Here is a 72,089-nt window from a genome sequence, read left to right as displayed (position 1 = left end):
CTATTTGTTGTAGTAAAACACTATTTGCTACAGTGAAACACTATTTGATGTCGACGAACTAGCAAAAAAACGGATAAGGCGCTCATGCGATCGCATGGCAAAAACACTGAAAACTCATGCGATCACATGAGCTACAGTAAATAGAAAAGTAATATAAATATGCCAGTTTGCTCGACGAGTTTTACTTAAATCTCTGTAATCAAAATTTATATTATAATTATAATTTATAATTTATAATTTAAGTTTAATAATAATAAAGTATATTCGAGGGTGTTTTAATTCGGGTTTCAAACCGCTTTAAGCTAAGGAAATATTGGGTATTGTTCGGGGTATTGTTCTTGAATCCAAGGCCAACCATACAGTCGTCTACCATCATTATGTCTACGTAATTTGCCTACAATATTGAGTCTCAATATTGAACCGTGAGTTTATAGTCTCCCTTTTTAAATACTTTAAATATTTTTGGACTGAGAATACATGCAATTTATTTTAAACGCAATAAGACATAAGTACATACAAAATTCTACACTGAGTTAAACCGAAAATCCCTTAGCTTTAGTAACTAGTAGCTGCCAGTACATAGGATATGGACTGGTGGGCGCGAATAATTGTATATGGATCCATAGGGCTTGACATCCCCGTCCGAGCTAGAGCGCTAGCCTTTTAACGGACGTATGTTATTTGAGTTTAAGACACGTTGGTTTGCATGTATTAAAATGAATGGGGTAATTATCACTATAGCGTTAAGTTTAGTTACCAGGGTGCTCTGTTACGTAGAATCTATTGATAAACTTTTGATGAAATCTTGTGGTCTATCTTTATATATATTTATGACTCGAGCAATTAAACCTATAACTCACCAACATTCGTGTTGACCTTTTTAGCATGTTTTATTCTCAGGTCCTTAGATTGCTTCCGCTGTGATGTGCTTGTTGCATGCATGGAGTCTCTCATGCTTTGTATAAAGTTTATTGCATTCAAAATAAAACTGCGTTGTGTAATAAATATTTGGACTGTGATGTCAACCTGTAAATTAAAGACTTATGTATTTTGGGGTTTTGCTTATACCTAAGCACTCGCCCACATGTTTATAACTTTCTTTGTTTAGAAAGTCACTTATTTTAATGAATGCAATATTTTATCAAAACGTATCATATAGAGGTCAAAACCTCACTGTGGAATCAATGATTAACATAGCGCGTCAATAGCGATTTTGACGGGTTGTTACAGTTGGTATCCGAGCTTGAGGTCATAGGGAACCAGAAATTACATTAGTGTGTTTAACTTGTAATTGTTAGGATGCATTAGTGAGTCTGGACTATGACCATATCTGTTTTTACTGATTTTTGCTTATCATTTGGTCAAAAACATTATATGTGATATATTTATATGCTAACGTAATTGTTGTTTCAATTATGTGATAGATGACTTCTTCTAATCCTATCATTTTGTACGACTCGGAATCGGACACTGAATCTATTATATCCACAACTAAAAAGGGCGTTCCAATACCTATTAAAGAAGAAATGGTGTTAGCCGGGGAATCTCAACTCCCGGTAAACCCAGAGGAGGTTCCAGCTCCACCCAGCTCTAGTTTTCCGGAGCCACAGTATCGTTGGCATGGACCCATGATCTCTGGAGTAAACGAGGATCGTGCATTTCTAGACGAACATGGACATTGGGCCAGATACACCGCCGACGGGCGGGTTGTGCAGATTACGCCTGGCAGATTTCGGTTCATGACCACCGGTACATATTCTCGTACACATGATTCAGACAATTCATCATCATATTCTTCTACACATGACTCAGATAGTTCGTCATCAGACGAGATCAGTGAGGAAGGGGATTTCGCTAATGAAATAAAAGAAGTCACTAAGAAGAAATTCCAACTTGCTATAGATAATAAAAACAACCACAATAATAAAAAGTCCTTAATTATTAAAAAGGAACAGGACCATTCGGTTCGTCACCACCCTTACCATAGTAAACCCACTGAGGCACCGGGCACCTCAAAACCCCAACCAAAAATTAAATACACTACCAGAATGTCTGTCGGACCATGTGCACACAAACAATTAGCAGAGAGAACCAAATGGGAAGAAGTTTCTGATAGTTCTGAATAAACGACCTCGCAACCATAAATCTTCCATGCGCTATTCTATTGCTTATGTGTGCTACTCTATCTTGTTATGTAAAATAAGCATATGTAAAATATCGGTATTGTATGGTATTGTATTATTTTGGTTTATTAATAATAAATGCATGGAATGATTATTTGTATTATTACTACTTCTTATTATTACATAATAATGTAGTAACTCGCTATAATTTTTCATAGTGGAATATTATTAGGATTTTAGTAGTTAATTCCTTGTACTAGCTATTATGTATGAATTTAACGGGTAGGTAATACCCTAGAAATAATTATAAAATGCTAATAAGAAGAAAAGGCTTTTATAATAATTGGTTCATATTATTAATATGCTACGATTAACTATTGACAACCCATTTTACCTATAATATTCTATATGATTAAATTATCTCTGTTGAATTTATTGAAGAAACATGTCTCAAATGTCGGATGCTGAGTTTGAGGAACTAGTCGAGAAACGTGTGAATGAAAGAATTGCTGCAGCTGAGGCAGCAAAAGCAACAGCCGAAGCAGCAGCCAAAGCAGCAGTCGTAAACACAAACTCACGAAACGGATGCTCATACAAAACTTTTCAAGGATGCAAACCACAGACGTTTAGTGGAACCGAGGGACCAGTCGGTCTAACCCAATGGTTTGAAAAGATGGAGTCCGTTTTCAAAATTAGTAATTGTGCGGATGGAGACAAGTCAAAGTATGCTTCGTGCACGTTACAAGACGGTGCACTTACTTGGTGGAACAATTATGCTAAAGCAGTAGGAGTAGATACGGCATATGATATCTCTTGGGAAGAACTGAAAACGATGCTAATCAAGGAGTACTGTCCTCGAAACGAGATCAGAAAAATGGAATCTGAGTTACGTAATCTGAAGGTTTTCGGTGCGAATCTTAATAACTATGAAAAGCGTTTCATGGAACTAGCCTTGTTGTGTCCCGAATTGGTGCCAAACGAGAAACGAAAGATAGAAATGTATATTTACGGTTTATCGATCAATATCAAAGGAAATGTTACATCGTCTAAACCAAATACGATGCAGGAAGCCATGACAATGGCACACCAACTCATGGACCAGATCACAGAGAGTTCGATTAAGGCACCAATTACCGAAGTCAAGACAACTGAAGGAAAGAGGAAATGGGAAGACTATAAGGGCAAAAGTACTCACCTGAAGAAACAAGAAACTTTTAAAGGTAAACAAGATGGGGCAACTGCAAGTCCAAACTATAAGGGACCCCATCCGTTCTGCAAAAGATGTTACACACATCATGCAGGTTATTACCAAGTGGTCTGTGATAAGTGCAACAAGAAAGGACATGTGGCGAAAGATTGTTATGCCACCGTTTCTGAAGTAAAGACAAAACCGACCGATGTCAAGAAATGTTTTGGATGCGGGAAGTCTGGTCACTTTATAAATCAATGCCCTGATAAGGAGAAGAACAAAGAACCCGCACGTGGGAGAGCATTTAATGTTAGTACCAGTGAAGCACATGAGGATCCTAATCTTGTCACGGGTACGTTTACCGTTAATAATCAACTAGCTTCTATTACGTTTGATACGGGTGCTGATAGAAGTTATATCTGTAAAGACTTTAGTTCTAAACTAAAATGTGCATCATTGCCTCTAGACGATAAATATACTATTGAATTAGCTAATGGTAAACTGATAAAAGCCGATAAAATTTGCCATGGTTGCGAAATAAATCTCGCTGGTGAAACCTTCAAAATCGATTTGATGCCCGTAGAATTAGAAAGTTTTGACATAATCGTTGGCATGGACTGGATGTCCAAAACAAGAGCGGAAGTTGTTTGCGCTGAGAAAGCAATCCGCATCCCTCGTAAGGATGAAACGTCATTAATGATTTATGGGGAGAAGAGCAACTCAAAGCTGAACTTTATCAGCTGTATGAAGGCCCAGAAACATATAAGAAAAGGTTGTTATGCTATTCTGGCACACGTAAAGAAGATCGATACTGAAGAAAGAAGCATTGATGACATGCCGGTTGTAAGAGAATATCCCGGAGTATTTCCAGAAGAATTACCGGGGCTACCTCCACAAAGATGTGTAGAATTCCAGATTGATCTCGTACCAGGAGCCGCACCTGTAGCCCGATCCCCATATAGACTTGCGCCTTCAGAAATGCAAGAATTACAAGACCAGTTGCAAGAATTATCGGACCGTGGATTTATTCGTCCCAGTTTTTCACCTTGGGGTGCTCCTATTCTGTTCGTCAAGAAGAAGGATGGATCTATGAGAATGTGCAAAGATTACCGAGAATTAAACAAATTAACGATCAAGAATCGGTACCCATTACCGAGGATTGATATTTTTTTTGATCAATTGCAAGGATCAAGTGTTTATTCCAAGATTGATCTACGCTCCGGATATCATCAGCTGAGAGTGAAGGAAGAAGATGTTCCTAAAACCACGTTCAGAACCCGTTACGGTCACTATGAGTTTCTAGTCATGCCTTTTGGATTAACTAATGCTCCAGCAGTATTCATGGATCTAATGAATCACATCTGTAGACCATATTTAGACAAATTTGTCATTGTTTTTATCGACGACATATTGATTTACTTGAAGAACAAGAAAGAACATGAGCAACACTTAAGACTGGTACTAGAGATACTCAAGAAAGAAGAATTGTACGCAAAATTTTCAAAGTGTGATTTCTGGTTACAAGAAGTACAATTTTTAGGCCATGTTGTCAGTAAACATGGAATTAAAGTTGACCCTGCCAATATCGAAGCCATTAGTAAATGGGAAACACCGAAGACTCCAACACAAATCCGCCAATTCTTAGATCTTGCTGGTTACTACCGAAGATTCATTCAAGATTTCTCTAGAATCGCCAAACCCTTAACTGCATTGACTCAAAAGGGAAAGAAGTATGATTGGTCCACGGAACAGGAATCCTCATTCCAGTTATTAAAGAAGAAGCTAACGTCTGCACCCATTTTGTCATTACCAGAAGGAAATGATGATTTCGTGATCTATTGTGACGCTTCGCGCCAAGGTTTAGGATGTGTATTAATGCAACGTACAAAAGTTATCGCATATGCCTCACGACAACTAAAAATTCATGAAAAGAACTATACGACGCACGATTTGGAACTTGGAGCAGTAGTTTTTGCACTCAAAATATGGAGACACTATCTATATGGCACCAAGTGTACAGTGTACACCGACCATAAGAGTCTTCAGCATATTTTTGATCAAAAACAACTCAATATGAGGCAACGTCTCTGGGTAGAGTTGTTAAACGATGACGATTGTGAAATCCGTTACCACCCCAGAAAGGCTAATGTTGTAGCTGATGCCCTAAGTCAGAAAGAAAGAGTAAAACCTCTTAGGGTTCGAGCTTTGAATATTACAATTCGTACTGATCTCACAAAGAAAATTCAAGCAGCACAGTTAGAGGCTTTAAAAGAAGAAAATGAAAAAGGCTAATTGAGCAGAGGGTTAGAAAAACAGCTTGAAGTAAAAGCCGATGGAACCCTGTATTTTGCTAGTAGAATATGGGTACCAAGACATGGTAACCTAAGGCAACTAGTACTAGATGAAGCACACAAAACGAGGTACTCAATGAAAGGACCCGTTCATATACATTATAAACGATTCACAATAGTTGATTACATTGCGAGGTATTTGACCTCTATATGATACATTTTACAAACATTGCATTCGTTTTTAAAAGACAATCTTTCTTTACATCGAAAATTGACAGGCATGCATACCATTTCATAATATCCACTATCCAACTATAAATTGATTTAATAATAATCTTTGATGAATTCAATGACTCGAATGCAACATTCTTCGAAATATGCTATGAAAGACTCCAAGTAATATCTTTAAAATGAGCAAATGCACAGCGGAAGATTTCTTTAACACCTGAGAATAAACATGCTTTAAAGTGTCAACCAAAAGGTTGGTGAGTTCATTAGTTTATCATAATCATTTATTTCCATCATTTTAATAGACCACAAGAATTTCATTTCCAGTTCTCATAAATATACGTCCCATGCATAGAGACAAAAATAATCATTCATATGGTGAACACCTGGTAACCGACATTAACTAGATACATATAAGAATATCCCCTATCATTTCGGGATCCTCCTTCGGACATGATATAAATTTCGAAGTACTAAAGCATCCGGTACTTTGGATGGGGTTTGTTAGGCCCAATAGATCTATCTTTAGGATTCGCGTCAATTAGGGTGTCTGTTCCCTAATTCTTAGATTACCAGACTTTAATAAAAAGGGGCATATTCGATTTCGATAATTCAACCATAGAATGTAGTTTCAATTACTTGTGTCTATTTCGTCAAACATTTATAAAAGCGCATGTATTCTCAGTCCCAAAAATATAAAGGGTAAAAAGGCAAATGAAACTCACCATACTGTATTTCGTAGTAAAAATACATATAACGTCATTGAACAAGTGCAAGGTTGGCCTCGGATTCACGAACCTAAATTAATTATATATATTTATGTGTTGGTCAATATTTGTCTAACAAATTAGGTCAAGTCATAGTGTACCACAATCCTAATGCTCGAGACTAATATGCAAAAGTCAACAAAAGTAAATTTGACTCAAAATAATTTCCAAAAATCTATACATGATTAATATATAGTTTAAATATCGTCGTTTTATATTTTTAAATATTTTTAAAAGATTTATTAGAGTAAATAATATAATTTATTTATTAATAAATAAAATTTTATATTAAATTTATATAATAAAATATACTTTTATAAATATTAAGTAATAAAATTTATAGGGTTCATTTAATATTATAAAGATAATATGATAGGTATTATTAAAGTAAGTTATTACACGTAGTAAAATATGTTTGTATCACATATTTATTTAATAAAATAATATCTATAATGATAGTAAGTAAAAGTTGTATTATTTTGTAATAATAATTATTATTATAAAAATATCAATATTTATAATTACTAAGATGACATTATGATAAAACGATAATTCTAATTATGATAACTTTAATATTTACGATAATTTTTAATATTATCTTTAAAATAATAATTCTATTTAAAATAATAATAATAATGATATTTTATAGTAACAATGACATTTATATTAAAATGATAATTTTTGTTAAAATGATAGTTTTAATACTAACTATACTTTTAATAATAATAGTAATGATAAAAATAATAAGAACGATAATTTTATCTAAATCAATATCTTATAATATTTTAATTTCATCATGATACTCTTACCCATTATTTCCTAATTATTTCGTTTAATAGCTTTTAATCGTCTTTTATATCGTGTTCATAATAATGATAATAATAGTAATCAAAATAATTAGGTGTTACAAATATTTGTTTTAATTACACTAATATTAATAATGATAGTTACTATAACATTATTAACGATAATACTAATAATTATCTTAATGATAATATAGTAATAATAATAATAATAACAATAACCATTTTAAATAATGATATATATATATATATATATAAATAATGATAATAATAATAATACCAATAATAATAATAATAATAATAATAATAATAATAATAATAATAATAATAATAATAATAATAATAATAATAATAATAATAATAATAATAATAATAATAATAATTGGATAATAATAATAATAACAATAACAATAACCATTTTTAAATAATGATATATATATATATATAAATAATGATAATAATAATAATACCAATAATAATAATAATAATAATAATAATAATAATAATAATAATAATAATAATAATAATAATAATAATAATAATAATAATAATAATAATAATAATAATAATAATAATAATAATAATTGGATAATAATAATAATACTAATTATAACTTTAACAATAATAACGATAGTAATAATAAAAAAATAACAAATTTTAATGATAAATCCCTTTTATTGATAAAGATAATAATAATGATAATAATAAAGTAAAACTAGAACGACGATAATAATAATCATTTTTAATAAAAATATCGAAGATTCAATTGATTATGACTTCTAATCCGTTCATCGAAACCATTCGATATCTAAAAGAAAAGTTCTTAATTTTTCGCTAGCTTTCCAAAGACATGCATATCTTATACCTTATCTCAACCGCAAGTGTAACTAATTCAAGATTCAACCTAACCTGTCTAAGGGCAATATCAAAAGTACAAGCATGCATAATCCTAAATACTCAAGCACTAGTCAGGGATACACTATTAGTATGTAAAAGTTAAATTATGAGTACTCACATATCAATATTGAGATTCAATATTGCAGGAAAGGTACGTAGACGCAACGGAAATGATAAACACTATATTGACCTCACGAGCATACCCATGAACCATACTCAATCACCTCCATAGCTATAACCCATAATTTCCTTAATCCTATCCCACTCGAAAAACAATTTCGAAATCACTCGGACAGCACTCCGTCGTAATATTTTATGTATACTAATAATATCTTGAAATAATACGGAGTAAATATATATATATATATGTAAATCGATTGAGAGAGTTTAGAGAAAAATATTTTCAAGTTTATATGAAATAATGAAACCTATTAAATTCTATTTATAATAGATTTTTGAATTATTAAAGTGAATTATTAAAGTATGAATTATTAAAGTGAATTATTAAAGTATGAATTATTAAAGTGAATTATTAAAGTATGAATTATTAAAGTGAATTATTAAAGTTAAAGTAAAGTAAAAATAAAGTAAAGGTAAAGTTTAAGTATAGTAAAAGTATAAAATTATGTACGTATAATACGCGTATAAATATATATAATATTAATTTAAATCGTTATATATATTTAATAAAATAAAATATAAATATCGTTATCTTTATCATACTAGTTAAGTAATGAGTTGTCAAAAGTGGTTCTAGATATTTATAAAAGTTATATACTTTTTAATAATAAAGTTCTTTTTAAACTGAAATCGTTTTTGTATGTTTGAAACTAAATAGATCAATCGAGTCTTTATGAGATTCAATCTTCCACTATTCTTTGTCTAGTTCTCAATGATTGACAATTTGTTCTTATTTATAAATCACTTTACCATTTTTCGAATATTGTTAAAATGGAAAGATTTCTCAAATCAACGTGGGCCTTTCAACAGAGACTTGTAATCATAATTCAATATATCTGATAATTCAATCATTTGATCTTATCTTCTAATTCCATTGATAAACATTTTGAAACAAATACAATCATATAAAGTATTTAATCTAATATTTTGTTTACGTTTCAAGTTATAATATATATACACATATACATATATAATCATATTCGTTTAATGGTTCGTGACTCGTTGGAACTTGGTCGAGGTTGAATGAATGTATGAACATAGTTTAAAATTCTTGAAATTTAACTTAACAAATATTGCTTATCGTGTCGGAAACATATAAAGATTAAAGATTAAATTTGGTTGGAAATTTCCGGGTTGTCACAGTACCTACCCGTTAAAGAAATTTCGTCCCGAAATTTGAGTGGAAAGGTCGTGAATGATAATAAGTATGTTTTCATGATGCATACGGGCTGAAAATTAGAGTTTTATCATCAGCGAATAATTTGGATAAACAATCCATTTATATGAAGAGTACGAATGAAGCTAACATAGAAGAGTGAAATGAGTAAGTGTAGATTTATCTTATTATTTGACGTAGATATGATTGATTCCCAGATTTTAAGGGATTTGAAGAAAATCTTCTTAATAAGATTTGACTCTCCGGTAATCAAGGAAATTAGGATCCGCTTTAAATGCGATCGTCCATTTTAATTGTTCTGTCAGAGATTTTCTTATAAATTCACCTCCTTCATTTCCTTACAACTCACACCTTCTGTTGATGCATTTTATGCAAGTCCCTAGACATCTACCCACGTCCATTGTAGGTACAACAGTTTACAGGCCACCATGATTGCTCGTTATTATCCCATCCGTGTTTGTATGTGGTTACAGAAATTGCAGGAAAAAGATTTAGATGTTTGACTATGTTAGACTTAGTCAGACGTACGAGTGAAGCCTCACTAGTACGGCTGACAGGCTCATACGCACGGTTGATGTTGATCTAAGTCACAATTACAACCTAAATGAGAAGACACGAGTGAGTGATCACCCGTACAGCTAATGAAGCCAACTCGTACGTGTGATGAATGAATCGTATGGGTGAGTCAACAGCAGGGGTATATAAAGTCTTATGTTCTTCATTTTAGGTTAAGCCTCTCATTTGTTACACACACTCAGATCTAGTGAGCTCCTCTGATTCTCTCTCAGTCCAAATCACCCAGGTGGTGAATAATAGCTCTAGGTGTTGATCTAATCACACTTGATTTAGTTGTGGTCTGACTAAATTAATAAAATAAAAAAAAAAAAAACTTAACCTATTCACTAGAGGGTTTGATTCACTTATTCCGCCATTTTGTGAGTTAAATCTATTGATTTCTAAGTTCCTAGTCATGTTTCATCACCTTCTATTCTTTCCCCCTCAACTCATATTTTAAAGTATTCATCAATATGCTCCATCCAGTTCTGATTCTCGATATACTTCTAACTTTCATATCGGTCATTCTTCTTTTTCATCTACCGCCGGAAGAATCTATTTACTTCTACTATACTCTTGGGTTTATAGTGTTTCTAGTTCTCCCGTGTCTTTATATTGCTATATTCATCGATATATATGGTTTATAATTTCTGGTTTATCGTTGGGCTTTATATGTTCCCTTATATTTCAAAGTCTCTGCTTCTGTCTTCTATAATCATTATCATTCACAATTAATGCTCTCTTTTATTTGCTGCAATTTATGCCCCAATTTCTATTTCGGAGTTTTGTCCTTTCGTTTCTTCTTCTTGAGATTAAGCATCGCTTATAATGGTCCAGAATTCACAGATATGAATTTCGGAATGAACATTGTTAATGTTCTAGGAAGGAAATTGTGATGGCACGATCTTGACTTGTCAAATTACTAGAATAGCTTGGAAAAGGCCGAATCATCAAGAAATATTTTCTTGATATTTTAGAGGTTAAATAGAATACAAGAGTCGTATAACATGGCACATGATGATGTTATGATCTGTGAATCATCACGTTCCATTTAGAAACTCAGCATGACTTACTATAATATAATCACGTTGATCAAGTGTCATTATATTATACTAATTCATGCTTCAGTTCCCAACATTACTTCAAAATATTCCTATTTTAAACTTGAATGTTTCAGAATTTAGAAACTAAAATAGTTTCTTTTATGATGTAATACAGATAGCGCGAAGAGGTAAATGATTTCAAATAAGAAAAATTAAGAAAATATCTTCAGAAATATGGAGGATATTTATAATGAAAGATATGATGATATTTTAAAATTTCTAATATCAGAGGATGATGAAGAATATTGTCCGCAGGGGTTTAGAGTCAGGAGCAAGGTATTCGTTAATGACTTCGGCAGGTACTGAATTATTTGGATCCTTTGAAGTCAGGTTCAGTCTTTGTAATTTGTCCACAGCCTCCTTCCTACTTTGCTCAATCCGTTTTTCAGTTCCAAAACTTCTCTTTTTCTGCGCTTTGCCAGCACACTTCATCATTATCATCCAGCTTTTACCGTTTAAAGTAGTTTATAGTTTTTGCTGCTTCATCAGTATTTTTTTTTCCCATTTTCGGAGAACCAATTCGTAGTTTGGAGTGTTTTTCAGAAACTTCACATTCAAATTAAGTCCAGAAGATAGACGTTATTTATACACATATAACTGTTGGCGTAGACATGCTGCGAGATTTCAAAATACTGATTGCTAATTCCCAATGATTCGTATGGCAATTCTCATTACAATATGCGAATGAGTAAATGATGGGGTTTTAATAAATAATTATAATGACTTTTTGGAGAGGCTAAAGTCAAAGGGTAATGAAGTTGTTGGTACATCTGCTAATAATGTGGTGGAATGTAAAAGATTCCCTGGTAACGATGGTGTATATCTCAAGGTTATAATAAGGTTAGTCTGACTGAAAAGTCGAAGTTGACTTGCTAGAGTTGTGACAAAACTGGCTACTTTGAATAGGAGTCGCAAAGTTATTTTTGCTAATAAATGCCAAAGAATCTGACGCGGATACGTTGTTTAAACTTTTACTTTGGTTTCAAGAGTTTTTCGGGTACATAACTGTGGGTAACATGTGATTGGATCATCATCTCGATTGCTCATCATTCGAAGTGTCTTCAGAAATTTTCGAAGGGTTTGAACACAGATTGTAATCGTTAATATACATTTGATGTTCTAACACAGTTTTGAAGTCAAAATATAGCTTGTGAAAGATGTAAGGATCTAAGAGTGATGATTTTGGTTATATCTCGAGTTGAATTTTGAGATTTCAAAATCAGAATATGTAATTAAATTTTGAATGAGTATGGTTGTTTTGATTTCTATAAAAGAATGTATACTGTTGTGAAAGTATGGAGTATAATGGATGATTTGCTGAATCAGATTAGAAAAATGTAACATATTATTTGTGAATTTATATATCTCTCGGGTATTACCTACCCGTTAAAAAAAAATTCACAATTAATATTTTGTACAAAAAAATTTTATTACAGTCTTTATGAAAATATATATATGTATATTTTCTTCAGATGTAACATAGATTTAATGAGTTAATGTTAAATTAAACTCATTTGATTTACGGTTGAAACTAGAATTGAATAATCCCTAAAGGCTTTAAAAAGTACATAACTTTTACGCAGTATTTCTTTAATGACATTGAAATTATGAATCAATACTTCTTTATTTGTTGATGTATGATGTTCAGTTCGTGACATTCTTGTGAATTTCGCAAAGTACGAATGATGTTATCTGAAAAGTTTCGGGTACATTGATGATGAAAGTGTAAAATCAAATATATACTTGATTTATTATGAATTGGAATTTGTTGAATTGCGACAGAGATTGTAGTTAACACTGGTTAAGTTGCGGCCGAAGGACGTACATTATTGCATATTTGTAATATGAATTAACCGAGTAGTTAAGATTCACACACAATAGCTTAGCACGGAAAGATTTATTCCAATATATATATATATATATATATATATATATATATATATATATATATATATATATATATATATATATATATATATATATATATATATATATATATAATATACATATAATTTCTTCAGAGGGAATGAGTTAATTCTTCATAACTCGTTGATACAATATACACGTTATTGATTCGTAATGATGTCCATAGTGATTCTTGAACTGACGGAGTTTGTGATGTTATCGGTGTTGTTGATTCGGATGTTGACTGTACTGACGATGCTGGTAACGCTGACGGTACTGTTGATGCTGTTGGTAAAGCAAGTTTAGCTTGTTAATCACACACCATTTTTGTCAGGGTTTCTACTCTTCCTTCTATCATTTTGGTTTGCTTAACTGATTTATGGTTAGGGCTAGATTAGATAATCTCTAAGACTTTAGAGATTACATAATCGCCGCGGAATGTTTCTCCAATGAAGTTATGAATTAATACTTCGTCAGTTATTGTTGTTGGTACTCCTTGGTATCTATGGTGCGTATGACGTTGATGCTCGTGGGACAGATTGTGAAGTTGAGGTTTACGACGCGGTTGTGGTTGGAGGTGGTAATGGTATTGTTGGCGTTGATGATGGTGGTACTGGTTATGCTGCTGATGCTGCTGCTGGTGTTTGTAATCTCTGCACCATATTCTCCAAAGCCACTACCCGAGCGCGAAGCTCGTTGACTTCTTCTATTACACCGGGGTGATTGTCGGTTCGGACGAGCGGATAAATAAAATCTAAAATTTGATGTAATATATAATCGTGACGAGATACTCTGGAAATGAGCGAGAACATGGTATTTCGGACAGGTTCGCCGGTAAGTGCTTTAGGTTCTTCGTCAAGAGGGCAATGTGGTGGATGGAAGGGATCACCTTCTTCTTTTCTCCAATGATTGAGGAGGCTACGGACCCATCCCCAATTCATCCAGAATAGGTGATGACTGATTGGTTGATCTATTCCGGTCACACTGCTTTCGAAGCATGAATGGGATTCCATTTCGGAATCTGAGTGACTTGAACTGATGACGAATTCCATTTCGTACGATTGGATAAAGGATTTTTTTTTTCGATATGAAATGATTTTGGCTAACGGATGGTATTCTAATTACATAGAATATATATATATATATATATATATATATATATATATATATATATATATATATATATATATATATATATATATATATATATATATATATATATATATATATATATATATATATATAGATCAAAAGATTTCGTAGACTACGGAGGACTTTGCGGGATATGTCAGACAAAGATTAAAGTAACAGATACGATAAGATATGATTTAGCAGATATGCTAAGATATGAATTTTTGTCTATACATTATTCATGCAATCAATGCAGCAAGACGTGTCTTAGACTAAAAATGATAACCAGGTAATTTCCTGAGGATGATAAGTAGTTAATTTTCGACACAAAATGATAAGCAAAACTTTTCAGTTAGACACACTAATGCAGACCTAGTTCGCTAAGACCACCGCTCTGATACCAACTGAAAGGACCCGTTCATATACATTATAAACGATTCACAATAGTTGATTACATTGCGAGGTATTTGACCTCTATATGATACATTTTACAAACATTGCATTCGTTTTTAAAAGACAATCTTTCTTTACATCGAAAATTGACAGGCATGCATACCATTTCATAATATCCACTATCCAACTATAAATTGATTTAATAATAATCTTTGATGAATTCAATGACTCGAATGCAACGTTCTTCAAAATATGCTATGAAAGACTCCAAGTAATATCTTTAAAATGAACAAATGCACAGCGGAAGATTTCTTTAACACCTGAGAATAAACATGCTTTAAAGTGTCAACCAAAAGGTTGGTGAGTTCATTAGTTTATCATAATCATTTATTTCCATCATTTTAATAGACCACAAGAATTTCATTTCCAGTTCTCATAAATATACGTCCCATGCATAGAGACAAAAATAATCATTCATATGGTGAACACCTGGTAACCGACATTAACTAGATACATATAAGAATATCCCCTATCATTCCGGGATCCTCCTTCGGACATGATATAAATTTCGAAGTACTAAAGCATCCGGTACTTTGGATAGGGTTTGTTAGGCCCAATAGATCTATCTTTAGGATTCGCGTCAATTAGGGTGTCTGTTCCCTAATTCTTAGATTACCAGACTTTAATAAAAAGGGGCATATTCGATTTCGATAATTCAACCATAGAATGTAGTTTCAATTACTTGTGTCTATTTCGTCAAACATTTATAAAAGCGCATGTATTCTCAGTCCCAAAAATATAAAGGGTAAAAAGGCAAATGAAACTCACCATACTGTATTTCGTAGTAAAAATACATATAACGTCATTGAACAAGTGCAAGGTTGGCCTCGGATTCACGAACCTAAATTAATTATATATATTTATGTGTTGGTCAATATTTGTCTAACAAATTAGGTCAAGTCATAGTGTACCACAATCCTAATGCTCGAGACTAATATGCAAAAGTCAACAAAAGTAAATTTGACTCAAAATAATTTCCAAAAATCTATACATGATTAATATATAGTTTAAATATCGTCGTTTTATATTTTTAAATATTTTTAAAAGATTTATTAGAGTAAATAATATAATTTATTTATTAATAAATAAAATTTTATATTAAATTTATATAATAAAATATACTTTTATAAATATTAAGTAATAAAATTTATAGGGTTCATTTAATATTATAAAGATAATATGATAGGTATTATTAAAGTAAGTTATTACACGTAGTAAAATATGTTTGTATCACATATTTATTTAATAAAATAATATCTATAATGATAGTAAGTAAAAGTTGTATTATTTTGTAATAATAATTATTATTATAAAAATATCAATATTTATAATTACTAAGATGACATTATGATAAAACGATAATTCTAATTATGATAACTTTAATATTTACGATAATTTTTAATATTATCTTTAAAATAATAATTCTATTTAAAATAATAATAATAATGATATTTTATAGTAACAATGACATTTATATTAAAATGATAATTTTTGTTAAAATGATAGTTTTAATACTAACTATACTTTTAATAATAATAGTAATGATAAAAATAATAAGAACGATAATTTTATCTAAATCAATATCTTATAATATTTTAATTTCATCATGATACTCTTACCCATTATTTCCTAATTGTTTCGTTTAATAGCTTTTAATCGTCTTTTATATCGTGTTCATAATAATGATAATAATAGTAATCAAAATAATTAGGTGTTACAAATATTTGTTTTAATTACACTAATATTAATAATGATAGTTACTATAACATTATTAACGATAATACTAATAATTATCTTAATGATAATATAGTAATAATAATAATAATAATAACAATAACCATTTTAAATAATGATATATATATAAATAATGATAATAATAATAATACCAATAATAATAATAATAATAATAATAATAATAATAATAATAATAATAATAATAATAATAATAATAATAATAATAATAATAATAATAATAATAATAATTGGATAATAATAATAATAATACTAATTATAACTTTAACAATAATAATGATAGTAATAATAAAAAAATAACAAATTTTAATGATAAATCCCTTTTATTGATAAAGATAATAATAATGATAATAATAAGATAAAACTAGAACGACGATAATAATAATCATTTTTAATAAAAATATCGAAAATTCAATTGATTATGACTTCTAATCCGTTCATCGAAACCATTCGATATCTAAAAGAAAAGTTCTTAATTTTTCGCTAGCTTTCCAAGGACATGCATATCTTATACCTTATCTCAACCGCAAGTGTAACTAATTCAAGATTCAACCTAACCTGTCTAAGGGCAATATCAAAAGTACAAGCATGCATAATCCTAAATACTCAAGCACTAGTCAGGGATACACTATTAGTATGTAAAAGTTAAATTATGAGTACTCACATATCAATATTGAGATTCAATATTGCAGGAAAGGTACATAGACGCAACGGAAATGATAAACACTATATTGACCTCACGAGCATACCCATGAACCATACTCAATCACCTCCATAGCTATAACCCATAATTTCCTTAATCCTATCCCACTCGAAAAACAATTTCGAAATCACTCGGACAGCACTCCGTCGTAATATTTTATGTATACTAATAATATCTTGAAATAATACGGAGTAAATATATATATGTAAATCGTTTGAGAGAGTTTAGAGAAAAATATTTTCAAGTTTCTATGAAATAATGAAACCTATTAAATTCTATTTATAATAGATTTTTGAATTATTAAAGTGAATTATTAAAGTATGAATTATTAAAGTGAATTATTAAAGTATGAATTATTAAAGTGAATTATTAAAGTATGAATTATTAAAGTGAATTATTAAAGTTAAAGTAAAGTAAAAATAAAGTAAAGGTAAAGTTTAAGTATAGTAAAAGTATAAAATTATGTACGTATAATACGCGTATAAATATATATAATATTAATATAAATTGTTATATATATTTAATAAAATAAAATATAAATATCGTTATCTTTATCTTTATCATACTAGTTAAGTAATGAGTTGTCAAAAGTGGTTCTAGATATTTATAAAAGTTATATACTTTTTAATAATAAAGTTCTTTTTAAACTGAAAACGTTTTTGTACGTTTGAAACTAAATAGATCAATCGAGTCTTTATGAGATTCAATCTTCCACTATTCTTTGTCTAGTTCTCAATGATTGACAATTTGTTCTTATTTATAAATCACTTTACCATTTTTCGAATATTGTTAAAATGGAAAGATTTCTCAAATCAACGTGGGCCTTTCAACAGAGACTTGTAATCATAATTCAATATATCTGATAATTCAATCATTTGATCTTATCTTCTAATTCCATTGATAAAAATTTTGAAACAAATACAATCATATAAAATATTTAATCTAATATTTTGTTTACGTTTCAAGTTATAATATATATACACATATACATATATAATCATATTCGTTTAATGGTTCGTGACTCATTGGAACTTGGTCGAGGTTGAATGAATGTATGAACATAGTTTAAAATTCTTGAAATTTAACTTAACAAATATTGCTTATCGTGTCGGAAACATATAAAGATTAAAGTTTAAATTTGGTTGGAAATTTCCGGGTTGTCACACTCAATTCACCCAAGAAATGGGAAAATGTACCACGATCTCAAGAAGTTCTATTGGTGGCCTAATATGAAGACAGAAATTGCTACTTATGTAAGCAAATGTTTGACGTGTGCAAAGGTCAAAGCTAACCAGAAATTCCGCAGTGGAAATGGGAAAGAATAACCATGGATTTCATTACGAAATTGCCAAGGACTGCAAGTAGTCATGATACTATTTGGGTGATAGTTGATCGTCTAACTAAATCAGTTCACTTTCTACCAATAAAGGAGACAGACAGTATGGAGAAATTAGCACGCCTATATTTGAAGGAAGTAGTTTCCAGGCATGGTGTACCCATCTCCATCATATCTGATCGCGACACCCGATTCACATCACGTTTTTGGCAGTCATTATAAAAAGCATTGGGAACTCGATTAGATATGAGCACCGCTTATCACCCACAGACAGATGGTCAAAGTGAAAGAACAATACAAACATTGGAAGACATGTTACGAGCATGCGTGATTGACTTTGAAACCAGTTGGGATCGACACTTACCGTTGGCAGAATTTTCATACAATAACAGCTATCATACGAGCATCAACGCAGCTCCATTTGAAGCACTTTACGGTAGAAAGTGCAGATCTCCTATATGTTGGAGTGAAGTAGGAGAAAGACAACTTACTGGACCAGAAATTATTCATGAAACCACCGAAAAGATTATTCAAATACAACAGCGATTGAAAACGGCCATGAGTCGCCAAAAGAGTTATGCTGATGTAAGAAGAAAACCGCTAGAATTTCAAGTGGGCGACAAAGTCATGTTGAAAGTGTCACCCTGGAAAGGCGTTGTACGATTCGTTAAACGGGGAAAGCTAAGTCCTAGGTACGTAGGACCCTTTGAAATCACCGAAAGAATTGGAGCAGTTGCTTATCGATTAAAGCTACCGCAAGAAATTAGTAGTGTTCACGACACATTTCACGTGTCAAATTTGAAGAAATGTTTAGCTGAAGAGGATGTCGTAATTCCTCTTGACGAAATACGAATCAATGATAAACTCCATTTTGTCGAAGAACCTATTGAAATCATGGACCGTGAGGTCAAACAATTAAAACAAAGCAAAATACCGATAGTTAGAGTTCGTTGGAACGCAAGACGAGGACCCGAGTTTACTTGGGAACGTGAAAATCAAATGAAGCAAAAGTATCCACATTTGTTCACTGATATCGCTCATGAAACAGGTACTACTCAAAATTTCGGGACGAAATTTTCTTTAACGGGGAGGTACTGTGATGACCCGAAAAATTTGACTTATTTAAACCAATTCTCTATACGATTTTTTTATTTTGACACGTTAAACAAAGTCCGTTAGATTGAGTCTCAAAAATTTTAGAACTGTTTCATATATACAATTACCTTTGACTACTCTCGACGATTCATGAATAATTATATGTATGTATATATATATATATATATGTACAAGTAAAAAATGACTTTCCTACAGTAAAACCCTATTTGCTACAGTAAAAATGACTTTGCTACAGTAACACACTATTTGCTACAGTAAACACTATTTGCTGCAGTAAACACTATTTGCTACAGTAAAACACTATTTGATGTCGACGAACTAGCAAACAAAAACGGATAAGGCGGCCATGCGATTGCATGGCAAAAACACTGAAAACTCATACGATCGCATGAGCTACAGTAAATAGAAAAGTAATATAAATATGCCAGTTTGCTCGACGAGTTTTACTTAAATCTCTGTAATCAAAATTTATATTATAATTATAATTTATAATTTAAGTTTAATAATAATAAAGTATATTCGAGGGTGTTTTAATTCGGGTTTCAAACCGCTTTAAGCTAAGGAAATATTGGGTATTGTTCGGGGTATTGTTCTTGAATCCAAGGCCAACCATACAGTCGTCTACCATCATTACGTCTACGCAATTTGCCTACAATATTGAGTCTCAATATTGAACCGTGAGTTTATAGTCTCCCTTTTTAAATACTTTAAATATTTTTGGGCTGAGAATACAAGCAATTTATTTTAAACGCAATAAGACACAAGTACATACAAAATTCTACACTGAGTTAAACCGAAAATCCCTTAGCTTTGGTAACTAGTAGCTGCCAGTACATAGGATATGGACTGGTGAGCGCGAATAATTGTATATGGATCCATAGGGCTTGACATCCCCGTCCGAGCTAGAGCGCTAGCCTTTTAACGGACGTATGTTATTTGAGTTTAAGACACGTTGGTTTGCGTGTATTAAAACGAGTGGGGTAATTATCACTACAGCGTTAAGTTAGTTACCAGGGTGCTCTGTTACGTAGAATCTATTGATAAACTTTTGATGAAATCTTGTGGTCTATCTTTATATATATTTATGACTCGAGCAATTAAACCTATAACTCACCAACATTCGTGTTGACCTTTTTAGCATGTTTTATTCTCAGGTCCTTAGACTGCTTCCGCTGTGATGTGCTTGTTGCCTGCATGGAGTCTCTCATGCTTTGTATAAAGTTTATTGCATTCTAAATAAAACTGCGTTGTATAATAAATAATTGGACTGTGATGTCAACCTGTAAATTAAAGACTTATGTATTTTGGGGTTTTGCTTATACCTAAGCACTCGCCCACATGTTTATAACTTTCTATGTTTAGAAAGTCATTTATTTTAATGAATGCAATATTTTATCAAAACGTATCATATAGAGGTCAAAACCTCACTGTGGAATCAATGATTAACGTGCCGCGTCAATAGCGATTTTGACGGGTCGTTACAGGATGCCAATGAGCGAAAACAAACCCGCGGCCCGCGAGTATCTGTATCCGTGATGAGAGAATAAAATAAAACAAATTACCTGCGGGTACGTGATGGGTAAATTTATTTAGCTATTAACGGGTCGCAGGGCGGTCGTGGATATATATTACCTGCAACAGGTAAAGTCCGACCCGTAAATTCGTGATGCTCTTTTAAGAAAGCCGCTAGTATACCCGTTAACCCACATAAATATAATATAATTATACATTAGTATACTTATATTAATATAATTATTTGCGGGTTTACCAGCTCGTCATGTATCTGTAGGCACAACTTAGATGATATGTATATTTATTTGTACCCGTGGGTTTGTCCGCGGGTCGCGGGCACAAGCAAAAATTTTTACTCGTTGATGGGTAGACGGAGCTTGACGAGCAAATAATTTTTTGATGGGCGGGTTGTGGGTATAAAGAATCCGTACCCGTTACCCGTGGTCGTCATCCTTTTTTTTTTTTTTTAAGCCGCAATTGTCATCCCTATTTTAAATGGTCAGCGGTTGCAACCGCTTAATCTGTGAAGACTATAACATAATTCTTCCGTGTAAAATTTTCTAATATATAATTATATGCCTTTTACGTAGAAGTACTAAATTAGACGATTTGTATTAGTGGTGGTGACGTGATAAGGTGTTTGAGGTTTTTTTTTTTTTTTAAGAATGATGGTGATATGACTAAATGAAGGGAAATAGTAGATAAAGTGTTGAGAAGATGTTGTGAAAGATTTAGGTAATGTGTTATGTTAGGATTAAAAGTTGGGTGTAAAATAAAGGGGGAAAAAAATTAAACATTCCTTGAATTCTCCTGTCGTTATGCCAAAAAAGTGCCCCTATGTTGGGTCGAACTTGAGCCTAAATGTGGTGTAGATTAGCCCATTAGGTTTATTGTAATGGGGGGATATGACCGGACTATAAAACCGCTTCCCTAGTTACTTTGTAAGTTGATGCTAGCTATACTTTTGCATTGTGATTAAGAAAGCCGTGAAATCTATCTATCTATAGATTCTATTATAATGTTAAAATGATGACATCATAAAAAAGTATTTTCCTTTGTTAAAGAAATTTAAAATAAAAAAGAAAAAAAATCTAGGCACTCTAGATGATGTCATAATTGTATTTATTTTACAATTTAAAAAATCATATTAACTATTTAACTTTGTATCTTCGGTTAACGTTCCAAACTCGGGTTTCTTTAAATTAAAACCTTACAACCTATCGATCCTTGCTTTATTTCTATTGATCGCAAAGTTGCGTAAGGATCCTTTGGTGATTTGTAAATATTTTATGACTTGATATTCATTCTTCCTCAAATCAAAATAGTTAGTAGCTTTAATTTTCTCTGAAAATGTCTTCTTAAAATGTAATGAGAATCGGTATTTTAACTATTTATGGATTTAAATTGCATCAATTTTAGGGTTTTTGTTCATCTAAATATCTTCCTAATTCGTATGTATAGTGGCTGGCATTTAAAAGAAAAGATCTAATCTTTTTTTGTCCCACTTTCGAGATATAGAGGGAAGCTGCAGTTTCCGGGTAAGATACGGTGTGCCAATTTCAATTTTCATCTTCTTTTATGTATATGATCGGTGTTTGTATGGTTTTTATATTTTTTATTTTATTGAATCAGTAATTACTTTATATATTATTGGATCATTGCAAGAGAAAGTTTCAATTTTGTTGTTGTGTAATGTCCTGTTCATTGATGTTTTTATAAATTCATTGAACTAGTTGAGCGATCTGGTTTTGCGCCGGTTCTTCACTCTTACATAGCTAATTATTGAGAAAGTAACTATTTATCACTTTTTTTGTTTTATTTTTCGTTTTGTCGAGGAAGGACCCAAAATAGTTATGTGATTGATTTGTAATAAACGTGAAAGTAATTATTCATAATTTTTTGTTTTAGTTTTCGTCTTGTCGAGAAAAAAGACCTAAATGCTCAATCAATAAAGTGAAGCATACATCAACTATTGGTACAAACTATTTAATAAAATAAGAAAAACTAATTATAATATTATATATATATATATATATATATATATATATATATATATATATATATATATATATATATATAACAATAAAACAGTTATTAAAAAATGAGTTACGTGGTTAATTCGTAATGCGAAAAAAAAGTTAAACAGTAATAAAGTAAAAAATTATGTGATTGATTTGATAATAATAATAATAATAATAATAGTAATAATAATAATAGTAATAATAATAATAATAATAATAATAATAATAATAATAATAATAATAATGAATAGTTATTACATAGTAAAAATTGTGTGAGCGATTTATAATTAATGAGAAGTTTTTTGGTAAAATTATAAAATGTAAAAAGTTTGTGGTATGTTTATAAAAATTATAAAGTTGACTATTAAAAGAGTGTGGTTGAATTGTAAAAAATAAAAAGTTTGTTGTAAGTTAGTAAAGCTTTTAAACTTCACTATTCACTTGAACTTTGTCTTTGAGATATATAGATAGAATAAAATAAAAAATGGAATTGTGGTTTTTACCTACAGTTAAGGTGTGGTGGGTTGATGTGTTAGGAACATTATTATTTGTTCTCTCTTATATCTTATAACCTTATAATGTAAACTAATCATCTTCTCTCTTCAAAACAAAATTTGAATATATGTAGCAATAGATACATACACAAATGAAGGAATAATTATCTACAAGAGAGCCTAAAGTTCTATTACGTGGAGGTTTGAACAAGAATCAGGATGCACGCTTGATTGGTGGTGACTATGGTGACATTTCAGATTGCAATGAGAACCAGGTGAGATTATGAACAATAAGCTCCATTGTTAGTAGTCATTCAATAGTGGTATAGAAAAAATTGTGGTCACCTATCTTTGCTTTTGTCTCTAGCTCTGTTGCTTTTCACTGTCGCATAAGTTGTGAATTTGTGAAAATCTTATTAGTTCCTTTCTTGATGGCATCTCGAAAATTGATGTCACTAGTGATGTTTCAGCTGCTTTTGGTATACATTTATCATTTTAATTTTCATCTAATGCATTGTGGACTTGTGGTGTACATTTGTTACTATTGCACTGGGGAAGATGGTCAAACTTGAAAAGGATTATAGTGGTATATTTTTGCACTAATGGGGTGGTTCGGAGGAGATCCGTTGCATCAAAATAGTTTGAAATTATCTATTCGCTTTTCAAAAGTCCGCCCAGTATTTTGAATCCCTTGAAAGATGAATTATAGCAACCAAGTGCATCATGAGGTATGAATTTGAACAAACTATGAATGATTTAGATAATCACTCATCAACAACCACAAAATTATTCAGAATTAGATCAAGAACCACAATCACAAACTTATCAATTGAGAGAAAAACGAAAACAATATTACAGATCTAAGACTGAATAAGAAACCTAAAACATCTAAATTATATATACACCTTTAGATATGAAAAAATACGAACAGACCCCTGTACTTGTATAACTTCTGCATAATAACAAAAATGGTCCCTGTACTTGGTGTTTTAGAAATAAACGAAAAATGGAAACCTAATCTCAACTATGTCCCATCTGTGTGCTCATTAACCTGAACCCCACACCAGGTGCATTATTCATGATTAACAAACACATGGTGCACAAAGAGATTAGGCCTTCTACATAACTTAGAAATGAAGCTTTAGACACCTGCAGTCATATGTGAACAACTTGATAACACCAACAGCAGCAGGAACTATTTGAGCAGCTCCATTAACCTGCTACTCAACCAAACAAAAGTAAAAAGACTGAAACAAATGAGGAGATTGATTATTTAACACCCCCCCCACAATCTCATTATTTGAACAAATTTAACAACCCCATTTGGTCACACAACTTCCCATGTTGTGTACCACTTATACCTTTTGTAAACATGTCTGCTACATTATCTGCAGACTGAATCTTTTTGACATCAATAACATTTTTAGATAATTTTTCTCTAACAAAGTGAAGATCAATATCAAAGTGTTTTGTTTTTTCATGGAAAACTGGATTAGATGCTATTTTGATTGCAGCTTGATTGTCAACAAAAACATTTATAGGCAGAACAACATCACACTTAAATTCAACCAACAACTTAAGAATCCAAATAATTTCACAAACAACATCTGCAAGAGCTCTATATTCTGCCTCTGCAGAAGACCTAGATACAGTGGCTTGTTTCTTACTCTTCCATGACACCATGGAACCAAATAAGAAGATACAATAACCTGTGACAGACTTCCTGCCCATACTAGCCTTAGCCCAATCAGAATCAACAAAAGCAACCAAATCCAACTTATCATCTTTCAAAATATGAACACCTAACCCAGGTGCAGCTTTTAAATACCTTAACAACCTAAGTGCACATCTTAAATAAGACTCTAAAGGTGCATGCATAAATTGACTCAACAAATGTACAGAATAAGCAATGTCAGGCCTTGTTAAGGTAAGATAGATAAGTTTCCCAATTAACCTTTGATATTCACTAATATTCTGTAAAGCTTTATCTTTACTAGACACATCAGTGTTCAACACATAACCTGCTTCTAATGGAGTAGAAGCAGGTTTACTTGCCAATTTACCAAACTGAGCCAATAACTCTAAACAATATTTCCTTTGTGACAAACAAATCCCTTTTTCAGTTTTCAAAACCTCAATTCCCAAAAAATATTTTAACACACCCAAGTCTTTTATAAGAAACTTTGAATTCAAGAACTGTTTAAACCTTTTTATTTCACCAACATTGTTCCCAGTGATGACAATGTCATCTACATACACCAACAAAATTACAAACACTTTATCATCAGATTTAACAAACAAAGAATAATCATTCTTACTTTGCTCAAAGCCATGCTCAACCAAGGTTGAAGTTAATTTCTCATTCCACTTTCTTGGGGCTTGCTTTAAGCCATATAAACTCTTTTTTAATTTGCACACTCTCTTTTCACTCTCATCAAAGTACCCTAGAGGTAAAGACATGTAGACATCTTCATCTAAATCACTATAGAGGAAAGCATTGTTAACATCTAATTGAAAAATTTCCCAACTGTTAACAACAACAAGACTCAAAACACATCTCACAGTGGTCATTTTAACCACTGGTGAAAAAGTTCCATCAAAATCAATACCTTCTCTTTGGTCATATCCCTTAGCAACAAGTCTAGCTTTGTATCTATCAATTTGACCATTTGACTTATATTTAATCTTGTATACCCATTTGGAACCTATTGGTTTTCTGTCAGAAGGTAAATACACTAATTCCCATGTGTCATTTCTATACAAAGCTTCCATTTTAGAGTTCATAGCTTCTACCCAATGTTGTGATTTACAAGCCTCCCAATAAGTATTTGGTTCAACACATTTGTTAATAGAAGAAATAAAACATAAATTTTCAGGAATCAAAACACTGTAATTGACAGTCTTCTCTATACCATATTTTACTTTACCATCTAACACAAAATCATCAAATCTTTTAGGTTTAATAATGTCTCTTTGAGATCTCCTTAAAGTAGAAGATGGTCCAGGTGTACCAGTTTCATTTAAATCATTTTTGTTGCCCTCAGGGTGATTTGTTTCAGCAGATAATGTTGCAGATGATGGAATACTACCACTATGATCTGAAACAGAGTCATTTGGCATATTTCCTTCATTGCCATCACTACTTATGTCATCTTTCCCTTCATCATTGGGACTTTGAGAACTTTGACTATCAACATCATACACATCAAAAAAGTTAATTTGATTTAAACCACTACTATTTTTATCAATCTCAGTTCCCATTGTTTTAAATGAGAACACATTTTCATAAAACCTAACATCTCTTGAAAATAAAACATTTCTACTATCAAAACTGTATAATTTGTAACCCTTTTTTACTGTAGAATAACCAATCAGAACACACTTTTCAGACTTTGAAGAAAATTTATCATTATTATTTAAAACAGTTGCAAAACCAAGACAACCAAAGACTCTCAAATGGGAAAGATTAGGTTTTTTATGGTACACCAGCTCAAAGGGACACTTTCCATTCAGCACAGAAGAAGGCAATTTACACAGAATATCATATTGTTTCCATAGTGATTTCAATTTATGATAATAATCTGATACAGGAGTACCATTTTGAGTTAACAATGAAATTTTTTGTTCAAGATTAAACAGAACAGAACCATCAACTTTATCATATGTTTCCCTTAATTCCTCCCAAACCACAGAAGCCAACTTTGAGTAGATTTGACCATAATACAATTCATCAGAAACACAACCTAAGATCCAAGATAAAACCACAGCATTACACCTTTCCCATTGATTTGAAAGAACCTCATCTTCTTCATTCTTTTCAAGAGTTCCATTTATAAAATCAAGTTTATTCTTAGTTTGTAAAGCCAATTCCATAGCACAAGCCCATGATTTATAATTTTATGTTCCTTTGAGTTTAAAATTGATTAAAGGTGTACTGCTAATATCACTAGCATGTAAGTAAAGAGGATCACCAAAATCCAATTTACTTATCATGGTAGTAGATACTTCACCCTCATCCCCATACATTTTAATAACAATCAAGAACAAACAAGAATTAACAACAAATTACCAAATATTTAACACAGAAACAGGTAACAAAAAAGAACAACAAAGATTAAAGAACCACCACACTTGATCAGGTTTCCTTGAAATCTTTAAGATCAAGGTTCAAGAGTTGGGTGTAGTGCAATACCTTAATCAACCAAACAATTAAACAATTAAAGAAAGCACTTAAACAATTAAAGAAAGAGAGAGTCCTGGCTATAGGCCAAGTATAACACGTAGGGGCAGTTAATTTCTGTAAGCACAGAAACTCCTACGTGTAGAAACTTGCTACAAACACGGGTAGGAAGAAAAATTCCTCACAGAGTACTCCTCCTTTAACCTTCAATTTTACAGCGGAAGAATAACCAGAAGAAGATTTGTAAACCGTCTTCAACAAGAACAAATTAGGGTTTTGAATTGAAACCCTAATACACCAGAAACACGATCCAAATCAAGCAATTGAATCAAAGAATGAACACAGGTTTCTTTTAGATCAGAAACCCTAATATCACCAACCGATTAAACTTTCAGCGAAACCCTAATTGGATTTCAAACGAACAACACGAATCAAGCACTCGCTCTGATACCATGAACAAACTATGAATGATTTAGATAATCACTCATCAACAACCACAAAATTATTCGGAATTAGATCAAGAACCACAACCACAAACTTATCAATTGAGAGAAAAACGAAAACAATATTACAGATCTAAGACTGAATAAGAAACCCTAAAACACCTAAACTATATATACACCTTTAGATATGAAAAAACACAAACAGACCCCTGTACTTGTATAACTTCTGCATAATAACAAAAATGGTCCCTGTACTTGGTGTTTTAGAAATAAACGAAAAATGGAAACCTAATCTCAACTATGTCCCATCTGTGTGCTCATTAACCTGAACCCCACACCAGGTGCATTATTCATGATTAACAAACACATGGTGCACAAAGAGATTAGGCCTTCTACATAACTTAGAAATGAAGCTTTAGACACCTGCAGCCATATGTGAATAACTTGATAACACCAACAGCAGCAGGAACTATTTGAGCAGCTCCATTAACCTGCTACTCAACCAAACAAAAGTAAAAAGACTGAAACAAATGAGGAGATTGATTATTTAACAGAATCACAATACGGCCGTGTAGTTTTGTGCTTAAACATCTAATTTGATATGTACTAGAAGGCTTCAGTTTTATTTACTCTAATTTATTATTGCACATGTTAATGTAAACCCATTTACTACTGTGGAACACGGTAGTTTGAGGTATTTTCATAAGCATTTCATGTGTATACCTCTGAATTTCGAAGTTACGTGTTCGAAGTAACATGTTTATATAGGCTATAGTAAATTTGAATATCTCAACATTGCTTTTATTGTTCGCATATCATGACATCTCATAATGGTAACTTGAATATATTATTGTGCATTATATTTTCTTGAATAGTACTGAAATTATAAATTTGAGGTGTGAAGTTCACACCATTTACTAATTCCTGAAGTTTGCCATCATAGTTTATCAGGGGGGAAAAAAGTTCATCAGAATGTAACCATTTAAGGGAATACAAAAGCAGTTGAATAAAATCTCAGGTTATTTATGAATCAGAACACTATATTAGGTAGATTGATGAGCATAATTCTGCTTCAAATACCTTTATGTTTTTAATAGTATTATCATGTGTACCTTACATGTTGCAAGTAGAATTTCGTTAATGGCGTCCTTTATGTCTTCCAACTTGTAGTGATTAAAAAAATATCAACAATTAATTCTTTCATATTTATAAAATTGTTGCGATTTTATGTCGGGTTTATTTTTACCACGACCGGTCTTCACTCATGGTCAATTATACGTTGAGATTTCGAGAGTAAAGAGCAAGAAGAGATTAAAGGTACTAATTACAAAGACGTGCTACAAAAAGTTGTAATAATTCATTCTTTTCACCGGGTATGTTAACTATCACCTTCCAATCAATTTTTGTTAAACCAAAGTATGTGGTGTGTCATATTTCAAAAATCTTTGATTGATTTGTTGCTTTACACCTATGCTATGTTGTGTAATTGATTGGAACATTTCCAAGTTATCTCTCACAATTTAAATAATTATGTTTGTGAGAATTGGGTTATGTTTTCCGAATGGTCATTTTGGTACATATTGGATGAGATAAAATTGAACTTCTGCAACTATAAATTATTAACTTTGTGTATGGTACTATTGAAACAAAACATTTGATTTTTTATGTTTATGGTTTTTTATGTATAAAGGAGGTATATGACCGTCATATGAATTTAAGTTACCATCAAATAACTACTTAACATCAATTTGTTTTGTTTGTCACCTACATATATGTTATTGCATAAATTGAATGTACTAATGTAAAAAAAAAAAAAAAAAATTGGGTAATTTTTATATATATATTTCATTTAATAAAACCCGTGAATTCACGGGCCTTTTAACTAGTATAATCTTATAACCCTAAACATTCTTATCAATATCAATATTATATATTATGAATAAATTAAATTATATATTTCGAACGTCCTAGTGCTTATACTTTTGTGTGTGTTACTAGTACAAAATGTCAACTACTAGCATGCTCCTTGCACGAAATGTCAAACACATAAAATCATACTAGTTTGTTTAATTAATCTCTCTTTTGAAGAATCTATACCTACTACTCCACAAACAGTTAAGTATTCAAATTTAGATGCCATTTTTGTAGTAGTTGATCCGTTGGCCATTATATAATTAACCAAAACAATAGTTGGAAGCAAGTACATACATCCTCCTATGATATGGGAGTGGGACTATTAGTTGTGGTGCTACTCCTGGCGTTGACTACATGGAGATTTCTGAATTTGTTGTGGTTTAAACCAAAAAAGATTGAAAAGTTGTTAAGAGCTCAAGGTTTGAAAGGCAGCCGTTACAAGTTCATGTTTGGAGATATGAAAGAGATGGCACAAATGACACGCCAAGCCAAATCTAAACCCATTGGTCTCGATGATGATATCGTGCTTCGGGTTTCGCCTTTCGTTCATAAAACTGTTCAAGCTTATGGTACGCACTACACCCATTTATGTCTACTTCTGATTTTAAGATCTTTTTTTGTGTTCCATAATTTAAGTTAACAACTAGTTTAAATCTCAAATTTAAAACTTATACTTCTGCTTATTTTGAAGGTTATGTGTCATAAGATGTATCTAGCTTAACCAATAATTCTATTGTATATCTTTATATACGGTTCATTTGTCATCATACTTTCAATTGGATACCTTTCTTGAAACTTAAATCAAAATTATAATTCAAACCATATATGAATTAAAATTCAAATTTGATTTTGGTTGAATTGTGTAGGTAAGATTTGTTTTACATGGATGGGGTCAAAACCTATTGTGCACATAACTGAACCAACAATGATAAGAGAGATATTGACTAATTATTCTACATTTCAAAAGTCAAGAGCAGCAAAACCATTAATGAGGAAGCTAATAAAAGGGCTACTTGACGTTGAAGGCGAACAATGGGTTAAACATAGGAAAATCATCAATCCTGCATTCCATGCCGAGAAACTCAAGGTTTTGACTTCTTGTCTTTTTTTCTTTTCTTTTCTTTTTAAACGGCGATTTTTTGGCATCAGTAGATCATTTATTTCAACGACCCTCATCATTTGCATGTTTCACACACGTTCGGGCGGAAACCCGAACCCGATCGACGGTACCCGGGAACACATCCATTCGAACATTGTTCCTGGGTAGAGGTCCGTGAACGAATCCGGTAAAACCACCCTATAGGGTCAATATATACCACCATTATTGGTGTTCAATTGTTTTAAAGAAAATCATGTCATCCTTAAGGATCGAACCCATGACCTCTCCCTATCCCATGACACAAAGTACATGGGGTGAACCGTTAAGCTATGCCCGCAAGTTCGTTTTGAATTCTTGTCTTGTTAATCGGTTTTACTTATAACACAAAGATTTAACTTACAAATAATTAATTTTAATTTTATTTATCTTTTGATGCGTCTGTACAGAATATTGTACCTGCATTTTACATGAGCTGCAATAAGATGATAGACACATGGGGAGAAATGCTTACGGAAAAAAGCTCGTGCGAAGTTGATGTGTGGCCCTATCTTCAAGATACGACCAATGATGTTATTTCGCGTGCAGTATTCGGTGATAGTTACGAAGAAGGAAAAAAGATATTTGAACTTCAACAAGAAATGATAGATCTGATTTTAAGGTCTGCCCAATCATCTGCCCAAACAGATTACATTCCAGGATTCAGGTCTGTATATCTTTAAACAGAGTCTGACGAGGTACCTTATTGCTTATCTATAAACGGCTATCACCTTAAAATTATGTGTCAACACTTCAATTTCTAAGTGCAAGTTCTAAAATAAATAAATAGATTAACAAGATAGCCAGTTGTTCGGGCCCTGAGTTCTTTGTAAAATGTCTCAAGTTCGAATCCTGTCTAAGACAAATATTTAGTGGTCGCCAAGGTTGAGTTGAAAACAGCCAGAGAGTAATCCTGATGGGCTGCGTACATTAGAGTATGAGATCGGATTAATCGTTCTCCCGAGTAGCCTGTACGGGAAATACCTTCTACCTTTAAAAAAAGGTCTCGTGTTAACCTCACCTAGAACATATCTTGAGGTGGCTAGAGAAAGGGTCGAAAATAGTCTCGGTATAACCCGGTTAGACCGCATAAATCTGACTAAAAAATTTTGCCCTCTCAAATAGAGTGAATAGAGAAATACCTTATCCATTTTTTCGTTTTGCCTCTAAGAATGTTTTAATTCGATTTGCTTATATACTGTATAAATAAGCAATAATAACTAATTGAATTAAGCAATGCCAAAACTGCTAATAAGTCCTATTACCAAAATCATGTGATTTTGTAGGTTTTTGCCAACAGAGTGTAACAAGAAAATGAAACATATCGGCGAGAAAGTGACAACCTCAATTAAGGGTATTATTGATAAGCGTTTACTTTTGATTAAAGCTGGGAAATATGATAACGGCGATCTTTTGGGAACTCTTTTAAGTTCCAATGAGAATGAAATTGAACAAGACATGAATAAGAACTCCGGGCTAAAAACTCAAGAAATCATTGAAGAATGTAAACTTTTCTACCTTGCGGGACAAGAGACTACTCTAAATTTAATTGTTTGGACTATGGTTTTACTGAGTCAGCACACGGATTGGCAAACACGTGCTAGGGATGAAGTTTTACAAGTCTTCGGCGATAAACCACCGGATTTTGAGGGACTTAGACGTCTGAAAATTGTGAGTCGTCTTTCAATACTTGCATCTCACATATTAGAAGCTATGTTTTAACAAGAATTATCTATTTTGTGAAGATTTCCAGCCTACAATCTAGAAGCCCACCTTCTAGATATTCAAAGTAGGCAACCTTGACAACTCATATGGAGGTAGCAAAGTTGATGACGATGACGACCGCCAACCTTCTCCGTTCACACCATTCCACCGCCATAGAATTTTTACTATAAATAGAGGTGCAAACCTCAGTTGTAAATCATCCTAAATCACTCAGAGAAGTGTAATCACAACCTAGAGAGTGTGTGTGAGTTTGAGAGTTTTTTTTGTAAGAGTTTTGTAATACTCTGTAAATCTATTCTTGTGAGTAATAGAGTTGTTTTTCTCTCAAATTTATATCTCCCAACGTCCAGGCGATCCCCTCTTCCTAACAAGCGGTATCAAGAGCTTGGTTAGAGACGTTGGTTGAGTTTTTGGGTTTTCGGAAGTTTTCTCAAAATTCAATTTTGAGTGTACCATTGGATTCGTCTCGTCGAACCGAGTCCAACGCAAAAAAACGGCGACTTAAACGGAGTTATAACGAGCCCAGAAAATGCGGTCAAAGTTTGGTCAACTCGCCGGAGAAGACGACCGGTGCCGGAATTTTCACCGGAGAAGACGATCACTGTAGCAATTCACTATAGCAGCTGGAGGCACTGTAGCAAGTCACTGTAGCGGTACTGTAGCGTTTCTAAAATTTTACAATTTGGTCCCTAAATTTTCAGAATTTCATTTTTTGGTCCCTGAAGTTTATAACAAATTATAATTTTGCCCCGTAAGTGGAATTTAAGCCGCGAAGTGTCTATTCCACCATTTTCAACCGTTCCGGACGTAACGGTGATCTCTGTTTTCTACAATTCAACCCCGTTTGTGTTGAAAAATTATTTGTAAGGTGATAATGTCCACAGAAGAGTCAACATCATCTTTCGGAGCTATGATTATGCTCATAGCCACAAACTACACGCTTGTGGAAACCTCGAATGGAAGATCTCCTCAGCTGTAAGGATTTGTTCGATCCTATTGAATTGAAGGGTATAAACCCTGATTCTGCTAAAGAGAAAGAGTGGAAGAAATCAAACCGAAAAACTATTGGTCAGATCCGTCAATGGATTGATCATAGTGTCTTCCACCATGTTGCATAAGAGACAGACGCATATGTCCTCTGGAAAAAGTTGGAGGACATGTACCATGAAATGTCCCGTTCTTATTGATTAAAAACGTTCCATATTAATTGATTTCGTTGCGAGGTTTTGACCTCTATATGAGACGTTTTTCAAAGACTGCATTCATTTTTAAAACAAACCATAACCTTTATTTCATAAATAAAGGTTTAAAAAGCTTTACGTAGATTATCAAATAATGATAATCTAAAATATCCTGTTTACACCCGACCATTACATAATGGTTTACAATACAAATATGTTACATCGAAATCAGTTTCTTGAATGCAGTTTTTACACAATATCATTCAAACATGGACTCCAAATCTTGTCCTTATTTTAGTATGCAACAGCGGAAGCTCTTAGTATTCACCTGAGAATAAACATGCTTTAAACGTCAACAAAAATGTTGGTGAGTTATAGGTTTAACCTATATATATAAAATCGTAACAATAGACCACAAGATTTCATATTTCAATACACATCCCATACATAGAGATAAAAATCATTCATATGGTGAACACCTGGTAACCGACATTAACAAGATGCATATATAAGAATATCCCCATCATTCCGGGACACCCTTCGGATATGATATAAATTTCGAAGTACTAAAGCATCCGGTACTTTGGATGGGGTTTGTTAGGCCCAATAGATCTATCTTTAGGATTCGCGTCAATTAGGGTGTCTGTTCCCTAATTCTTAGATTACCAGACTTAATAAAAAGGGGCATATTCGATTTCGATAATTCAACCATAGAATGTAGTTTCACGTACTTGTGTCTATTTTGTAAATCATTTATAAAACCTGCATGTATTCTCATCCCAAAAATATTAGATTTTAAAAGTGGGACTATAACTCACTTTCACAGATTTTTACTTCGTCGGGAAGTAAGACTTGGCCACTGGTTGATTCACGAACCTATAACAATATATACATATATATCAAAGTATGTTCAAAATATATTTACAACACTTTTAATATATTTTGATGTTTTAAGTTTATTAAGTCAGCTGTCCTCGTTAGTAACCTACAACTAGTTGTCCACAGTTAGATGTACATAAATAAATCGATAAATATTATCTTGAATCAATCCATGACCCAGTGTATACGTATCTCAGTATTGATCACAACTCAAACTATATATATTTTGGAATCAACTTCAACCCTGTATAGCTAACTCCAACATTCACATATAGAGTGTCTATGGTTGTTCCGAAATATATATAGATGTGTCGACATGATAGGTCGAAACATTGTATACGTGTCTATGGTATCTCAAGATTACATAATATACAATACAAGTTGATTAAGTTATGGTTGGAATAGATTTGTTACCAATTTTCACGTAGCTAAAATGAGAAAAATTATCCAATCTTGTTTTACCCATAACTTCTTCATTTTAAATCCGTTTTGAGTGAATCAAATTGCTATGGTTTCATATTGAACTCTATTTTATGAATCTAAACAGAAAAAGTATAGGTTTATAGTCGGAAAAATAAGTTACAAGTCGTTTTTGTAAAGGTAGTCATTTCAGTCGAAAGAACGACGTCTAGATGACCATTTTAGAAAACATACTTCCACTTTGAGTTTAACCATAATTTTTGGATATAGTTTCATGTTCATAATAAAAATCATTTTCTCAGAATAACAACTTTTAAATCAAAGTTTATCATAGTTTTTAATTAACTAACCCAAAACGGCCCGCGGTGTTACTACGACGGCGTAAATCCGGTTTTACGGTGTTTTTCGTGTTTCCAGGTTTTAAATCATTAAGTTAGCATATCATATAGATATAGAACATGTGTTTAGTTGATTTTAAAAGTCAAGTTAGAAGGATTAACTTTTGTTTGCGAACAAGTTTAGAATTAACTAAACTATGTTCTAGTGATTACAAGTTTAAACCTTCGAATAAGATAGCTTTATATGTATGAATCGAATGATGTTATGAACATCATTACTACCTTAAGTTCCTTGGATAAACCTACTGGAAAATAGAAAAATGGATCTAGCTTCAATGGATCCTTGGATGGCTCGAAATTCTTGAAGCAGAATCATGACACGAAAACAAGTTCAAGTAAGATCATCACTTGAAATAAGATTGTTATAGTTATAGAAATTGAACCAAAGTTTGAATATGATTATTACCTTGTATTAGAATGATAACCTACTGTAAGAAACAAAGATTTCTTGAGGTTGGATGATCACCTTACAAGATTGGAAGTGAGCTAGCAAACTTGAAAGTATTCTTGATTTTATGAAACTAGAACTTTTGGAATTTATGAAGAACACTTAGAACTTGAAGATAGAACTTGAGAGAGATAAATTAGATGAAGAAAATTGAAGAATGAAAGTGTTTGTAGGTGTTTTTGGTCGTTGGTGTATGGATTAGATATAAAGGATATGTAATTTTGTTTTCATGTAAATAAGTCATGAATGATTACTCATATTTTTGTAATTTTATGAGATATTTCATGCTAGTTGCCAAATGATGGTTCCCACATGTGTTAGGTGACTCACATGGGCTGCTAAGAGCTAATCATTGGAGTGTATATACCAATAGTACATACATCTAATAGCTGTGTATTGTACGAGTACGAATACGGGTGCATACGAGTAGAATTGTTGATGAAACTGAACGAGGATGTAATTGTAAGCATTTTTGTTAAGTAGAAGTATTTTGATAAGTGTATTAAAGTCTTTCAAAAGTGTATAAATACATATTAAAACACTACATGTATATACATTTTAACTGAGTCGTTAAGTCATCGTTAGTCGTTACATGTAAGTGTTGTTTTGAAACCTTTAGGTTAACGATCTTGTTAAATGTTGTTAACCCAATGTTTATAATATCAAATGAGATTTTAAATTATTATATTATCATGATATTATCATGTATGAATATCTCTTAATATGATATATATACATTAAATGTCTTTACAACGATAATCGTTACATGTATGTCTCGTTTAAAAATCATTAAGTTAGTAGTCTTGTTTTTACATATGTAGTTCATTGTTAATATACTTAATGATATGTTTACTTATCATAGTATCATGTTAACTATATATATATCCATATATATGTCATCATATAGTTTTTACAAGTTTTAACGTTCGTGAATCACCGGTCAACTTGGGTGGTCAATTGTCTATATGAAACATATTTCAATTAATTAAGTCTTAACAAGTTTGATTGCTTAACATGTTGGAAACATTTAATCATGTAAATATCAATCTCAATTAATATATATAAACATGGAAAAGTTCGGGTCACTACAGTACCTACCCGTTAAATAAATTTCGTCCCGAAATTTTAAGCTGTTGAAGGTGTTGATGAATCTTCTGAAAATAGATGCGGGTATTTCTTCTTCATCTGATCTTCACGCTCCCAGGTGAACTCGGGTCCTCTACGAGCATTCCATCGAACCTTAACAATTGGTATCTTGTTTTGCTTAAGTCTTTTAACCTCACGATCCATTATTTCGACGGGTTCTTCGATGAATTGAAGTTTTTCGTTGATTTGGATTTCATCTAACGGAATAGTGAGATCTTCTTTAGCAAAACATTTCTTTAAATTCGAAACGTGGAAAGTGTTATGTACAGTCGCGAGTTGTTGAGGTAACTCTAGTCGGTAAGCTACTGGTCCGATACGATCAATAATCTTGAATGGTCCAATATACCTTGGATTTAATTTCCCTCGTTTACCAAATCGAACAACGCCTTTCCAAGGTGCAACTTTAAGCATGACCATCTCTCCAATTTCAAATTCTATATCTTTTCTTTTAATGTCAGCGTAGCTCTTTTGTCGACTTTGGGCGGTTTTCAACCGTTGTTGAATTTGGATGATCTTCTCGGTAGTTTCTTGTATAATCTCCGGACCCGTAATCTGTCTATCCCCCACCTCACTCTAACAAATCGGAGACCTGCACTTTCTACCATAAAGTGCTTCAAACGGCGCCATCTCAATGCTTGAATGGTAGCTGTTGTTGTAGGAAAATTCTGCTAACGGTAGATGTCGATCCCAACTGTTTCCGAAATCAATAACACATGCTCGTAGCATGTCTTCAAGCGTTTGTATCGTCCTTTCGCTCTGCCCATCAGTTTGTGGATGATAGGCAGTACTCATGTCTAGACGAGTTCCTAATGCTTGCTGTAATGTCTGCCAGAATCTTGAAATAAATCTGCCATCCCTATCAGAGATAATAGAGATTGGTATTCCATGTCTGGAGATGACTTCCTTCAAATACAGTCGTGCTAACTTCTCCATCTTGTCATCTTCTCTTATTGGTAGGAAGTGTGCGGATTTGGTGAGACGATCAACTATTACCCAAATAGTATCAAAACCACTTGCAGTCCTTGGCAATTTAGTGATGAAATCCATGGTAATGTTTTCCCATTTCCATTCTGGGATTTCGGGTTGTTCAAGTAGACCTGATGGTTTCTGATGCTCAGCTTTGACCTTAGAACACGTCAAACATTCTCCTACGTATTTAGCAACATCGGCTTTCATACCCGGCCACCAAAAATGTTTCTTGAGATCCTTGTACATCTTCCCCGTTCCAGGATGTATTGAGTATCTGGTTTTATGAGCTTCTCTAAGTACCATTTCTCTCATATCTCCAAATTTTGGTACCCAATCCTTTCAGCCCTATACCGGGTTCTGTCTTCCCGAATATTAAGATGCTTCTCCGATCCTTTGGGTATTTCATCCTTTAAATTTCCCTCTTTTAAAACTCCTTGTTGCGCCTCCTTTATTTGAGTAGTAATGTTATTATGAATCATTATATTCATAGATTTTACTCGAATGGGTTCTCTGTCCTTCCTGCTCAAGGCATCGGCTACCACATTTGCCTTCCCCGGGTGGTAACGAATCTCAAAGTCGTAATCATTCAATAATTCAATCCACCTACGCTGCCTCATATTCAGTTGTTTCTGATTAAATATGTGTTGAAGACTTTTGTGGTCGGTATATATAATACTTTTGACCCCATATAAGTAGTGCCTCCAAGTCTTTAATGCAAAAACAACCGCGCCAAATTCCAAATCATGCGTCGTATAATTTTGTTCGTAAATCTTCAATTGTCTAGACGCATAAGCAATCACCTTCGTTCGTTGCATTAATACACAACCGAGACCTTGCTTTGATGCATCACAATAAATCACAAAATCATCATTCCCTTCAGGCAATGACAATATAGGTGCCGTAGTTAGCTTTTTCTTCAATAACTGAAACGCTTTCTCTTGTTCATCATTCCATTCAAATTTCTTCCCTTTATGCGTTAATGCAGTCAAGGGTTTTGCTATTCTGGAAAAGTCTTGGATGAACCTTCTGTAGTAACCAGCTAGTCCTAAAAACTGGCGTATGTGTTTCGGAGTTTTCGGGGTTTCCCACTTTTCAACAGTTTCTATCTTTGCCGGATCCACCTTAATACCTTCTTTGTTCACTATGTGACCGAGGAATTGAACTTCTTCCAACCAAAATGCACACTTTGAAAACTTAGCGTACAATTCTTCCTTCCTCAATACTTCTAACACCTTTCTCAAATGTTCACCGTGTTCTTGGTCATTCTTTGAGTAAATAAGTATGTCATCAATGAAAACAATGACAAACTTGTCAAGGTATGGTCCACACACTCGGTTCATAAGGTCCATGAACACAGCTGGTGCATTAGTTAAACCAAACGGCATGACCATAAACTCGTAATGACCGTAACGTGTTCTGAAAGCAGTCTTTGGAATATCATCTTCTTTCACCCGCATTTGATGATACCCGGAACGTAAGTCAATCTTTGAATAAACAGACGAGCCTTGTAGTTGATCAAATAAGTCATCGATTCTCGGTAGTGGGTAGCGGTTCTTGATGGTAAGTTTGTTCAACTCTCGGTAGTCGATACACAACCTGAATGTACCATCTTTCTTCTTGACAAACAAAACAGGAGCTCCCCACGGTGATGTGCTTGGTCGAATGAAACCATGCTCTAAAAGTTCTTGTAATTGGCTTTGTAGTTCTTTCATCTCGCTGGGTGCGAGTCTGTAAGGAGCACGAGCTATTGGTGCAGCTCCTGGTACAAGATCTATTTGAAATTCAACGGATCGATGTGGGGGTAATCCCGGTAATTCTTTCGGAAATACATCGGGAAATTCTTTTGCAATGGGAACATCATTGATGCTCTTTTCTTCAGTTTGTACTTTCTCGACGTGTGCTAGAACAGCATAGCAACCTTTTCTTATTAGTTTTTGTGCCTTCAAATTACTAATAAGATGTAGCTTCGTGTTGCCCTTTTCTCCGTACACCATTAAGGGTTTTCCTTTTTCTCGTATAATGCGAATTGCATTTTTGTAACAAACGATCTCTGCTTTCACTTCTTTCAACCAGTCCATACCGATTATCACATCAAAACTCCCTAACTCTACTGGTATCAAATCAATCTTAAATGTTTCGCTAACCAGTTTAATTTCTCGATTCCGACATATATTATCTGCTGAAATTAATTTACCATTTGCTAATTCGAGTAAAAATTTACTATCCAAAGGCGTCAATGGACAACTTAATTTAGCACAAAAATCTCTACTCATATAGCTTCTATCCGCACCCGAATCAAATAAAACGTAAGCAGATTTATTGTCAATAAGAAACGTACCCGTAACAAGCTCCGGGTCTTCCTGTGCCTCTGCCGCATTAATATTGAAAACTCTTCCGCGGCCTTGTCCATTCGTGTTCTCCTGGTTCGGGCAATTTCTAATAATGTGGCCCGGTTTTCCACATTTATAACAAACTACATTGGCATAACTTGCTCCGACACTACTTGCTCCGCCATTACTCGTTCCGACACCATTTGTTCCTTTCGTTCTATTAACCCCTGGTCCGTAGACCTCACACTTCGCCGCGCTATGACCATTTCTTTTACACTTGTTGCAAAATTTGGTGCAGAACCCCGAGTGATACTTTTCACACCTTTGGCATAGCTGCTTCTGATTGTTGTTGTTGTTGCGGTTATTATTGTTGTTGGGATGATTGTTGTAGTTGCTGTTGTTGTTGTTGTTGTTGTTGTTGTTGGGCCGTTTGTTGTAGTTGCGATTGATGTTGCGATTGTTGGGATAATTGTTGCGATTGCTGTTGTTGTTGTATTGGTGATTCTTATCACCATTTTCCTCCCACTTTCTTTTGACTTGCTTCACATTGGCCTCTTCAGCAGTCTGTTCTTTAATTCTTTCTTCAATCTGGTTCACTAGTTTGTGAGCCATTCTACATGCCTGTTGTATGGAGGCGGGCTCGTGTGAACTTATATCTTCTTGGATTCTTTCCGGTAATCCTTTCACAAACGCGTCGATCTTCTCTTCCTCATCTTCGAATGCTCCCGGACACAATAGGCACAATTCTGTGAATCGTCTTTCATACGTGGTAATATCAAATCCTTGGGTTCGTAACCCTCTTAGTTCTGTCTTGAGCTTATTGACCTCGGTTCTGGGACGGTACTTCTCGTTCATCAAGTGCTTGAATGCTGACCACGGTAGTGCGTACGCATCGTCTTGTCCCACTTGCTCTAGATAGGTATTCCACCATGTTAACGCAGAACCTGTGAAGGTATGCGTAGCGTACTTCACTTTGTCCTCTTCAGTACACTTACTTATGGCAAACACCGATTCGACCTTCTCGGTCCACCGTTTCAATCCGATCGGTCCTTCGATTCCATCAAATTCCAAAGGTTTGCAGGCAGTGAATTCTTTGTAGGTGCATCCTACACGATTTCCTGTACTGCTAGATCCAAGGTTATTGTTGGTATGTAGCGCAGCCTGTACTGCGGCTATGTTTGAAGCTAGAAAAGTACGGAATTCCTCTTCATTCATATTCACTGTGTGTCGAGTAGTCGGTGCCATTTCCTTCAAAATAGTCAAATGGAACAAGTTAATCATACAGAATATTAAGAGTAGTTAATAGTATTTCGTAGCATAATATGAACTCTTTTATAAAAGCTTTTTCTTCATATTAGCGTTTTATAAGTTTAAATTCGGGTAGTACCTACCCGTTAAGTTCATACTTAGTAGCTAATATACAATTCAACTACTACAATTCTATATGAAAAACTGATTATAATAATATTTCGCGTTCAAACTTTTATACAATATTTTACAAACTTACAATACCGCTTATTTTACATAAAGCATGAAATATAGCACACAATAACTTTGATACAAGATAGTTGTGAAGATAATTCTAGCTAGTACACAAGTCGTTCAGCAAAGGCAATAAAGACACGTAATTCATACGTCCAGAAACAAGTCATGCATTCTGGTTTTACTAGGACTACTTCCCATCCTTGGTCTTGTGCAACATAACCTTTATGGCCGTTGATAAGACAGCGTGTTGTAACGTCGTCAAAGGGACGAGGGTTACGTAATGTCCAACAGTCCCGTAACAATCTAAAAACCTCATTTCTTACCCCAATTACCGACTCCGTCACTTGTGGGAACGTTTTGTTTAATAGCTGTAGCCCGATGTTCTTTTTCTCACTTTGGTGAGAAGCGAACATTACTAACCCATAAGCATAGCATGCTTCTTTATGTTGCATGTTAGCCGCTTTTTCTAAATCATGAAGTCCTATATTCGGATACATTGAGTCAAAATAATTTCTTAACCCGTTGCGTAAAATAGCATTTGAGTTCCCCGCAATATATGCATCAAAGTAAACACATCGTAACTTATGGGTTTCCCAATGTGATATCCCCCATCTTTCAAACGAAAGTCTCTTATAAACCAAGACATTCTTGGAATGTTCTTCGAATGTCTTACAAACTGATCTCGCCTTAAATAGTTGTGCCGAGGAATTCTGACCGACTCTAGACAAGATTTCATCAATCATGTCTCCGGGTAGGTCTCTTAAAATATTGGGTTGTCTATCCATTTTGTGTTTTTATACTGTAAAATAGACAAGAGTTAGATTCATAAAAAAAAATACTTATTAATACAAGCAATTTTTACATATATCATAAAGCATAAGCACACTATATTACATATATTACACCACATGAATACAACTATCTTATTCCGACTCGCTTGTTTCTTCTTCTTCGATTTTGGTTCGTTTTGCCAAGTTTCTAGGGATATATGATTTTCCCCTAATACGAGCCGCCGTTATCCACATTGGTTTAGAAAAACCTGGTGGTTTAGAGGTTCCCGGGTCATTGTTACAACTTAAGGACTTCGGGGGTTGACGATACATATAAAGTTCATCGGGGTTGGAATTAGATTTCTCTATTTTTATGCCCTTTCCCTTATTATTTTCTTTTGCCTTTTTAAATTCAGTTGGGGTAATTTCTATAACATCATCGGAATTCTCGTCGGAATCCGATTCATCGGAGAATTGGTAATCCTCCCAATATTTTGCTTCCTTGGCGGAAACACCATTGACCATAATTAACCTTGGTCGGTTGGTTGAGGATTTTCTTTTACTTAACCGTTTTATTATTTCCCCCACCGGTTCTATTTCTTCATCCGGTTCCGATTCTTCTTCCGGTTTCGATTCTTCTTCCGGTTCCGACTCTTCTTCCGGTTCCTCTTCGGGAACTTGTGAATCAGTCCACGAATCATTCCAATTTACATTTGACTCTTCATTATTATTAGGTGAGTCAATGGGACTTGTTCTAGAGGTAGACATCTATCACATAATATCAAACGCGTTAAGAGATTAATATATCACATAATATTCACATGTTAAAAATATATAGTTTCCAACAAAATTTGTTAAGCAATCATTTTTCAAGTAAACACGGTCGAAGTCCAGACTCACTAATGCATCCTAACAAACTCGATAAGACACACTAATGAAAAATTCTGGTTCTCTAAGACCAACGCTCTGATACCAACTGAAATGTCCCGTTCTTATTGATTAAAAACATTCCATATTAATTGATTTCGTTGCGAGGTTTTGACCTCTATATGAGACGTTTTTCAAAGACTGCATTCATTTTTAAAACAAACCATAACCTTTATTTCATAAATAAAGGTTTAAAATGCTTTACGTAGATTATCAAATAATGATAATCTAAAATATCCTGTTTACACCCGACCATTACATAATGGTTTACAATACAAATATGTTACATCGAAATCAGTTTCTTGAATGCAGTTTTTACACAATATCATTCAAACATGGACTCCAAATCTTGTCCTTATTTTAGTATGCAACAGCGGAAGCTCTTAGTATTCACCTGAGAATAAACATGCTTTAAACGTCAACAAAAATGTTGGTGAGTTATAGGTTTAACCTATATATATAAAATCGTAACAATAGACCACAAGATTTCATATTTCAATACACATCCCATACATAGAGATAAAAATCATTCATATGGTGAACACCTGGTAACCGACATTAACAAGATGCATATATAAGAATATCCCCATCATTCCGGGACACCCTTCGGATATGATATAAATTTCGAAGTACTAAAGCATCCGGTACTTTGGATGGGGTTTGTTAGGCCCAATAGATCTATCTTTAGGATTCGCGTCAATTAGGGTGTCTGTTCCCTAATTCTTAGATTACCAGACTTAATAAAAAGGGGCATATTCGATTTCGATAATTCAACCATAGAATGTAGTTTCACGTACTTGTGTCTATTTTGTAAATCATTTATAAAACCTGCATGTATTCTCATCCCAAAAATATTAGATTTTAAAAGTGGGACTATAACTCACTTTCACAGATTTTTACTTCGTCGGGAAGTAAGACTTGGCCACTGGTTGATTCACGAACCTATAACAATATATACATATATATCAAAGTATGTTCAAAATATATTTACAACACTTTTAATATATTTTGATGTTTTAAGTTTATTAAGTCAGCTATCCTCGTTAGTAACCTACAACTAGTTGTCCAAAGTTAGATGTACATAAATAAATCGATAAATATTATCTTGAATCAATCCATGACCCAGTGTATACGTATCTCAGTATTGATCACAACTCAAACTATATATATTTTGGAATCAACTTCAACCCTGTATAGCTAACTCCAACATTCACATATAGAGTGTCTATGGTTGTTCCGAAATATATATAGATGTGTCGACATGATAGGTCGAAACATTGTATACGTGTCTATGGTATCTCAAGATTACATAATATACAATACAAGTTGATTAAGTTATGGTTGGAATAGATTTGTTACCAATTTTCACGTAGCTAAAATGATAAAAATTATCCAATCTTGTTTTACCCATAACTTCTTCATTTTAAATCCGTTTTGAGTGAATCAAATTGCTATGGTTTCATATTGAACTCTATTTTATGAATCTAAACAGAAAAAGTATAGGTTTATAGTCAGAAAAATAAGTTACAAGTCGTTTTTGTAAAGGTAGTCATTTCAGTCGAAAGAACGACGTCTAGATGACCATTTTAGAAAACATACTTCCACTTTGAGTTTAACCATAATTTTTGGATATAGTTTCATGTTCATAATAAAAATCATTTTCCCAGAATAACAACTTTTAAATCAAAGTTTATCATAGTTTTTAATTAACTAACCCAAAACAGCCCGCGGTGTTACTACGACGGCGTAAATCCGGTTTTACGGTGTTTTTCGTGTTTCCAGGTTTTAAATCATTAAGTTAGCATATCATATAGATATAGAACATGTGTTTAGTTGATTTTAAAAGTCAAGTTAGAAGGATTAACTTTTGTTTGCGAACAAGTTTAGAATTAACTAAACTATGTTCTAGTGATTACAAGTTTAAACCTTCGAATAAGATAGCTTTATATGTATGAATCGAATGATGTTATGAACATCATTACTACCTTAAGTTCCTTGGATAAACCTACTGGAAAAGAGAAAAATGGATCTAGCTTCAATGGATCCTTGGATGGCTCGAAATTCTTGAAGCAGAATCATGACACGAAAACAAGTTCAAGTAAGATCATCACTTGAAATAAGATTGTTATAGTTATAGAAATTGAACCAAAGTTTGAATATGATTATTACCTTGTATTAGAATGATAACCTACTGTAAGAAACAAAGATTTCTTGAGGTTGGATGATCACCTTACAAGATTGGAAGTGAGCTAGCAAACTTGAAAGTATTCTTGATTTTATGAAACTAGAACTTTTAGAATTTATGAAGAACACTTAGAACTTGAAGATAGAACTTGAGAGAGATCAATTAGATGAAGAAAATTGAAGAATGAAAGTGTTTGTAGGTGTTTTTGGTCGTTGGTGTATGGATTAGATATAAAGGATATGTAATTTTGTTTTCATGTAAATAAGTCATGAATGATTACTCATATTTTTGTAATTTTATGAGATATTTCATGCTAGTTGCCAAATGATGGTTCCCACATGTGTTAGGTGACTCACATGGACTGCTAAGAGCTAATCATTGGAGTGTATATACCAATAGTACATACATCTAATAGCTGTGTATTGTACGAGTACGAATACGGGTGCATACGAGTAGAATTGTTGATGAAACTGAACGAGGATGTAATTGTAAGCATTTTTGTTAAGTAGAAGTATTTTGATAAGTGTATTAAAGTCTTTCAAAAGTGTATAAATACATATTAAAACACTACATGTATATACATTTTAACTGAGTCGTTAAGTCATCGTTAGTCGTTACATGTAAGTGTTGTTTTGAAACCTTTAGGTTAACGATCTTGTTAAATGTTGTTAACCCAATGTTTATAATATCAAATGAGATTTTAAATTATTATATTATCATGATATTATCATGTATGAATATCTCTTAATATGATATATATACATTAAATGTCTTTACAACGATAATCGTTACATGTATGTCTCGTTTAAAAATCATTAAGTTAGTAGTCTTGTTTTTACATATGTAGTTCATTGTTAATATACTTAATGATATGTTTACTTATCATAGTATCATGTTAACTATATATATATCCATATATATGTCATCATATAGTTTTTACAAGTTTTAACGTTCGTGAATCACCGGTCAACTTGGGTGGTCAATTGTCTATATGAAACATATTTCAATTAATTAAGTCTTAACAAGTTTGATTGCTTAACATGTTGGAAACATTTAATCATGTAAATATCAATCTCAATTAATATATATAAACATGGAAAAGTTCGGGTCACTACATACCAGGCCAAGACTGCTCGGAATAAAGCCCTGCTGATGAGGCGTTTAGTCAACATGAAGCTCAAAAGTGGAACTTCAGTTGCCGAGCATACCAGTGAGTTCCAGAGCTTGGTCAACCAGTTATCGTCTGTAGAGATGCCGCTTGGCGATGAAGTTCAGGCGCTACTGCTACTTAGTTCCCTTCCCGATAGTTGGAAAACGCTGGTAGTAACACTCAGCAACTCAGCCCCGAATGGCAAACTTACCATGTCAATGGTCAAGGATGCCCTATTCAGTGAAGAGGCAAGGAGAAAAGACATGGACACAGATCAGACCCATGCCTTTGTCACAGAAAATCGGGGGAGACAGCGAATGAGTAGCAAAAATAAATGGAGAGGCAGAAGCAAGAGCAGGGGCAGGTCAGCTGATGGCAGAAAACCAACATATAAATGCCATCATTGTGGATTAGAGGGACATATGAAGAAGAACTGCTATAGATTAAAAGAGGAACAAGGTCAAAGCAGTTCACAGCCGAAGAATAAGGGTGGAGAAACATTAGTGACTATCTCTGGTGATGTAGCTTATTGTTCAACCCATGATGAGACATGCCTTCACGTCTCACGAGAAGAAACAGAATGGGTGGTAGATACTGCAGCTTCCTACCACGTGACTCCATACAAGGAATACTTCACAACATACAAAGCTGGTGACTTTGGAGTTGTGAAGATGGAAAATTCCAGTTCCGCTGAGATTGTCGGAATTGGAGATGTCAGGATAAAGACAAGTTCTGGGAGCACAATCACTCTGAAGGATGTCCGCCATGTGCCAGATCTTCGGCTGAATTTACTTTCTGGGATAGCTCTCGACAAACAGGGCTATGATAGTCATTTCAGTAAAGGCACATGAAAATTGTCAAGAGGCGCTATGATAGTCGCTCGAGGACACATTTGTGGCACACTGTACAAGACTCATGTGAAGATCTGCACAGACAGTATTAATGTTGCAGAAAAGGAGGCTTCACAAAATTTATGGCACCAGAGACTCGGTCACATGAGTGAGAAAGGGTTGTCTACCCTAATAAAGAAGGAGCTTATCAATGTTGACAAGGACGCTGCACTAGATCCTTGCAATCATTGTCTGTTTGGTAAGCAACATAGAGTCTCGTTTAATTCCTCTTCAACGAGAAGATCAGAGTTACTCAGTCTGGTACACTCTGATGTTTGCGGTCCCTTAGAGGTTGAATCAATTGGCGGCAATCGATGATGATACTTCTCGAAAGGTGTGGGTATATTTCTTACGGACGAAGGACCAGGTGTTCGATTACTTCAAACAGTTCCATGTCATGGTAGAACGTGAGACAGGAAAGAAGTTAAAGTGTCTTCGATCCGACAACGGCGGTGAATACTCTTCCAGACAGTTCGATGCCTATTGCAGATCATATGGCATCCGACATGAGAAGACGGTCCCACGTACCCCTCAACATAATGGTATAGCAGAAAGAATGAACCGAACAATCATGGAATGTGTTCGGAGCATGCTCAGTATGGCTAAGCTGCCAAAGCCATTTTGGGGAGAAGCAGTCAGAGCCGCTTGTTATTTGATCAACCGATCTCCATCAGTACCACTGAATTTTGAAGTTCCGGAGAAATTTTGGTCTGGAAAGGATCCATCATACTCTCACTTAAGAGTATTTGGATGTTTGGCGTACGCACATGTATCCAAGGAGCTCAGGCAGAAGCTGGATGCAAGGACCACTCCATGCATATTCATAGGCTATGGAGATGAAGAATTTGGATACAGATTATGGGATCCAAAGGAGAAAAAGGTGATCAGAAGTAGGGACGTGGTGTTCCATGAAAGCCAGACAATAGAAGATATTGAAAAACCCACAATATCTCAGAAGTCAAATGTTGCTGCTCAGGTGCCAGAGGCAACAACGGAATCATTCATGAGAAATGAATTTTCAGTGCAAGAAGAAATGCCAGAAGTAGAAGATAATGAGGAAAATGACGGTGCTGAGCAGGGGGAGCCACAACCCCATCTGCCAGACGTTCCAGCACCATCACAAGGTCAAGATGATGGTGGATCTCCTCAGAATGTTCCAGAAATTCGTAGATCTGAACGAGGTCGGATTCCATCGAGTAGATATCCAGAATCTGAGTACCTTCTACTTACTGAAGATGGAGAACCGGAGAGTTTTCATGAAGCAGTAACTCATAAGGATAAAGAAAAATGGTTGCTCGCAATGCAGGATGAGATGGATTCTCTGCAGAAAAATCAAACTTATGAGATTGTAGAACTTCCACGCGGGAAGAAGGCACTGAAAAATAAATGGGTGTTCAAGCTGAAAATGGATGGTAGTGGAAAAGTGGTGAAATACAAAGCACGACTTGTAGTCAAAGGATTCCAACAGAAGAAAGGGATTGATTTTGACGAGATATTTTCACCAGTAGTCAAGATGACTTCAATTAGAGTCATACTTGGATTGGTCGCAAGTATGAACTTGGAGCTTGAACAGATGGATGTAAAGACAGCTTTTCTTCATGGAGATTTACATGAAGAAATTTACATGGAGCAGCCAGAAGGTTTTGAGGTTTCAGGATATAACCTCGTATGCAAGCTGAAGAAAAGTTTGTACGGTTTGAAGCAGGCACCTAGGCAGTGGTACAAGAAGTTTGACTCGTGCATGGTGAGTCACGGGTACAAGAAAACTGCAGCAGATGAGTGTGTCTACATTCAGAAGTTTTCTGAAGGAGATTTCGTTGCTCTTCTACTTTATGTAGATGATATTTTGATCGTAGGGAAAGACGTAACGAAGATCAATCAGGTGAAGAAGGAACTCTCTAAGTCTTTTGACATGAAAGACTTAGGACAGGCTCAACAGATTTTGGGAATGCAGATAACCCGAGATAGGAAGAATAAAAGGTTATGGCTATCTCAGGAGAAGTATATTGAACGAGTGCTTTCACGTTTCAATGTGAACAATGCCAAACCTGTTAGCATTCCATTAGCTAATCATTTCAAGTTAAGCAAGAGTTCTTGTCCCTCATCCAAGGAAGAGATCGGGGAGATGTCTTCAGTACCATATTCTTCAGCAGTTGGAAGTTTGATGTATGCGATGGTGTGTACAAGGCCCGATATTGCTCATGCAGTGGGAACGGTGAGTCGTTTTCTCTCGAACCCCGGGAAATAGCATTGGGAGGCGGTAAAATGGATTCTCAGATATCTTAAAGGTACAAAGAATCTATGTCTTTGTTACGGGGGAGCTGATCCAATCTTGGAAGACTATACAGATGCGGATATGGCCGGAGATCCTGATAGTAGGAAATCTACTTCAGGATTCATTTACACTTTTGCAGGGGGAGCTGTTTCATGGCAGTCAAGACTACAGAGGTGTGTTGCATTATCCACAACTGAAGCAGAGTATATTGCTGCCGCAGAAGCTGGAAAAGAAATGTTGTGGTTAAAGCGTTATCTTCAAGAATTTGGAATCAAGCAAAAGGAGTACAAGGTATATTGTGACAGTCAAAGTGCTATAGATTTGAGCAAGAACTCCATGTACCATTCTCGTACAAAACATATTGATATTCGCTATCATTGGATACGCGAGGTAATTGATCGACAACTGTTGAGACTAGTGAAGATCCATACAAAGGAGAATCCTGCGGATATGTTAACAAAGGTGGTGACTCGAGAGAAGTTGGAGTTATGCAGAGACATAACTGGAATGTTTGTGGATTCGGCTGGAGGGGGAGAATTGAAGATTTCCAGCCTACAATCTAGAAGCCCACCTTCTAGATATTCAAAGTAGGCAACCTTGACAACTCATATGGAGGTAGCAAAGTTGATGACGATGACGGCCGCCAACCTTCTCCGTTCACACCATTCCACCGCCATAGAATTTTTACTATAAATAGAGGTGCAAACCTCAGTTGTAAATCATCCTAAATCACTCAGAGAAGTGTAATCACAACCTAGAGAGTGTGTGTGAGTTTGAGAGTTTTTTTTGTAAGAGTTTTGTAATACTCTGTAAATCTATTCTTGTGAGTAATAGAGTTGTTTTTCTCTCAAATTTATATCTCCCAACGTCCAGGCGATCCCCTCTTCCTAACATTTTGTTGAAAACGATAATTTGGAAGGTGGTTTTATCTGTTTAATACTCCCTTCGTCCCAATTTTTTTGTCCTCCGAGAAAAAAATACACAGTTTAATTAAACACAATTATTACACCTTACTTTTTACCACAGTTTTACCCTCAACCTTTTATCATCCTTTAATTTCACAGACTTGAGGGCAATTAAGGAACTTTAATTAATTATTTTATTTATTTTTGGACATGTACAATAAAATTGAGACATCTATATAAATGGAATACTGGACAATAGATTCCGGACAGAAGGAGTATATTTAAGATAACATTCAACCTGTTTGACCCACTTGTACACTTGACTTTATCCTTTTTTAATCAGACCCATTTAATCGGTTTATTATAAAGATAAACCAAACTGACCCATTTTTAGGTAAATGGAAGCATCTGTTTATACTACTATTCTTGTGTATCAGGTTAGCATGATTTCAAGTGAAGTTCTTAGGCTATATCCACCGGTAATCCAATTAGGGCGGACGGTACATACGGAAACTAAATTAGGAGACTTAACTTTACCTGCCGGAACTCTCCTCCAAATAAATGTTTTTCATATGCACCATGATCGTGAAATATGGGGCGACAATGTAAAAGAATTTAAGCCTGAAAGATTTTCAGATGGTGTGGCAAATGTGACAGGGGGACAAGCATGTTACCTCCCGTTTTCAACGGGCCCACGTGTATGCATTGGACAAAATTTTGCTATGTTGCAAACAAAGATGACAATTGCTATGATTCTTCAACGATTCGTTTTTGAGTTATCTCCATCGTATTCACATGCTCCACATCTTGTCCTCACACTTCAACCTCAGTTAGGTGCTTACTTGAATTTACGCAAACTTTAATCTCACACTGGACTTGGGTTGGTTAGAACAGACTTTTCGACAACAACCCAAGTTGACCCGGTGCAGATTGAAAAACCAACCCACTTTAAGTGGCTAAGGCCACTAGCAAGTTGAAAGAAAGAGTCTTTGCACATTGGAAATTGTTTGGATTATTGCTGAATGAGTTGTGGAAGAAATCATCAACTTGGGAGAGAGTGTCTTCTCCCATTATCTTTAATTTTTTCTACCTATTCAAATTTGGTCTGTATATAGTTGTGTTACAGTTAGGTAACAGAAGTAACAACCACAATAGAATATCAATTCCAGTTTTGAAACACTGTAATTTTATCATTAGTGAAAATGGTATGTTAATTGCAGTAATGTGTTTGTTCTTTGAGTTATTTGAGCACTAACACATTGTGTTGGACCCAAACTGAATGTTGGAATAATGAACATTTAGTCAATTTTAGAAAGGCCTGCAAGAACTTTCTAATGCATGCCTTTCTCTCATCGCGTGGGTAACCACAACAACAACAAAACCCAATACCACAATGAGTGGTGTATGGGGTCATCGCGTGGGTAACCGTTAACGAAAAATCCTATAGATAATATTTCTATCCATAAATGTTGCACCAATAGGATGTAAATCTCTATGTCGTGATAAAGGATTCAAATGTCAGTAAGTGTTGGTTTCACTGTGTTACCGAATATATGTGAATTCATGTAAATCAATAGTCTCCCCTGTTCGATCTGCAACTTTGTCATCGACTTCGTTCATTACTCTCTTCGAGCATTTCACCATTACGAATGAGGTTATGAATTAGGGTTTTGTTGAGCAAGAGAAGTTTAAAATTGCAATCATGTTTTGTTGAGGTAGACAAAAGGGGTAAGAAGAGTATTAACAACATGCAAAAAATAGAAAGGACAGCATTAGCCTCGCTTGCCTTGCACATGACGAGCATTAGGAATAAAGACTACCAGTGAAACAAGTGCAAACCACAGAGACCATCTGAACCAATAAAAGCAAAAGGACCATTTTGATAATCTGATACAAACCACATGAACCATTTGCATAATTTGTCCCATAAATATGATCCTTAATTTTACTCTTCCTCAAGTTGGTGTTTCAACCATAACTTTTACCCTTCGTTAATTTCAACTCCTATTTCACTCAATAAATGTCACTATTGGTCCAAAGCAATGTCAACATCCCACAAATAAATCGAATGGTAGCAAACATCATCTTTCTAGCATGCATATTCGTGGTACCAGCTATCGACCTACGGGATTCGTTACCGACATTCTTAAAAGCTACAACATGATAAAGGATATCCTCTCTTCTCGCTCTGTCTGCTTTCAACTATAGTTTCAGCAATACCATACCTAACGATCGAGTCGTTTGAATCATTCATTCTTAACGTATAAACAACCATCGATTTGAAACCCTAAGCCCTCAATCATTCCTCGCCTCCATTTGATCATGTTCTTTGATGTGTGGAATTATCTACCGCATAAAATCTAGGTCTTCAAATCAGTTCAATTCACACTCTTTAATTGGCGGTGGTATGTGGTGGTGGTCAGACTTGAAGTTATGTTTGAGGGGCGAAAAGAACCAACATTTAAAATTACTCTACAAAGATAAATTTTAAGTGTAGTACTCTAACAAAAATAAGCAAGATGAAAATCATTACAACTCATCTCAACTAGTAACATTTAAGCATTTTAAAATTATAGATCTCAAATTTAACTTCTAAAGAAAATAAAAAGCAACAGTTGAATTCTCAAATGTAGTAACAAATAAGGCTGTAATTTGGGGGCTAAATGGCTAATAACCATTAAGGTTTTTTTTATCCCTAGAATATTATATTTCGTAGTACTGACTCAAAAGTTAAGGGGCCATTTGAGAGTTGGTGGCCTCTTGTGAAGCATCTATACCCACTACTCACAAATAATTAAATATTTATAGTTAGATGCCATTGTTGTATGGAGTATTATTTGTTCCATTAGCTATTATATAACTAACCAAAACAATAATGGAAGCAAGTACTTTCTGTTATGATATGGGAGTGGGACTAATAGTTGTGGTGCTACTGCTGGCGTTGACTACATGGAGATTTCTGAATTTGTTGTGGTTTAAACCCAAAAAGATAGAAAAATTGTTAAGAGCTCAAGGTTTGAAAGGCAGCCGGTACAAGTTCATGTTTGGTGATATGAAAGAGATGGCACAAATGACACGCCAAGCCAGATCTAAACCCATCGGTCTCGATGATGATATCGTGGTTCGGGTTTCGCCTTTCGTTCATAAAACTGTTGAAGCTTATGGTACGTATAGTACCACAATTACTTTTAATTATACGTAATTAATTACTTTATAAGGTTCATTTACTCTATATTACTGTTATTGTGGTTATTCGAAGAATAGTTTTTACTTATAAAAGTTTGTTAGGTTAAACAACACAAAAGTTTGATATTAACTACATACCATTTTTTGAAACTTAAACCAGAGATATAAGCGAAACCATATATGATTCAAATTTCAAAAAAATGATTTTGGTTAAGTTGTGTAGGTAAGATTTGTTTTACATGGATGGGGTCAAAATCTATGGTGCACATAGCTGAACCAGCAATGGCAAGAGAGATATTGACTAATTTTTCTACATTTCAAAAGTCAAGAGGAGCAAATCCATTAATTAGGAAGCTAATGAAAGGGCTAATTGACGTTGAAGCCGAACAATGGATTAAACACAGGAAGATCATCAATCCTGCATTCCATCCCGAGAAACTCAAGGTTTCGACGTCTTATGCTGTTAATCGGTTTCCGTTAAAAGAAAGATTTAACATACAAATAGTTGACTGATATTTTATTTATCTTTTGATGTGTCCGTATAGAATATTGTACCTGCATTTTACATGAGCTGCAATGAGATGATAGACAAATGGGGAGGAATGCTTACGGTAAAAAGCTCGTGTGAAGTTGATGTGTGGCCCTATCTTCAAGATATGACCAATGATGTGATTTCGCGTGCAGTATTCGGTGATAGTTATGAAGAAGGAAAAAAGATATTCGAACTTCAACAAAAAATGATAGAGTTGGTTTTGAAGTCTGCCCAATCGCCTTACATTCCAGGATTAAGGTTTGTATATCTTTAAACAGAGTACTTTATTGCTTATTCGTAAATAATAATAATAATAATAATATCATGTGATTACATAGGTTTTTGCCAACGGAGGGCAACAAGAAAATGAAACTGATCAGCCAGAAAGTGACAATATCAATTAATAGTATTATCGATAGGCGTTTACTTTTAACGAAAGCTGGAAAATGTGATGACAATGATCTTTTAGGAACTCTTTTGAATACCAGTGAGAATGAAATTATACAAGACAAGAACAAAAACTCAGGGCTAAAAACGGAAGAAATCATAGAAGAATGTAAACTTTTCTATCTTGCAGGACAAGAGACTACACGAAATCTGTTAGTTTGGACTATGGTCTTGCTGAGTCAGCACACAAATTGGCAAACACGTGCTAGGAATGAAGTATTACAAGTCTTCGGCGATAAACCACCAGATTTCGAGAGACTAAGACGTCTGAAAATTGTGAGTCGTCTTTCAATACTTGGATATTTATAAAATAGAACTTTTCACTACAACGGATTAACAACAATTTTATAAATAATTATCACATAACAGATGCTACATATTAACAAGAATAATCTAATTTTATTGTACAAGACAATTTGGTAGCTTTTTTTATTTGTTTCAGCAATCTAAGATAATTCAACCTGTTTGACCCGCATATACACATGACTATATCGTTTTTCAGTCTGACCCAGTTGACTCGTTTAAGATATAGATAAACCATACAGACACATTTTGAGGTAAATGTGTCTGAATAGTACTCCGTAGAATTTAATTATGCTCGACTATATTCTTTTCTATACTTGGATTTTATATATTAGAAGCTACTCGTATGTTTCTACTGAGTAATCCAATTTTGTTGAAAAAGATAATTTGGAAACTGGTTTTATCTGTTTAAAATATACAGTATATATTTAAAATAACATATAACAGAATCCATATAACATGTTTGACCCACTTGACTGTATCGTTTTTTAGTCAGACCCATTTGACCCGTTTAAGATAAAGGTAAACCAAAACTGACCCATTTTCAAGTGAATGGGTCTGAAAGGTAGCATCTGTTTATACTACTTTTCTTGTGTATCAGGTTAACATGATTTTAAGTGAAGTTCTTAGGCTATATCCGCCGCTAACCCAAATAGGACGGACAGTACATAAGGAAACCAAATTAGGAGACTTAACTTTACCATCCGGAACTTTACTCCAAATAAATGTTCTTCATTTACACCATGATCGTGATATATGGGGTGACGATGTTAAAGAATTCAAGCCTGAAAGATTTTCTGAAAGTGTGGCAAAGGTTACAGGGGGACAAGCATGTTACCTCCCATTTTCAACGGGCCCACGTGTATGCATTGGACAAAATTTTGCTATGTTGCAAGCAAAGATGACAATTGCTATGATTCTCCAACGTTTCGCTTTTGAGTTATCTCCATCGTATTCACATGCTCCACATTTTGTCTTCACACTTCAACCTCAGTTAGGTGCTTACTTGATTTTACGCAAACTTTAATTAATTGCACAATTTGTGAATGTAAACTGGATTTGGGCTTATCAGAATAGACTTTTTAACAACCCAGAGCAAATTGAACACAAAATCTACCCACTTAAAAGTGGCGCATTAGCAAGCTCAATGAAAGAGTCTTTGAATGCAAGAAATTGTTAACATTATTGTTGTAGGCAGTGACGAAGGATTGTAAGGGTAAGGGGTGTCATGGTCCCTCCAAAAACTTTTGGCCTTAGTAGCAAATTGTACAGATTTAGGGACTAAATACGTTAAAATTCAATCTTGGCCCCATTAAATTTATATTTGAATGTCTATCATACGGTTTATCAATCATCTCTTATCAAATTAAGAAAATACATCTTTTGATTGATTTTTTTTGCCCCCTCATTTTAAGTGTTCAAGTTTCGTACAACCACCGGTTGTAGGAGGTGTGAATGAAATCATCAACATGGGGAATTGGGGAGAGTGTCTTCTCTCATTATTTTTTGTTTACAGTTATCTTTATCTTTTTCACAGTTAGTTGCTACAATAATATACTCTCAAGTGACACAAACGCTTCAATAATAAATAACTAATTTTGAGTTACACTTTCATTACCTTTACTACTTTACTCTTTGTAATACTAGACAAAATTTCATGGATGGTCCCTATAGTTTGTATCGAATTACACTCATAGTTCCTGTACTTTTTAGTCAAGAATGGTCCTGTAGTTTACACTTGAATCACCGATGGTCCTTGTCCCTAACATCTGTTATCTTTTCCGGTTAACTTCTATCACGTGAGAGTAAATCGTCATTTTATACATCTTCTTTCCCAAAATTACCTAAGCTTCGGATCTTCTTCCCCTAAGTTTCTTCATCCACTAAATTCAATTCAAAATCGAAAAAACAAAGCTCAATTAAATTATATGATTAACAAACAATTAACGAACATAGTCCCTGTCCCCTCACTATGCAGCCAGCAACTTTCACGCTAAAAATGAAGCCTTGCCGTCATGGTTGATGTCATCATCGTTAACCTTTCACGCTAAGATGTTTCCCATGACGGAAGAAATCGGAAACGGAAGAGCGGCGAATTCGAAAATAGAAGAAATCGGAAACGTGTAAACATCATCGATTAAGCAGGTAATCGTCGAGATTTCAGATTTGATTGTTTACTTATTGTTGAATTTCTCGGATCTGGTTGTTTACTCTAATTGCTATGAGATGAAAAAGGAAATCAAATGTTGCATTATTCATTGCCTGCTTGGATTTTTAGTTAAATCGTACGCCGATTTGTGAATTGTAAACCGACAATAACGTGATTTTCATTTAATCAATTACAGAGTATTATTTTGGTTTGGGAGTTTGCTTGGTAATACTACCCACTTGATTTTATTGTTACTTGAAAATCAATAGATGAAAGTTGGGGAAAGAGGGCTATGATGAATTTGGAAAATCAGTAGTGTTGAAAGCTCCTCTAATTAGTGTATTTTCTAATTAGTGTGTTTTTTATTGGAGGTGTTCTTAAATTTGGGTAAGGGAGGTTCAAATGCACATTAATAAAAATATAAAGGTTTTATACTTTTATGTGTATATATACTCCGTATATGTTAATAAAAATATCCTGTAGATATGTTACGGGCCCCATTGCGGCCCCAACTCCCGAAGGAGTCATCTTCTCCACTCCTCCACTCATTCTCCATCTGCAAGCTTCCAATAAGCAAACAGGTAAACTTTTTTATTTTTATTGCGTCTCCTAGCTTCAATTAAAATAACCAACACAGTAAAAACACATGAATGCATGGTCTTATCCCGTCGATTTCAAATTTTCATATAGGCCCTGTTCAATCAATAAAAACAGGCCTTTTGTATGCAAAAGTTTTACATATATGTAAGTATATTTTCAGTAAATACTCTAAAAATAAGTTAAATACTAGCATCAGTCATAATAATATTCTTGGATTATGGGCCCCCTTGCATTATGGGCCCTGTGCGAGCGCACGTGTTGCACACCCTCAAATCCGCCCCTGCTTATGAAATGGGAGTGGGACTGATAGTTGTGGTGCTACTACTGGCATTAACTACATGGAGATTTCTGAATTTGTTGTGGTTACAACCCAAAAAGGTCGAAAAATCGTTAACAGTGTCCATAATTTTTCGCATAAAAGAATTTGTTGATTATTTGCTCTATAAGCAATAACTATTTAATAGTAATATGGTCGCGTAATTTTTTTTTGAAAATTAAAAATAATAAAACCATGTGATTTTGTAGGTTCTTGCCAACAGTGTCCAACAAGAAAATGAAAGAGTTGGACAAGAAGATGATAGCCTCAATCTAGAGTATTATCGATGAGCATTTGCTTTTGATGAAAGCTGGGAAATGTTATAACAACGATCAATGGTGCTTCCTATGGTTTGCACGCATGACGATGGAAAATTAAGTCTATTACGGTGAGAAAATATCCTGGGAAGGCAGATTTTCAGTATATCCGTTCAGTCTGTTGAAGACATAGTTAGATTAATATGTAACCGTTCAGCGTGAAGTGTTAAACTCTGCAGGCAGCTTTTAATGCATAAGCCCATTTCATTTGAAGAAAAAAAGCGCGTGTGCAACACGCATGCGATATCAGCATAGCTAAATTAAGTCGGTTAACTTTATTTACCAATAATAGCTTGACACGTGTCTCCGTCTTTTACGGAGATCCGACACCTATAAATAGGGCACCTGGGCCATCATTTCAAACACACTGATAAGTGAACACATTTTCTCTCTCACACACTACTTTCTATCTCTAGAATTCGAGAACGTAGCAGCAACACGCTAAACGGACCAACTAGCAGATTGGATCCGGTGGACGACTTAAGCCACCCCACAGTTCTTTGACTGTGATCTGGGTCTGCAGGGATTTTTATCTCGATTGTAACAAGTCAACCCACAACGCAAGCAGCTACACGAACCCTGCACTTGTGCTTATAGCCGCTAGCCGGATATAGGTACAAACAACGATCTTTTGGAAACTCTTTTAAATTCCAATGACAATGAAATTAAACAAGACAAGAATAGGAATTCTGGGCTAAAAACTGAAGAAATCATTGAAGAATGTAAACTTTTCTACCTTGCAGGACAAGAGACTACACTAAATTTATTGGTTTGGACTATCATTTTATTGATTCAATACATGGATTGGCAAACACGTGCTAGGGATGAAGTTTTACAAGTCTTCGGTTGTAAACCACCGTATTATGAGGGACTGAGCCAGCTAAAAATTGTGAGTCAATCTTTCATTACTTGAATCTTTAGAAAATAGAATTTCACTACAACGAATTAAGAAGAGTTTTATAAATAATTATCACATAAAGATGCTATATATTAACAAGAATAATATAATTTTGTTGTACAAGATAATTTGGTAGCTGGTTTTATTTGTTTCAACAATCTAAGATAATTCAACCCGTTTGACCCGCATATACACATGCCTATTTTTTAGTCTGACCCATTTGATCCGTTTAAGATATAGATAAACCACACAGACCCATTTAGGTGAATGGGTCTTAATAGTACTCCATACCATCTAATTATGCGTGACTATATCCTTTTCTAGCTTGACCTATTTGACCGATAAACCAAATTGACCATTTTTAGGTAAATGGGTCTCTGAATAAAGAAAAAGTTAGAAGGCTTTTCACTGTTCTGGTACCCGGAACAACGAGTATTCCGACCTCATACTCTACGCAGCCCCGCATGATTGTTTCCAACGCTTCCCTAACCACCACAAAATCCGACCTAAGTTCGAACATGAGACTTTTTGGAAGAAACTCACGGGCCCATCTTGACCTAATTTGTGGTGGTTAAATAGGTATGAATAGCAGCATCTAATTATACTAATCTTCTTTTATATCAGGTTAACATGATTTTCAGTGAAGTTCTTGGGCTATATCCACCAGCAATTCAATTGGGAAGATTGTACATAAGAAAACCAAATTAGCTAGGAGACATAATTTTACTCGTCGGAACTAAAACTGCAAATAAATGTTTTACATTTGCACCATGATTGTGATATATGGGGTGATGATGTGAAAGAATTTAAGCCTGAAAGATTTTCTGAAGGTGTGGCAAAGGTTAAGGGGGACAAACATGTTACCTTCCATTTTCAGGAGGACCATGTATATGTGTTGGACAAAATTTTGCGATGTTGGAAGCAAAGATGACAATTGCTATGATTCTCCAATGATTCGTTTTTGAATTATCATCATTGTATTCACATGTTCCGCATGTTGTCCGATCCTCACACTTCAACCTCAGTTGGGTGTTTACGAGAGTTTAGGCAAACTTTAATGGCGCAATTTGCTTTGAGTATAACATGTCTTGGCGCCTTGTTACATCTATATGTTCAACGACTACAATATTATTTTGCATTTTAATATTTTATACGATACGAAAGTTCTTTCCGGGATCATCGATAACTAGTTTGCACGTCCCATCGATTTCACATGCATTCATGATGATAACATAGGCAGTTCGCTCATCATTTCCGTTCATCAACATTCATAAAAAACTAATGACTTGACCATTACTATATCAATCAATATAATCATCAATCTAAATAGATAAATAAATAAATAAATAAATAAATAAGAAGATGAAAGAAGATATTATACCCTTCTTGACTTTGATTTGATTCTGAACAACCAAAAGAGGTCGTCTTTATGCTTCCATACATTACATAAAACGACATGAATGCTATTATTTATATAACTCAAAAATAAATAAAATACGAAGTATATTGTTTTAAGTTAGTTACTAAAAAGCAAAAGAATATAGAAAAATCTTATGGTCTCTTTCCTGCTCGGCCGGCAACCATTTATATTTGTTCTCGCACCTAAAAAAAAAACACGCGATAGAAACAGATGAAAGCAACTCCAACTCACTCTCACTAAATCCATTTCAACACAATACATTAATTTCTCTTGAATTGAAACCCAACCTAATTTATTTAAGTAATCCCTTTTCAATTCTGAAGCAATTTTTTAACAGCACTTAGGAGTCACTGACGGGTCCGGACGCGATGTTGGAACCCACCACCGAATCATTTCTCTTGACGAAACAATACAGTCCTACCACCCTGTAAAAGGAAACCCCCACGAAAAATCCATAAGGGCATAGCGTGTGGTAAAACCCCCAGGTGAGGCTCAAACGCATAGACATCCAAAACCTATGAGACCCATGAAATGGACGAATAACCACAAGAGAAATTTTTTTGCAGCACATAAGAGTCGAACCCCTGATCTGCATTACGGGAAGTCAGGTCACCGCCAATGTGCACCTTGCGGGTAATTCTGAAGCTTCAGTGCGTACTACGCACAATAGTTATAGTTTTACCTGGCAAACGGGTCGAGATGGGTCGGGTTGGGTCAAAGATTAAATGGGTTTGGGTCGAAACGGGTCATGGGTCGAAATGGGTCAAACGGGTTGGGTCGAGACCCAGGTCGGGTTGGGTCAAGACCCGGGTCGGTTGGGTCGGGCTAGTAAATTGTTCTTAATTGTATTTTTTGATGTGTCTCTTCCGAACACACGCCTTTTTAGGACCCCGTTTTTTATGTATTTTTTTGACCTCGTTTTTGCAACGAAAACACGCGTCGAAAACGCGCCTCGAAAAAGGCGCGTCGAAAACACACGTAAAGAACACGTGTTGAAAAACGCGCCGAAATCGAAGGCCGAAAAAGCGCGCCGAAATCGCAGGTCGAAAAACGCGCCGAAATCGCAGGCCGAAACCGGGCGCCGAAACGGGCGCGCCGAAAACGGACGCTGAAACCGGGAGGCGAAACCGGGGGCCGAAAACGGGGTGCCAAAACCGGGCGTCGAAACCGGAGGCTGAAACCGGGCGCCGAAACCGGGTGCCTGAAACCGCGCGCTGAAAACGGGTGCCGAAAATGGGCCCCGAAACTGGGGATCGAAAACGCGCGCCGAAAACGGGGTGCTGAAATCGGGCGTCGAAAACAGGGTCCAAAAAACGAAGGCCGAAACCGGGCGCCGAAACCGGGTGTCGAAAACGGGGTCCAAAAACGGAGGCTGAAAACGGGGGCCGAAACAGGGCGTCGAAACCGGGCGCCGAAAACGGGGGCCAAAAACGGGCGCCGAAAACGGGGGTCCGAAACCGGGCGCCGAAACAGGATGCCGAAACCGGGGTCCGAAAACCGGAGGCCGAAAACACGCGCCGAAAACGCACGCCGAAAACGGGTGCCTAAACCGGGCGTCGAAAACGGGTTCCAAAAACGGGGGCCGAAAACGGGGGTCCGAAACCGGGTGCCGAAACCGGGCGCTGAAACAGGGCACAAAAACCGGGTCCCGAAACCAGAGGCCGAAAACGGGGGCTGAAAATGGGGGCCGAAAACGCGCACCGAAAATGCGCTCCGAAAATGCATGCCGAAAACACACGGATTGGTTTGGACTATGGTTCTACTAAGTCAACACACGGATTGGCAAACACGTGCTAGGGGTGAAACTACACTAAATTTATTGCAGGACAAGAAACTACACTAAATTTATTGGTTTGGACTATGGTTCTACTAAGTCAACACACGGATTGGCAAACACGTGCTAGGGATGAAGTTCTACAAGTCTTTGGTGATAAACCACCGTATTATGAGGGACTGAGCCAGTTGAAAATTGTGAGTCAGTCTTCTATTACTTGGATCTTTAGAATATAGAATTTTCACTACAACGAATCAAGAACAATTATCTACAAGAATAATCTAATTTTGCTGAACATTTATCTACTTAACAATAATTTTATCAATAAGTATCACATAACAGATCCTATATATCTACATGAATAATCTAATTTTGTTGAACAAGATAATTTGGTAGCTGGTTTATCTTTTTCAACAATCTAAGATAATTCAACATGCTTGACTTTCTTGTACACACTGTATTCTTTTATAGTCTGACACATTTTACCCGTTTTAAGATAAAGATAAACCAAACTGACCATACGTAGGTAAATGGGTCTGAACAGTAGCATCTAATAATACTACTCTTCTTGTGTATCAGGTTAACATGATTTTTAGTGAAGTTCTTAGGCTATATCCACCAGGAATCCAGTTAGGACGATGGTGCATAAGGAAACAAAATTAGGAGACATAACTTTACCCGTCGGAACACTCCTCCAAATAAGCATTTTGCTTTTGCACCATGATCGTGAAATATGGGGTGACGATGTGAAAGAATTCAAGCCTGAAAGATTTTCTGAAGGGGTGGCAAAGGTGACAGGTGGACAAACATGTTACCTCCCATTTTCAGGAGGACCACGTGTATGCATTGGACAAAATTTTACGATCTTGGAAGCAAAGATGACAATTGCTATGATTCTTCAACGATTCATTCTTGAATTATCACCATCGTATTCACATGCTCCACATCACGTCCTCACACTTCAACCTCAGTTGGGTGCTTACTTGAGTTTACGCAAACTTTAATTGGGCAATTTATTTTGAGTATTACATGTTGTGGCTTATTAACTATCTTGGTACTATATATTCAGGATTATAATATAAATTTGCATTCAATATTTTCTATGAAAGTTGTTTCTCGGATCATTGATTATATTTTTTAACTTAAAACATTGAAGCACCTCAAGCTTAGACCGCAAACATGAAGAAGATTAGGGATGGGCGGAGGCAGGCCTGTAAAAACTAAAGAAATGAAGATGAAAGTCGCAGAAATATGGATGCTAAGATCAAGGTTGGAGAACTCAGATCTCGGGAAGATCTCGTTTGGAAATTTTTGGGGAGATCTCGGCATCTCAGAAAAATCTCGGGGAGATCTCGGACGGACGTTGACTTACAATGACTTTTTTGTGTTTTTTGTGACGCCCCGTACGAAACCATCGTGTACGGATCATCAACAACGGGATCATTACAAGGTCAAACACTATATGTTGTTTGAAAACCAGTTTTGCATTCATGAAAAGATAACGTTTTACAAAAGATAACGTGCTTCCTATGAATAGAAGCATAAACATAAGTATGTGACCCAAAGGTCGTTACAAAGACATTGTTTGAAAATAACATAAATTACGAATGCAAAGAAAAGTTCCATGATTGAGACATCTCTAAGTAATGCAGCGGAAATCTAACACAGCAGGTCCGTAACAGCAAGTCTATAACAGCAAGTTTATAACACCAAGGCAGCAAGTCTAATAGCGGAAGCAACAACGTCTAATCACCTGAGAAATACATGCTTAAAAGTCAACACGAATATTGGTGAGCTATAGTTTGTTTGTAATCAGTAATGTAATGTAGGCCACGAGATTTCAGTGCTTCAACCAGCATTTCAAATCAGTATTTCAAATCAGTATGATAAATTATATGCTTATCCGTGGGCACCCGGTAACTAACTTAACGTAATATCACCCCCTAAAAGTACACTTGGCGAGTACGTAAGTTTACGAAGTATTAAACACCCGTTAAATGCTAGCGCGACTAGCCCGAGTGGGGATGTCAAACCCTATGGATCCATATCTAAGATTCGCGTTCACCGGTTCAAAAACCAATGACTAAACGTTACCGAGCTAAGGGGAAAGTTTATGCCGTTGTATAACCCACATATATATAAAGTTTAAGTACTCGTTCCTAGTAAGTAAAACATAAAAAGCGCAAGTATTCTCAGTCCCAAAAATAGTTTAAGTAAAAAGGGATGCTATAACTCACAGTGTATAAGCAGTAAAAGTTGATACGGAAAGTATGCAAGTAGTAAGTCGGTCCGAAAGGTCGTCAACCTAAGTCAAAGGTCAATAGGTCAGTATGTTATTCTCATAATTTCTAATAGTGTATAAAATAAGTTTAAGTGTCATCATCATCATCATTCATCATCGTAAAAGCTAAGTAGGTTTAACAAGTGTAGAGATTGAAACAATAAGCTGACTTGGATCAGCTGCTACGACCTCTACGTAAATCGAAAAGACGCGTAATCAGTGGCTATGGCTCCGTATGGGAGTCCTCTACTTGCTGACCAAATTTTAGAACCAAACTCGTCTTCGTTTGACCGTGGCGACGGTTTAAGTGCGAGTAGGTCAGAATTTTCAGCACAACGTTACAAGGGTGTAGTGATTTTGAAAAGGCCATAAATCCCAAACCGTAACTCGGATTGAGACGAGTCTTAAACGGAAAGTCATCTACTAGAACCAGGATATATGAAAATCAACTTTTACAGTAGCTCAGGAGCCTGATCAGATCCCGAAAACAGTAAGCAAGGTGCTCCGGTGGGGTTCTTAGTACTTGATGCTCATCACGGTTCTCATCCTTGATGCTTGTAGCCTCAAGTGTACAACTCGTTGATGGGTTAGCATCACCTTGACCAAGATTCTACCATCAACACACAATATGTTAAGACCAAGTAAGAACACAACTCATTTAAGAGTCTTAGATGGATGATGAACCAAGGTTACATCATATCCTTAGTCTTAACACAATTACAAGTTACATTTACAACTAAAGCTACAAACTTTACTTCAATCAAATAAATATGAACATAATCTAAATCAAATAAAGTGATGGAACCCTAAGCTAGAGATCTTGGATCCCTTTTACACAAGTTATAAGGTCACAAAGCTAGAAAGCTTGAACCTTGAAGCATAAAGCTTAGATCTTTAAGTTATATGAAGACCATAAACACAAGTTTTGATCTTTTTAACAAAATAATGAGATCATAAGTTAGAAAACTTAGATTCAACAAAAGATATGAAGATTCAAGCTAGAAAGCTTGCATCTTAGTTGTTCTTGAAGATCTTGAAGCATAAAGCTTGGATCTTTAAGTTACATGAAGATTACAAACACAAGTTTGAATCTTTATAACAAAATAGCATGATTAAAGTTAAAAGATTTAGATCTACAAAGTAGGTGAAGATTCAAAGCAAGAAAGCTTGAATCTTCCATATTCTTGAAAGATTCAAATCCAAGCTTGAATCTACAAGATATAACAAGATCAAAAGCTAAAGAGCTTGATCCTTTAATGATGATGATGAACACGTGAATGATGAAGGAGGAAGAAGAAGAAATATCAAAACTTACAAGTTTTAGAGTGAGAAAGACTAAAAAGGAAATAAGAGAGTAAGTGTGTGTGAAATATAAATGAGAGCAAATGTAAAATGGATGAGCTAAGGCTTGTATTTATAGTGAAAATGGGTGTGGGAAGGCTCCTTGGTCGTTGGTTTTGGTGGGGGGGACAAGGGGGACAAACTTTTGCTTTTTGGTTAATGGTTGCCTAAAGTTGGTGCTTATGTTAGGATCCCATGCAACATTAAGGATAATACTTGACAAAAATGCTAGCATGTTCCCTCTAATAAATGGGCATTTGTCTTACTTATTAATGGGTCACTAGTTACTTATAATTGGGCTAATTAAATAGTCCACTAACTAGTGTAGGGTGGGCTAAAGTCTAACAAGGTAGAAAGTCCAACAAGACTAACTAGTAAGCATAAGTATTTCAAAAAAGCGTAATTAAGCATCCAAAAACCCAAGTAATTGCTATTATAAAATAAAAATTAATATTTCATAGTCATAATATTCCGATTACGACAAAAGTTAAACGTGTACGCAGTACGCAGTTTGTTCGAAACGCCAAGTGACACTAACGGTCATAAAGGCTTCCGGTGATCAAGTTAAGTAACCTACTTACTTAAAGGCACGTTTTAACATATAAATGAAAGTAATCCACGTGTAGTAAGATTCCAGAGTATAAAATAGCACAGTACGCACAAATATGCAGTTTCACGAAAGCACAAAGCACAAAAGCAAGTCGAAAAAGCCGGGTCGTTACATTACCCACCTGTTAAAGAAAATTTCGTCCCTAAATTTTGAGGAGTGACCAACAATGGTACCGTATTTGAATGAGAAGGAGCATATCAAAGTTCCGTGAGACTCGTGGGCTCAGAAGTGAGTTATTTACCTTGAAAGGTACTTGGGCGTATAAAAGTAAGAATAGGTATATGCCATTAATTAAGTCTCTTGTCCTAAGAGATCAACAATTTGATTTTGTTTCTTGTTAACATGAATATGTCATCTGAATATATACCCACAAAAGGAAAGATGATGTTTTTAGCCTTACAGGCATCTTCAGTAAGCTGGATGCATGAAATACATCATGAATGTTACTAAACTCATCTAAAACATTGAGCGCTTATGTCGCAGTACAAGGCTGACAGGTAGAATGGAAAACATAGTGATCACAACATACCGCGTGTGAATTTATCCTTGGATGGAATGAAAGCACAATTCCATAATGTAACTTTATCCTTTCAGTTACATGTTGAAGTTATGGTTATCATTAACTAGAACATCTTAATGTTGCAACCAACGAAGGAAGGAATATGTAGAGTAACCACATCAATATCGTAGATGTTATAAGAGTCCCTTCCAAGAGGATAACAAGATTCATAGATTCTTAAAGTATTTTATACTACATTTCCGAAAGAAAATCGCACGAAAGGAGTAATCTTTGAACGAGAGTGAACTCTTGGAGCGGATTGATCCGAATTTATCCTTATACTTATGGGGATGCGCGGATGAGAAGATATGTGAACCCTTGGTCATAAAGAATGGTTTACTCTTAGTGAAAAGAATCTCAAAAACGATTCCTTGTACCTCAACCTACTGATTCATCGGCCCGCGTTTTTGCCATGTCTAACCTTAAAAGGAACATTTTACGAGCGCAAAGACTTCCCAACAATTTTCATAAAATTGCCATCCAAAGTGGCTCAAGAGTTTTTAATAAAGATCTTAATGGTAATTTTCATCCCTAACGGAGGGCGAGAGAAAGTGTGGTCCATACATGGTGTAGTCTAATACGAAAACCTTTAATAAAATCAACCAAGGAAGTTTTGAAAAACCTTTAAACGTTTGATGTGACAATATAAACGGAACGAAGTTCCTAATAAATTTAGAAGTATGTACAACGTGTACCATTTTGCACAAAACTATTTGACTTAAGTTAAACAACTCAATAAGGGAGCGATTTTTAAATATCTTGAAGGTATAACTTAGTATGTACTAACCCAAAATAAGTAAGGGTAAATTTATACATATATGATTTTATAAATTGCGTAAGTGATAGATAGGTTTTTAGTACTTTCATTTGTCCATAAATCTCGTGAGGACCGCACAAATAAGCAACGTGTAAAATCAACGTGTAAAAATTTTGATAAACATAGTTTTTCGTATTTCAGAGGTTACGAGTTGAAAAAGGCCGAGTGAAAAATCTTTGAATCATCGGTTGACATGTTACTAGGTAATGAAAACTAATGAATTAAATGTAGTTTTGACGATTATCAGGGACTTAAGTCTTTGGCCCAAAAATGTTCACGTGCGAAGCCGTTGCTAAAAAGTGAGGTATGAAGGATAGAGCATGAGGATGAGAAGTTAATCGCTTCTTGACTTTGCAAAATGCCAAAAAGGTTATGGCCAATATTAAAGTCGGAGTACTGATGATGTTAATATTGCTAGATGAGAATCCCTTGGAATAAGTCAGGACTTAGAATTATGTAAGAAAGATCATCGCTCTGACAGGTGTGGTAAATAAGATCCCTGGGGTAACGCAAATATTTTGAATGGTTTAAGTGTTAGTGGATGCCCGAAGGCTCTGCATGATGTGGTAGTAAGTGCCTTCATCACATACACACACACACACATGAATCTCTAGATTTCGACGGTTGTAAAGTTTTCATGATGACTTGGATACGAATAAGCAACGAAAAATTTTATATAACAAGCAACGAAAATTTCATAAAAATTGTTTAAGGTGACGATGTAAGAAAAGAAACGGAGTTCTTAGTAAACTAGGGTTATGTACAACATGTACTATTCTAAGTAAAACTTCTTTTGAATAAAAGATTTGATTTGTAAAAGTGAAAGTAAAATTTCACATGTACTAGTCAAAAATAAGTAATTATTTACTTTACTTTATATAACATATATGGTTTCTAAAATTTGCACGAATAACAATAAAATAAATTCATTTTTATAAAACTTTGAAAGGATCACACAGTAAAATAGTGTGTGTAAAATTTTGGCAAACAAATTTTCATATTTCGGAGGTTACAAGTCAGAAAAAGATTGAGTAAAAGATTTTGAAAGTTTCGGGTGATATTTGAGGTAATAAAAACTATTGAATTTAAATGTGGTTGATGACTTTTAGTAGGACATAAGTCCTTTGACCAAAAATGCTTAAGCGTAAAGTTGTTGCTTATAAGTGAGATACGAATGGGAGAGTATGATGATGGGAATTAACTACCCATTGATTTTGGAAATTTTGAACTGATATGACTAATATCAAAGTAAGAAGGGTGATGGTATGATTATTATAGATTAAGAAATCTCTCGGAATAAGTTAGGATTCAGAGTCGCGTAAGAATGAGTATCAAATAATATTCTTGGGTAGCCTTTAATATAGGATTTGAATCGCTGAAGTGACAGGATACAATTTTCTTTATGTATCATTGTGCAAGTTTGTCCATTGTATCAGTTTCTTTCATGGCCAGAGAGTAAGCAGATTCGGTGAGATGGTCAATAATAACTCAGATAGTGTCCTAACTGCCTACCGTTTTCGGTAACTTCGTGATGAAATCCATTGTCATTCCTTCCCATTTCCATTGTGAGATTTCGGGTTGTTGTCATGCAACTAATAAGGTTCAGCTTCGGGCTACTTCTCTCCCCATAAACTATTAACAGCTCACCATTCTTGCGAGGTATACGAATAATCCTCTCACTATAAATAACTTTTGCTTTCATCCTTGAAAGCCAGTCTGTTCCAACTATTTCATCAAAGCTTCCTAACTTGATGAGTATTAGGTTAATCCTAAAATCCATTCCAACTTTTACATCAAGCTTCCTAGCTTGATGGGTATTAGGTTAATCTTAAGGTTCATTCCAACCAAACCTTATTATACTTTGGTGAAAAATTCTATCAATCCTCTCAAATAACATCTGCTTGTGCATAGGTAACTAATCCTTTCCAATTACTACATTAAAACCTCCAAGTTTAGTTGACATTAGGTCATCTCCAAATGACCCACCTGTTAATTTTAAGGTACTACCTTAAATTATTCCCCTATCTCTGCCAGCTTACCATTAGCTTGTACTATAGAATATTAACTCTCATGGTTGTTAATGGCTTATTTGTCATAACACTAAGGCTCTTAGATATAAGGTTTCTATCGCTCTAGCATTAAACATCTCCGTGATGTACCCTAACTAAAATCAGAATCCATGACAGTCTCCATAGCTGAGATAACGATTGCTCTATCGCAAGTAAGTCCAAAGTTTTTTTTTTCTATTTGAGAACTTCTTCCTTATGTGTACAGGGTATCTATATCTAACAAATTTTTGGGTTATCAATTCTGCAATCAAGGCCCTTTCTGTATAGTATCTGGGATACGTGGTTATTCTTTCCCTACCTCTAACAGACCATAATGCGTATACTCAAGTAGTTCCTACCAAAATTTCCTTTGAATCACTTCATATTCCTTATATAGTAACATTGGGACTTCTGCATGATTTACGTCAATATAATCACGCTGGTCTGGCGTCATTATATTATACTAAATCGTACGTTCATTCCAATATCACTCCATATGGTCAATGTAACGTGATCACTTCAAGTTCTACTCAGTTTCACCTAACGGTGCTTTATCTATGCTATCTCAAAACAGATTCTACATAATTAATCTCACGGTTTCTCGGTGTAGGTACGTAGGTTCCGTAGGTCATGCACCAATGCCTAGATGTCCCGAAATTTCTTTAAAATGTTTGGTTCGGGTAATGTCGTTAGGTTCCTTTCTAGAAATTCAATCTGGGTCTCGCGTCGAGTTGTACGTGTAGCAAGTAGTAATACGATATGTTTCGAGGCAACTCCCAAGTCTTTGGGTATGGCTAAGCATCAGTGGAAGGCACTATGACCTTGTGAGAGGAGATGTCTTCTCGACTTCTCCAACGCCTAAGAGTGTTAGGGACCTAAGTCCAGAAGTGTTGTTAGATCGTCGAGCAGTAGGGAAGAATGAAAGAGATAAGTGACGGTCATGAAAGCGTACGAGATACATGTCATCTTGCGGGAAGTGAACAACCTTCTAATGTTCATA

The 72,089-nt window shown here is 34.6% G+C and overlaps 3 protein-coding genes across 3 annotated transcripts; all 3 read left to right on the top strand.

Moving 5' to 3' along the window:
* Positions 1 to 30,580: 30,580 nt before the first annotated feature.
* On the top strand, positions 30,581 to 52,663 carry LOC139890206 (cytochrome P450 CYP72A219-like). The gene is made up of 5 exons (XM_071873102.1): positions 30,581 to 30,842; positions 31,140 to 31,360; positions 31,819 to 32,075; positions 32,695 to 33,079; positions 51,929 to 52,663. The coding sequence occupies exons 1-5, from the start codon at positions 30,581 to 30,583 to the stop codon at positions 52,352 to 52,354; spliced, it is 1,551 nt and encodes a 516-aa protein (XP_071729203.1). The 3' UTR covers positions 52,355 to 52,663.
* A 1,687-nt stretch (positions 52,664 to 54,350) lies between these two features.
* On the top strand, positions 54,351 to 56,986 carry LOC139893847 (cytochrome P450 CYP72A219-like). Its single transcript, XM_071877030.1, has 5 exons — positions 54,351 to 54,655; positions 54,901 to 55,121; positions 55,223 to 55,467; positions 55,548 to 55,932; positions 56,561 to 56,986. The coding sequence occupies exons 1-5, from the start codon at positions 54,367 to 54,369 to the stop codon at positions 56,984 to 56,986; spliced, it is 1,566 nt and encodes a 521-aa protein (XP_071733131.1). The 5' UTR covers positions 54,351 to 54,366.
* Positions 56,987 to 63,339: 6,353 nt separating this feature from the next.
* On the top strand, positions 63,340 to 64,437 carry LOC139890205 (cytochrome P450 CYP72A219-like). The gene is made up of 3 exons (XM_071873101.1): positions 63,340 to 63,403; positions 63,485 to 63,630; positions 64,042 to 64,437. The coding sequence occupies exons 1-3, from the start codon at positions 63,340 to 63,342 to the stop codon at positions 64,435 to 64,437; spliced, it is 606 nt and encodes a 201-aa protein (XP_071729202.1).
* Positions 64,438 to 72,089: the final 7,652 nt, after the last annotated feature.

Source organism: Rutidosis leptorrhynchoides, chromosome 2 (genome assembly GCF_046630445.1).
Source record: "Rutidosis leptorrhynchoides isolate AG116_Rl617_1_P2 chromosome 2, CSIRO_AGI_Rlap_v1, whole genome shotgun sequence".
NCBI classification, from domain to species: Eukaryota; Viridiplantae; Streptophyta; class Magnoliopsida; order Asterales; family Asteraceae; genus Rutidosis; species Rutidosis leptorrhynchoides.
The sequence above is the reverse complement of the archived record's forward strand: the minus strand, read 5'-3'. Positions and strand labels throughout refer to the sequence as shown.

Coding starts and splice junctions, on each gene's coding strand:
- LOC139890206 (XM_071873102.1), top strand. CDS start 30,581: ATGGGAGTGGGACTATTAGTTGTGGTGCTACTCCTGGCGTTGACTACA. Junction 31,361..31,818: donor TCCATGCCGAGAAACTCAAG/GTTTTGACTTCT, acceptor GCGTCTGTACAG/AATATTGTACCTGCATTTTA. Junction 32,076..32,694: donor GATTACATTCCAGGATTCAG/GTCTGTATATCT, acceptor GTGATTTTGTAG/GTTTTTGCCAACAGAGTGTA.
- LOC139890205 (XM_071873101.1), top strand. CDS start 63,340: ATGGGGGCCGAAAACGCGCACCGAAAATGCGCTCCGAAAATGCATGCC. Junction 63,404..63,484: donor TGCCGAAAACACACGGATTG/GTTTGGACTATG, acceptor AATTTATTGCAG/GACAAGAAACTACACTAAAT. Junction 63,631..64,041: donor GACTGAGCCAGTTGAAAATT/GTGAGTCAGTCT, acceptor TGAAGTTCTTAG/GCTATATCCACCAGGAATCC.
- LOC139893847 (XM_071877030.1), top strand. CDS start 54,367: ATGGAAGCAAGTACTTTCTGTTATGATATGGGAGTGGGACTAATAGTT. Junction 55,122..55,222: donor TCCATCCCGAGAAACTCAAG/GTTTCGACGTCT, acceptor GTGTCCGTATAG/AATATTGTACCTGCATTTTA. Junction 55,933..56,560: donor GACTAAGACGTCTGAAAATT/GTGAGTCGTCTT, acceptor CTTGTGTATCAG/GTTAACATGATTTTAAGTGA.